Source organism: Choloepus didactylus, chromosome 5 (genome assembly GCF_015220235.1).
Source record: "Choloepus didactylus isolate mChoDid1 chromosome 5, mChoDid1.pri, whole genome shotgun sequence".
Taxonomy (NCBI): Eukaryota; Metazoa; Chordata; class Mammalia; order Pilosa; family Megalonychidae; genus Choloepus; species Choloepus didactylus.
Window position 1 is genome coordinate 111,737,147 of NC_051311.1, and position 72,089 is coordinate 111,809,235.

Sequence of the window (72,089 nt, forward strand, 5' to 3'; positions counted from 1 at the left end):
GGCCTCCCACCAAATGCTGACGACTGACTGTTTCAAGCGCTGCCACATCAGCAGGGAGGGAGCCCAGCAGCATTTGGTATTTGCATCAGTTTTCAGGAATGCTTTTAAAGATATCAGTTCACTCTGCTCCTTTTAGCCGAGATGTTTTTCCGTTAAGTTTATAAATGTGTCCTTGAACTTACATTTCTTGAATTCTCAAAAACTGAGGATTTTTTAAAGAGGTAATTATAATCATATTTCCCCAAAATGTTCTACATTTTAGACTATTTTGACAACAACAAAACCCACATGTAAACTTTTAACATCTTAGGAAGCTATCGCAAGTTCAACAATTTGATTGATTTGACCCAGGAAGTGTCATCAAGTAACCTCACTGAAGAACACCAGAGGTTCTCTTCCATAAATCTGTTTCCTTACATAAACAAGTCATTTTGTTCAGAATTAATCTCTGGCTTTCAGTAACATAGAACAAAAGCACACATGTTCTGCAAAGGCAATTCAGCAGAGCAATAAAATGATTTTAAAAGTTATTGCTCGCTTTTCTGGTTAATGCAGAAAAAAATTAAAAAAAAATAGCTATATAACAATGAAGATTTTCTTCCCTAATAAAAGCGATTTCCACTTAAAATGTTTTTGATTAGATCCATAACAGCAATGTTTGGAGAAAAAGGAACAAATCTTTTTGGAGTATACAATTAAATCTCGGGTCTTTTGTCATTGTTGTTAGAACATATGAAACTTCAAATCTTGTTGCCTGGTCAGAAACAACTTTGGCTGTGGATTCTTCCTTGTAAATATGCTCCTAGAATTAACCAGAAACCCCTTCAAATTCTTTCATCACTGCTCTTTCAAAGTCTTCAAACATTATCTCCCAAGTCAATGCCCTTAATTAGAGTAACAAAAGTTTATTACAGTTTTGGGTTATTCTCTTTTACTTCCATTAGCCTTCTTACCTCTTAAGTTTAGAGGAAACAACCTATTTAAGAATATTCATTCCTTTTGGTTTATAGCAGCTGCTGATGGAGTTAAACAAATTTTTCTTTTTTAAAATTGTGCAAAAAAAAAGTGGGGGAAGGGTGGATAATTGCGGGAGGGAAAAGAAAAGATGAATAGCAAGGAACTACAGCCCACTTATTTCCTTTGCTGGAGACAGGATTGACCTAAATTTGCCTCTTTTGGGTTGGCTATGGGAAGAGGATGGCACCCTCAACTAGTCCATCCTAGGGGTTCTAGGGAAGTGTAGGAGCAGCCCGGGATGATAGCCATTCATCCGGTTCTGGATTGACAACCCAAGAAGGTTTAGAAAAGAGCCAATCACAGGAGTTGACTAGACACAGTACTTCACAATTCTCAGGACCCCTGGCCTTTAATACCTAAGGGGCAAAGTCCCAGCTCCTCCTTTTCCTGCTGGGGAAAGGGGAGTGGGATGGGGGCCGAAGACCGCAAGGGGAGAAGGAGGTTGGGTGTTGGGAGAGAGTAAACATTGATGGGGGCGATACTTGGGGGTGTTGCCAGAAAAGACTGTGCATATCCCCAACCTTGATTTAGCAGCCCCTCTAAATGGGCCAGGCGTTTTCTCCGAGATGGGGACAGAAGCTGGGATGAAGGCAGGGAGATGCTTGGGCCTTGGCTGTAAGCATGGGGTCACTGAATGGGTAGAGAGATCAAGAGGGATTGGGGGTCTCACTGAAGAGTCATCTGGGTCCGGGCTCAGGGTGGAGCTGATATAAATCCAAGCCAAGGAGTCTGTGGAGAAGAGGAATGAAGCAGGGAGGGGATGGGGGTTGGGGAGGCAGATTCTCACAGAGGAGCGGTCGAGAGAGTCCCCAAAGCCAACTCTGCAAAGGCAAGTAAGGAAGTGAAAGACGTCCCCGATGGCTTATCTAGTCTAGTGTGCTCAAAAGCTTATGCCCTCATGCCGGGTGCCACGCCGCCCCTAACCTGTCCCCCCAACAGTACGCCCTTGAACTCCTTCCCACTCCTCCACAGATGGGACCCTCCTCTCACCCTCTCCCGGAGTCAGATGAGAGGGAGAGCGTTACTGCTGAAAAAGTGGGTGCAACATGCCCCGAAGCTGGAGAAAAGCTGAGCTGGGACTTGGGGCGGGGAAGAGGGGCGGGGAGGGCGGCCTCCCGCCTGCGCCACGCTGTCGAGTCTCCTCTGCCTCCTTCCCGGCCCCTTTCGCGCCCGCCGGGTCCCCTCCACCCTGCCCGCGGCCTGTCAGGGCACAAGGTGAGGCAGCACTGGACAGCTCCTGCTCTGATGTCCGGGCTCCCGCCCGTCCCAAACTGCCCGGCTGCCCCGAGGTCTGCAAACTCGCCGGGGAGGCTGCCCACGTCGGTGTCTGCAGAGCCCTCCGACGTGTCCAAATGTGTTTCCAAACTTGGAAACGGCGGGGGGGAGCACGGGTGGATGGGGAGGGCGGAGGTATGCAGACAGCGAGTCAGAGTTTCCCCCCTTGAAAGCCTCAGAAGTGTCCACGTCCTCAAAAAGAATGGAACCAATTTAAGAAGCCAGCCCCGTGGCCACGTCCCTCCCCCCTTGGCTCCCTCCTCGGCGCCCCCGCAGTCTCCTCCCAGCTGTGGCTGCCTGGGCCCCCAGTCCCAGCCCGCCCATTGGTGGAGGCACTTTTGGAGGCACCCTCGGGCCAGGGAAACTTTTGCCATATAAATAGGGCAGATCCGGGCTTTATTATTTTAGCACCACGGCGGCAGGAGGTTTCTGCTAAGTTGGAGGCACTGGCCGCTACTGCATGCCTGCGCCCGCCAGGTGATACCTCCGTCGGTGACCCAGGGGCTGTGCGACACAAGGAGTCTGCATGTCTAAGTGGTAGACATGCTCAGCTTTGTGGATACGCGGACTTTGCTGCTGCTTGCAGTAACGTCGTGCCTAGCAACATGCCAATGTAAGTGCCTTCAGCTTGTTTGGGGGAGACGGGAGAGAGAGGTTAGTGAGTGGGCAGCCTGGTCTGGAAGAGGAAAACCTAAACCCAAGTTGTCGGAACCACTTGGAAGGACGGTTCTGGCATGCGGAGAAAGGCCGGAGTTGATAAGAAACATGGGCATTCCTTTAAAAATGGAAACAAAAAAGCTCAACTCTCCTCAGAAGTTAGGGAACTTTTTCTCTTAACTCAGAGGGGCACGGTAGCTTGATCTGGATCCTCGGGTTAGTGAAGTTGAAAGAGAGCCCAAGGTCTTTTCCCCCAAAATGAGACATGAATAGCTGATGTGGTGAAATCAAGAACCTCCGCCTAATCGGCCCGGTTAACTGACTGATGCCCACTTTGTAAGTCTTGAGGCTGCTTTAGAAAGTCCTTTAATTTAGTAATATAAAGTCCACTCCCCAAGAGCTTTTGTCTTCTGGGCGCTTAAGACTTTTCTGGAGGCTGATGATGGTTAGAAGGCGCCCTCTGGAGGAAGGAAAATGAAAGCACAGGGGACCAGGCCTTTAGCTAATGGAGTCTCCATTAAAGACGCTATAGGTTTATCCAGAGAGCTTATCTGCATTTCTGATTGTATCCATTCCCAGTGGCTTGTCAGTGTATCCTGAGAAGGAAAATGGGTGCCGCTTGAAATGGATACATTCTGAAAAGTAAAAAGTAACTTCTCAACTCATAATCAGCTCTACCTTTTATTAACCTGAAAGTTACCTCCTTAACATTTTCACAGCAAGTTGGGAAATATCAACACTGGTCCAGGACTCTAGAGACCCAGGTTCTTCCCATGACTTCTCCACTAATTTACCATGGGACCTTGGGCAAGTCAAACTGGGCCCCTTCTAAAATACAGATGTAGGTTTTATGACCATTCTTTTCTGGTTAATAGAGAATGAAGAAAATCCAATCTGTTTTTTGTCTTGAAAAAGGCTGCCTAATTACTGGATAGACGCTGTCTTGAGGTCTAACCACACCCAACACTCCAAAACTTTCCTCCACCCACAGCCACGGTGTCTCCCATTGCATCCAAACGGATGCATTTTTGTGTGTTTTTCTTTGTTCATTCACCATTAGTGTCCACACTGTGATAAGGAGGAACTGCATCAGGCAAATCTGCATTACAATGTTCTTTTTTTTTTTTTTCTTTTCTTTTTATGAGATCCAAGGGTGGAGGGAAATGGTTGGGTCAGAGACAAAAGAAGAAACAGGCCTAGGAAAGTTGGGAAGTACAAAGGGCAACCTCACCTTCTGATCAACAGCCAACCATGGTCTGGAATAAACGTTACCAAACACACATTTTTCAAAATGGCTCACATCTGAGTAATTAAAAGGCAAATTTCCAAAATCATAAGGATTTCCATTAATCAAGTCCAGGCATAATTATTCTTCCTACTCATATATTCAATGAGGTAAACATAAAATTTTTCTAATTTAAAAGTAATTGTCATAAATGGCCCTTAAATATCAGTGCTGGATATGAGTCACCATCCTGAATTGTGACTGTTGGCAACAGACGTTCTCGCTCCAGAGGACACACTTCATGGCCACGCAATTAAAGCAATTTTTAGGGGTGATTCATCTTATTGCAAGATTGGCCACACTTTGTTAACCTATAATTTTTATAGTGTGGGAGAGGAATTCAATCTTTAAGGACTTACAGTATTTATGGCAATGAAGGGATATACTTAGTCTATTTTTCTCAATATTTTTCAAGATCCTTAATCCACAGTGTTTCCATTTGAACAGAGCAATCTTTTTTCAGGGACAAAGGTGATATATATTGGTTAAATGGTCTTATCTAATTTAAGCAAACCATTTTAAAGCAAAAATTCAGATGTCCGAGTTAGCCCATTTTCATGTTACTTAATTTGCACATCTTTTGTAAAAGGACATTAAGAATGGTACAAACTCCACTAGTGAAGTACTAAGTAACTCCAGTGTTTTGTAAAAAGAAGATGTCTGCTTTAGGTAACATACTTTCCTAAATTTTCCCTTTTTTAGATGTTTCAGTATTAAAAAATGACCTAAACCATAAATTATTTCCTTATCAATCTCCTGGTCTTGTATTACATTCAGCAATTCATCGATGCAATTTACCAGCTTAATTACTAAGCATTAGAAATATCCTTCAGACACATTAATATTTCAAGGCATTTATAAAATAGTAAATAATTAACAATTTAATTCCATATATTTATATATTTATATTGCAAACAAATCACCTCTTTGATCCCTGTCATACTTTGACCTGTATAATTTCCAAGTCATTAGTCTTAATAAAACATAAAATTGGTCTTTTAATTAGGTAAGTCAATTTTATGAAGTAGTGTATCTATTTGTTAATTACTGCTATTGATAGATTACATAATATTGGAATCTTTAATAAATATTTCTCACTTTTCTCTTTCCTCTACAGCTTTACAAGAGGTGAGTAAAATTATTTTTTTATTTTTTGAATTTATTTTTTTACTTTGAATTTCTCAGCCACAGCAACTAACCTTTGTTCCCAAGAAAATCATGAAGAGTTATGGTGATCCAAACCTTTCTGGCTGTCTTAGGAAGTACCCACCCCAATCTCCAAAATGGGCGGAGCTACGAAATAAGACTGCCCTCATGAGTGTACATACAAATAAGAGTAAATAATCCAGTGGAAGTTTGGGTTTTAGCATCAGCTACTATGAAGAAGACTTCACTGAGCTAGAAAAATTTTTTTTACTCCCTTGGAATCATTTGCAAGAGTATTATGAACAAATTCTTAGCTCCCGAGTTGAATTTAAGGCATAATTACAGATAAGTATATAGATTCAGTTCTGTATTTAACTTATTCTATTTAGTTTATTGGCAAAATTTAAAATTGTGCTTTGAAATATTAAATTAAGGTGAAAGCAAATGCACAATATAATGGATTGTGTAGGTATGTTTGTACACTGCATGAAAACAGAGGCCAATTTAAAAAATATGTATATGTACAATTTTCCTCATAATAATCTTTTATTTGTTCTTTTCTAGGAAACTGTAAGAAAGGTAAGAGTTCAATATTTCTCAATAAATATCTGGTGATTTTCAATTATCAGAGCTGACATAGTTTAACCAAATTATAGGAAATTATAGAAGGAAATACTTTGTTAAAATTTTGCCCAAATTTTTATTATCTTCTAGTATCATCTCTAATTACATCTCTAATGACATTTATATTACAAAACTGATGATTTGCTTTCTAAAGTGAAAAAGGACTTGTTTTTACTCTGGATTTAGTACTATGTCAGTTTTAGTTAGTAAATGAAAGTTTATTCTAAAAGGTTTTGACTATATAAATGTGCTGTTACAGATGTAACAAAATTGTCATTTTGTCTACAGTTATTGCTTACTAAAAATACTATTTATAACATTGGCCTAATGACTAGAGGCTATAGCAACCTCTAGTCTCCCAGTTTAAAAAATTGCATATAATTATAAGAAATATACTTTTATTTATTGTGCTATTTTTATAGATACTATCTAATGATGTTGTGGTTAGAACACTTCTAGCAACTAATTCTTATCAAAAACGGTTTTGTTGTGCACTGGAAATTTCTTAAACATGTGTCATTGTGCTGTCTATATCTTCCTGTAGGGCCCACCTGGAGATAGAGGACCACGTGGAGAAAGGGTGTGTAATTTTTGAATTATTAAAGGGCTTTGGCCCATAATCAAATAAACCATATTATAAACTATGGGAGAATGGCGATTTTTGTTTTGTTTTGTTTTTAATTTTTTTTGAGACAGTCAGTTCTATAAGAATATTATGTACCTAGATAATTTCACCACCTTTTAAGCAGATAATGCCCTACCAAAGAGGCAAATGAGCATTATTATATATAATCAATATTCTTTTTAGGAAAAGATTTAAAAAAGAAAAACTATTACAAAACAGTCTTTTTTTTTTTTTTTTTGCATGGCTTATCTTTGTTTTTAGTTGACCTGTCCAACACCCAACACCTACACATACATAATAGAAATATATTTACTTATCATCACATAGTCCTTATAGTAACATGTTTTGTTTGCTTTTGAAGTGAGGTCTCTAATATAACTTGGAAATACTAATGAAATAGGTGTCAATATCATGGTTCTCTATCTAAATTCATAAATGTACAAATCAGGCTCATATTTTATTTATAGTATTCTTAGATCTCCTTCTATTCTTATTTGACATTTAAAACTACATGGTTTTACATTGTTTAACACTCTTGCCTATATATAAGTACCTTTTTTATATATAACTTAGGAAGTGCAGAATTACATGTATTCCACTCAAATAATTGACTAGAGGTAGCATTATGTCAGTGAATTCTTTTAAAAGCATAAATAGTATTAACTGTAGGGAGTCTACAGGATTTTCTGTCCTATGATAGAAATGGCTTTATTAATTATCTTGCTATTCACATATAATAACATAGCAAAACAACTGCATAAGCTCATCACACTTACAAACTGACAATCAATAGACACAGTACATCACTGTGCACTGCTAAACATATGAAGTTCATAAAATCATAGATTTTAACATAATTTAGATTTTCATTTGTATATTGGAGGTCCATTATGAATTAATATGCAGTCGCTGAGATATTGCTCTAGGAAAACACCCCATCTTTCATCTTCTTTGCACATTAGTTACTAAACCTCTTTCTAAGATAGACCCATGCCATAAGTGAATTTGATCAGTGACAAACAGGCCACAGTAAATTTCCAGCCTGTCTGCCATAATGAGAGTTCTGAACAACTGATCTTGCCACATGTATTCTTAGGTCTCCTTTTCCATATATAGGTTTCTACAGGGCCTGTAAAGCCCTGACTTATTTCACTTTTTGTACAACAGGGTCCGGCAGGCCCACCAGGCAGAGACGGCAGTGATGGTTCCCCAGGCCCTGCTGGCCCTCCAGGCCCTCCTGGGCCCCCTGGTCTCGGTGGGGTAAGGTGTCTTAATATTGTTCATTGTCTCACCTCTTAGCTCACTTTAATTTCTGGTACTTCTACTGGGAAAAGCCTCCTTCTGGGCTTTATTTTGAGTAGTTAAGGGAGAAATCTGCTGTTTGGAGATTAGTATATTTAATTTCATTTCTTTGATTTCTTCGTTCAAGGTTCCAGTTAACCCGTTCTCTTTGTGAGCCCTTGTCAATTAAAAGGGCTGGTCTTTGTGTTCACTGAAGGTAGCTGCAGTCCCCACAACCATTATTTAATTTGGGGATTTAATATGTTTTATCAGAGGGCACAAATACGACGTGTTGCATTATTAAAGAGTTTGATTAGACTGAATTGCATAAGTGAAATCCCTGATCTTAAGCAATCTGGCAAACATCCTCTCCTCTTTATTCTCCTTGGCTTGACGTCTGCTGGACCAACATTCAAAGCAGTTTTAGGTTTAATTTGCTTGAAACTAATTTGAGAAAAGTACTTCTTCTTTTTTCATTAATATCTTCTTTTAGCTTTACGTCTTTAACAATGGTATGAGAGCCAAATGGCCTTGCTGCAGGAAGGAAAACATATTTGCTTAACTGGTTAGTACCATGAATCAGAAGCATGATTCTAATATCCAACTGTATGCCAGTAAAATAAGACCTTTCTTCCCAAAAGATCTTATTATGATTGCTTATCTACTCAGTGCATTAAAAAGCACCTTTGTTAATAGATCTACCACTATAAGAGAGATCTTTTACCAGTAAAGTTATTACTGTGGACTTTTTTTTTAAAGTTTAATCTTCAAGGAGCATTTTAATTTAATTTTCCTCTAAACTTGAAAACTTTTTATATACTTTTTGAATCTCCAGCAAGAAAAAGGTCTCCTAGTTTTGGTGTAGCTTTGGAATAGAGGGGCAACAGGTGGAAATAAAAAGCTGTTCTCTTGATCTCTGCTTAATTTATACAGGGTTTCAGCAACTTTTAAAGTTTAGAAAGCTCTCCTTCCTCAGTGTAGAGATAGGTGGTGGGGGTCAGAGGGAGAGGGTTAGTTAACAAGGTTAAGATAAGGTAATACAGGGAAGCTCCCCATTTCAAACTCAATGTGGACTAAATTTTGAACTGTATTTCTCTGGACTTTTTAGGAATTCAGCTCAATTTAGAATTCCAAAGTAATAATTATAAACCTTTATGTCAGAAACATTGCTCTCCTTTAAACAAACACAAAAAAATCTTTACAGGTAGAACGAAAAAAACGAATGACATGACCGGTAACTGTGACTTTTGCTTTGTTTATTAACCCTCTAGAACTTTGCTGCTCAATATGATGGAAAAGGAGTGGGACTTGGCCCTGGACCAATGGTATGTTTATTTCTCTTTTTCATCATGGGCAAAGGATATAGTAAATGGAGAATTCATTTTTTGTGGAACTTTACAATGCTATTTATTTAGCTATGTAGGATTACATTCAATGCTAAGATCAGATAAAAGTAACAACTCTTTTTGTATTCAAAAACTATCAAAACATATGTACGTTAGGGGGTTCAATTTTCTTTATAAACTTGCCTCATCAGGCTAGGTCAGATGTTTATGCCCAAGAAATAACCTTTGGACATAGTAACCATAACTTAGGCAAATCAATAGAATTCAAAAGAGTGATCACTCTGATTTTTTTTTTCATTCTTTAACATTTTTAGCATTTTTAAATAACCCTTATAGACACAGAACTTCTGAGTTCTATGAACTTGTTGGAAATGATCAATAAGTTCTATTCCAGCCCATTCATTTTATAACTGGAGTTGAAGCTTTTTCCCAAAGTCATGCAGGTAGTTAATGACATCTAGAACTAACCACCAGGCAGGATATCTGAATATTCGACATGATGACTCATCTATCTTGTCCTAGAGTGAAATATTCATTTATTCAGCAAAATTTATTGGGTGCCCTCCACGGGTCCCAGACTGTATTATGCATTGGGGATATTGCAGTAAATATGACAGATATTGACCCTCCTTCGGGAGGAAATGTTTCTTTTTATCTATTTTGATAAAAATTCCTTTTTTAGTCTATAAGTGGTAAATCAATATAGAAAAAAACAGGAAATTCAGCATTTATATCATAGATATTCAGGAACACATCCTATAATTTGAGTAACACTTAGAAAAGTTTCCATTATGGTTATGACAGTGATGGCCTATCTTTCACAAGTCAACATTCTAGCAAGCGTTACTGAGATGTGTTAGGGAAAAAAAAACTAATATGAGCATGCCAGTATATGAAATAGAGGGAAAAAATTGCTGGAGGCAAAAAACAGATTGATTAATCAACAGAGTTGTATACACACATGCACACACATAGATACATATAGTGATTTTAATAAATTCTTTCCAAACATAGGTATTAATCAATCTAAAGTGAATATGGCCTTTAAAACATAAATTTTGCCTGGACAACCCATCCAGTGCCCTATTTTCAGAAGAAGATGTTTTGTTGGGGCTAATGGTCCACAGTAAGCTAATACACTATAAAGGCAAGATAATAATTTCTGTAAATTAAAACTCTTGAGACGTAAAGTACCTTTAATGGATGATTTTCAGTTTCTTAATCTTTTTCCCAGTAATTTAAAGCATTCACATCTGAAATGAAGTAGAGATTTTCTTTTGGCTTTGTTTATATTGGATATTTTGAAATTAGTCATTTTAGCTAATTAGTCAGTCTTAAAGCAGTACCTGTATTTTACGCACTAGTAAATTGTTGCTTTAAAAAATGCCTATATGAGCTAAGAAAAGTAATATGGATTTTAGATTCCCCTGACTTTGGGACATTTCTCTGCAGGACATAATGCAAAGTATTTTACTTTTAAATATCAGTAAAATATAATTTAAGCTTGCACATCCACGCACAAGCACAGAAATATGTAATCAACAGATATATGTTCCATAAACAGGGAAGATAGGTAGCAATAAAATATTAAATTCATTTTCTGTGTTTGAAAATCAATAACTAGAAAACCCCAAAGGGTCCTTTTCTGAATTAATGAGTAATCATTGGCTTTCTCACAGCCTCCAAAATAAACTACCTTTATGTAAATGAAATTGTTGCAAATACATGGAAAAATGAATAAATATCATGCAAATTTCATGGGGTCAAAAGAAAATTATTTTTGCTGTATTCATTAATTTGACTGAAAAGTGACAGTTTCTTTTAAGGTTGAGGCAATTTCTAAAACCAAACAAATAAATCTTACCATTAAGATAGTGTACTTTTCAAATAGAATCCCTATCATTTAAATATAGGCATAAATATAGGGGGGCAGACCTTACTGCAGAGTCCCCATGATTGACGCTTATGAACAAATTACTCAAGACTCATACATGAAACATTTCAGCATTACGAGGAACAGGTTCCTAAAGATGAGCTTATCAGGCATTAGTTACTGACAGGGGAGTCAAGAATGTGTATTTAGCTCACAACCTAGTAACATTGTTTTACTTTACTTGCATGTTACAGAATGAAGAACAAAGGGGAAAACAATCCGCTGTCATTTGGGCCATGTTTTCAATAATAATATCATATATTAGACTCATCCAGTATGCCATTTCAATAATATTTTATTTTCTCTTCACCCCTCATTGCATCCACTTTTGTTTGACATTTTCCTCAGTCACCAACAGTCCTTAAAGGAGCCAGAAGTTTATAACAAACCTCTCTCTAATCATTGAAAAGGACTTTTGATCCTTTTCAGTTTATGTCCCTTGTGGCAATAAAAATATCAATTTCTTAGCTAAGTATGACATGGGAAGATGACATATGATCAAAGAAATTCAAATGGAAATACTTCATGAGCGGTGTATGAGGCAGTTGTATATTCTGCAGTTGTGCAAAGGCCAGTTCATTGCATTAGAACAATTTCAGTCTGCCCAATTGTGCACAACTTTAAGTAACCTACAACCATCCCACCCAGTTCTCACTGAGCTCTGCTGATCTGGGTGAGGAGAAAAGGAGAAGCAAGGGGAGAGAAATGGTGGAGGAAACTTGGGTCCTTGAATGCTTCCTTCAGAGGGACAAAAACTCTGAAATAAAACCAGAACAATTCCGTTCAGCTGTCCATCACAAATTAGCTATGGTACCGCTGAGCAAGTCCTACCTGACCCTAACCAAAGCCATGACAATTTATTGGTGCTAACCATGTTTGTCCTCTTTACAGGGCTTAATGGGACCCAGAGGCCCTCCAGGTGCAAGTGGAGCTCCTGTAAGTACTGAAAGCTTGGAATCTCTCCAACGGAGAAAGACAGAGATTTCAGTAAAGGCTTGAAGTATGATGTCATATTTTTTTTCTCTTAGGGCCCTCAAGGTTTCCAAGGACCTGCTGGTGAGCCTGGTGAACCTGGTCAAACTGTGAGTATATTTTTTTTCCTTTATGATAAATATTTTTTTCAAGTTTATCAATATAACCTTAACAAAACGATGGCTCTCCCATTTTTCCCAGGGTCCTGCTGGTGCTCGAGGTCCAGCTGGCCCTCCTGGCAAGGCTGGGGATGATGTAAGTAGTTACACTTTCAAAATGCCATTTCAATGCTCCCGCTTCAATGAGGATTTCTAGAATCAAATTAAGTGTCCTGCCAAAAGCTGAATATGCCTGACATAATTCTCCCCATATGGAAAATCTCACTTTAATGAAAAATTAATTGACTTGGTTGCATTTAAGGAAGTGCAATTGTTAATTAAATTTATACTTGGATCCACATTTTTATGTGATGCTTTTTTCCCCTATTGTAAAAACCAGGATACCCACACTTTCATCTGGCAGTTTATCAAGAAAATGTTTACCCATGTTTTCATGTTTTAGGGTCACCCTGGAAAACCTGGACGACCTGGTGAGAGAGGAGTCGTTGGCCCACAGGTGAGACTTGTTACAATGTTATATAGTCCAAACGTCAGAGACCTCACAGATATGACAGTTGCTAAAACTAGAATCCGTCTAAACGTCAACATAAACATCATGCATACTGAATGCGCCAACTGAACGTGCCTGACAAATAAAGGATCTAGAAGAAAGATTGTATACAGTTTTTTATTATTGCAAATAATGTGATGTTAATGACACCAAGCATACTATAAATATCTAAATTGTGTTTCTCCAAATACCCTAGTATTACTTACTCCCATTAGTGCTTATTAGTCTGCTGCTCTGAACTTCAAAATACACTAGTCTTTGATCCCAAGTTGGAATTTTAATGTGAAGAGATACTTTTGGAGGGAAGAAATCATGTCTTTTTATTTATAACAAAAATATTGTTCACCTTCTGTGTTCCTTTCTCAGGGTGCTCGTGGTTTCCCTGGGACCCCTGGACTCCCTGGCTTCAAGGGCATTAGGGTGAGCACATTCTTTACCCAAATGCTGTTTTTTTATTTTTTTATTTTTTGTGTGCAGTGGGGTTAGGGGGTGGGGGATTAACTGTATTTAAACTGGCTGACACCTACTTGGTTTCGAATTCCTGGGTTTGCCCGGAGTGGAGGGAGAGTTAAATGGTAAGATTGCTTGAGGTAAAGTCGGGTGATGTTTCTTCAGTCCACTCATAGCTACCTAGAAACGGGGATCCCCACATAGGGGATAACCCTATATCCTTAACCACCCAAGTGCAGGGGGGTTACGTGGCTTTCCTGGGGTGGGCAGTTGAGCTGGTTTTCCTGGAGCTGGACGCTGGATTCCACTCCACTGTGGCAATCCCTAGATTCACCATAGGAGAGATTCACTGCAAAATTACAAGGAGCTTGATTTGACCAGACACTGGAGCAGAACGTCATTTTAATAATAAGGATTCATCTTTCAGGGATACAACGGTCTGGATGGATTGAAGGGACAGCCTGGGGCTCCAGGTGTGAAGGTAAATACTAAATTAGAAACACTGTTTGAAATGCCCCCTCCACCACACCAGAAACTGTGTTCTTGCTGAGGATGACCCATATTCTAAAAAGTATCTTATTTCCTCATCAATATTTCAAATCCCTCAGTGGCAGGGACCATGAGATTCTGTGACAAAAGACCAATTATTAATACTGTATGTTTAATTCACTATCTCTTCTGCAGTTGAGATAAAAATAATGCCATTGAGGTGATGAAAATGTTTGGGTAGTCCGTGATAACGATCATTGAAACATTGTGAATATAACTAATGACACTGAATTGTACACTTAAAAAATGGTTAAAATGACAAAAATTACATTATATGTATGTTACCACAATATTTTAAAATGCTTAAAAGGCAATAATACCAGTAGTTTCTTCCTCCATTCCCTTCCCTCTTTCTGTAACTTCAATAGATCCCTGCAGCCAAAATAAAAGTAAATAAACATATAGTAAAAAATTAGAATACTAGATGTTATTTTAAACTGTATCTTCTTTACCATGCATTAATTAGAAAGGTACATTCATGTCACAATACTCTTCTCAATCTCCTTCCTGTGATTTATCTGTGCACACTCAAAAAATTTTTAATTAGGTAATTAAGTCTCAGAAGTGTGTTATCTCTTGGCTAGGGTCTTCTCTGACAGCGTTTTCAACTCTAAAATGTTCTCTTTCCTATTAAGGAGATAATGTGATATTAAAGTGAATACCAATGTAATTACAAATTAATGAGTAACAAATACTAGCGGGACCAGAAATGAACATGAATATGGAGAATCTGTTCTAACTTTCCAGCTGCCACACATTGGACAAGGTCAAACTCATTCTCCCCAGAGCCTAATATAGTAGCTCAGACTTCTAGTCACAGCATCATAAAATGTTAGAGCTGCAAGGAAACTTGGAGACTCTACTGTCTTGAGGATGAGGGAAACTGAGGCTTAGAGCTGGTAACTTGCTTGAAGTCACATATCTAGTGGTTAGAAAGACATAGGCTAGAATTCCTGGTTTCCACTCCAGTACTCATTCCCAAAGAACACACTTCCTATGGAAGCCTAGAAAGGAAAGGCCCTTATATAGCCTCTCAAACCATGCTTGAATCTAAATCAGATCATCTTGATGGAAAGTTCTTTTTCTTGTGCCATTAGTATTAAGTCAACCCCTGCCCCTGCACCACATTTTTGTTTTCCTCAGGACAACGATATAGATTGGAAGTGAACATGAGAGCTCTAAAAAATGTTGTGAAGCTTCAGCTTTTCATGTATATTTTATAAAAATAAAAATATTGAGTGTTAAAAATAACTTTAAAGAGATCAAATACAGTTATACTGAGTACAAATTTATCCTTTGCCATCTCTTTTTATGAAATCATTTCTAATGTATATGCCTAGTCTAACAGATATCCAAAATCTATGGGGAAATTGGGGAGGGGGGAAAGTAATACTCAAGTACATCTCCCTAGTACCTTAAATATTAGGTATCTTCTAAATAAAAATCCATATTTTAGCTTTTTTTTTAAAAAAAATTATGTGTTTGGAATAATTGAGAAATAGTCTATGTGTGTAAGAGATATTACAAAATATATGAATAGTCCAAATTGTGATAATAGGGCAAAAATGACACACTCAGAAAAAAAAAATCAATAAATATAATGAACAAAAACTCAATTCTTTTCCATGTAGGGTGAACCTGGTGCCCCTGGTGAAAATGGAACTCCAGGTCAAACAGTAAGTATTGTTTACTGAAAAACTAAATGTGTACACATTTTGCTAGTTGGACCTTCTTTAGTGTTTTTGCTAAATTACCATTTTCCTCGGTATTGTGTTCTTTGATATTTTTCTAATAGCCTTCTGCATACTTAATTGAAATCCATTACCCTTTAGTTGGAATTAGAACAAGACCTATTTATTTCTTGTGGATTCTAGCTCATGTTGGAAATTGGACAAAGCAAATGATTCCTGTGAATTTTTCAAAATGTGCATTCTGGATTTCATTGAAAATGTTTCTGCTTCTAGGGAGCCCGTGGGCTTCCTGGTGAGAGAGGACGCGTTGGTGCCCCTGGTCCAGCTGTAAGCGCTTCCGTTTTTTTCCGGTTTTATCCTTTTAAAAAATATTCTAATCTCTGCCATTTAACTTTCCACATGGCTCTTCCCCTTTATTTTCTACACAGGGATCCCGTGGAAGTGATGGAAGTGTGGGTCCTGTGGGTCCTGCTGTAAGTTTTGGCACTGGGGAATTTGGAAGGGGTGGCAGAGTGTGGGAGCGGAGCTATCCTCTTTATTAATTTCCTACAAAATGCATCATTGCGGACACTTCACCAAATGTCCCGTGAGGTCTTTGAAGGATTCCATTTACAAGTACTATCCCCAGGGCTTTTGATTGATATATAAAGTAAAATCTGCTCTACCTTAGGTACCCGAATGTCTTCCTTTGACATCCCTTCCTAAGGACGACAGACTACCCATCAGTTTTCTCTCTTAGGCACTTTGATACCCTCTTGCTGTTGTGTGTTGATAATTTATTGGGAGGAAAATTCTTAAAACCTTCTGCTTTGATTTCAGGGTCCCATTGGTTCCGCTGGTCCCCCAGGCTTCCCAGGTGCCCCTGGCCCCAAGGTAAGAACACTGGTTACCATCATCACCATGTCTGATAAACATTTCATTATGATGCGAAAGATAGTAACTATATTATGGACAGAGAGATAATTACAGGCCAGTGACCCTAATTAGCCCTACCTTCAAAGTAGATACAGAATGACCGGTTTTCTTACTCTAAGCCTGAAATAGATCATCTCTGCCCTTGAGCACTATGTGTCTAGACATAAATGGCAACATGGAAATGGGTCCCATTTGATCCCTTTGGGATACGCTACACAACGAGTCAGGACTGGCTGACCGTGACCCCGAGTCTCTCCCTTTCTCATATTTACCACAGTCGGAGGTAAGACAAGGTAGCAGTGGGACTCAAGGTGGTAGCCCTGGGAAAACAGGAAATCAAACCCAAGTCTTGTGGCACTAAACTAGATAAGGAAAATTGTTGCAATCCTAAAGAAATTTCATAAGGTCTGGTGTCCTAAAAACAGAGACGTGCTGCTTCATTATTTGCTGGCTAACTCCACGGTGCCATTTCCTCTTTTAGGGTGAACTTGGACCTGTTGGTAACACTGGTCCCTCTGGCCCTGCCGGTCCCCGTGGTGAACAGGGTCTTCCAGGTGTTTCTGGCCCTGTAGGACCTCCTGTAAGTAGCTATGAAGTCCTTAATCTCAAAAATCCTCAAGGGGAAAAAAGAAAAAAAAAAAAAGGAAAAAGAAGAAAATAGAATAATTGTGGGGTCAGAGAAGAAGGGAAATATTTCTGTTCTATCAACTGATATCCTTCCTCTCGTCCTTTTCCTCATAGGGCAACCCTGGAGCCAATGGCCTGACTGGCGCTAAGGGTGCTGCTGTGAGTATATGGGGGAGGCTGAAATGTGCAACTGGAGTTTTAAAGACATTTAACTGAATGCTGTGCTCGACAGCCAGTCGCCTGGTGACAGACCAAGCTGCGTTCTCCTTTACAGGGCCTGCCCGGTGTTGCCGGGGCCCCCGGCCTCCCTGGACCCCGTGGTATTCCTGGCCCTGTTGGTGCTTCCGGTGCTACTGGTGCCAGAGGACTTGTTGTAAGTGGCCAACGCGGTGCCTTTCAACATCCTGGAAATGCAGCTTTACCATCATTCCATCCCACCTAGATCTCCTCTTGTAGTTTGATTACCGTCATTTTGACCTTCTGTCACGTTTTCCTTTTGTGTATGGGTTAGTACGTACACTCCCTCCCTCTTGAATATGCAGACACACACCCCCGAGTGTCCCAGGACATTACCCAAAGGTACATGAGGTGAAGAATCCAATATCAGACTTGTCCTTTCAACCAAGACCATGCCCCAGGAGGCTGTTTAAGAACTGGGCACATTTCTGAGAGAACCTGAGTTTCTCCTTACCTTGATTCATAATCCTTCTCCAAGAGATTTGTCTGCCAGAGTTTTGATGAATGTTTGTCATTTGACAACTGTTTTTTTGGATCCTAGGGTGAACCTGGCCCAGCTGGCTCTAAAGGAGAGAGTGGTGGCAAGGGTGAGCCTGTAAGTAGTTCTATAACCACAATTTTATGGGGTTGTTATTTTTTCAATCCAGTTTCTTAGCTACAGATTATACAAAAATTAAATTTTTTCTATTCCCTCCTTTAAAAATTTTTTTTTTTTAATTAAACAGGGTTCTGCTGGGCCCCAAGGTCCTCCTGGCTCCAGTGGTGAAGAAGGAAAGAGAGGCCCCAGTGGTGAATCTGGATCCACCGGCCCCACAGGCCCTCCTGGGCTGAGAGTACGTTTCAAATGCTCCTGACACTGGACACACCAGAAACATAGGCTGGAACCCCATCACTGGGTTTCGATCAAATTTACCGAGTACATTTTCTAGACTAGGGAAGCATCTGTTTCCCATCTGCTTTATTAAGTCAATAACTAACAATGTGGTATGTTATGAAATTGGTCTGGAAACAGTATTGACTGATGTTTGCAGAATTCTCATCCACACATTCCTTTGGGGTTTGGGTAAAATTTTGTTGGCTTAGTTTGTGTTCATATCTACAGTCCTTGCATGCCTGCCAATATTTAAAAAACACAAAACTCTGCCGTAGCTGATTCAAAGCTTTTCCCTAATCCTCATCAGCTTCCTGTACTTTCTTTCAGGGTGGTCCTGGTTCTCGGGGTCTCCCTGGAGCTGATGGCAGAGCTGGTGTCATTGTAAGTCGCCCTTCACTCAATTCCCGGGAAGGAGCTCGATGCTGCAGGTGGTGGCTGTGTCATCAGCTTTAGCGCCCTCTTCCTCTCTCTCCTTATTTTTTTTTAAATAGGGCCCTGCTGGTGCCCGTGGTGCAAGTGGTCCTGCTGGTGTCCGAGGCCCCAGCGGAGACACTGGTCGCCCTGGGGAGCCTGGTCTCATGGGAGCCAGAGTAAGTACCAAAATGATTCTGAGCAAGTCACAGCTGGCCCTGTTTTCTTTTTTTTAAAGACCCAGTTAATATTTGAAAACAACAATTAAAAAACATCAAAAGTAAATTTGCAATAGATTTACTGATGGCTGTCTTTTTACATTTTTGGTTACTTCATAAATTTCTTGTTTATTACTAATAATTCAATGGCTATGAGATTTTCAGGTGGATAGATCTATTTTAATATATCCAAATTATGTTGGTTCTCCTAGCAGCGTGAATCTTTTATCTTAATTTGTGAGCTTTATATAAGGTGCTCATGAAATGTGTCAGGACTATACATTGTTAGTCTATTATACTCAGAAGTAAATCATTTTCCAGCAATCAGAAAGTACTATAATGTATTCACCATCACACTGGCTATGGAGAAATGACCTTTAGAACCATAGACACTCCAACGCATAGCAATAGAGTAATTTTTTTGCCTCTATTATCATATGGATGAATATCCACTGTAACTGTGGCACAAACAAGCAATAGGGGCACCAAAATATAGCAGTAAAAAAATCCACTTTGAAAATTGTTTTCTAAATGTATTAGTTTTTCTATTATAAGGTAAATACAGTGATACATTTGGCCCATACAGTATGTTGCCTAACAGTTTCTTGAGATATATATATATATAAACTGATCAGTTACACTAAATTCAATAAAAGGAAAAGCACTAAAAAAGAGAAAGAAGGAAAACTCCACAGCTCTTTTCACACCTTCCAGCTACTGGCTAATATTCTTGATTTTACCTAGGCAACAAACAAAAGGGGGTGGTGGGTTGTGAGATTTCAGTTAATTTTGGCATTGAGTACATGTGTTAAAGTGCCAAGATAAAAGCATCCTTATTTTTTTATAGGGCCTTCCCGGATCCCCTGGAAATGTTGGCCCAGCTGGTAAAGAAGGTCCTGCGGTAAGTACTGCTCATTTTCCATTATATTCTCAAGGACACTTATTGCACCCTTATCAAGTTCATTTTGTGGCTTATTTATACATGAATATATTGAAAATAAATATCAGCCACATACATCATCTGGGGAATGCAAAGTAATAGATTGTAATTGCCTAGTCCGAATGCACACAGGGCTGAAAGGAGTGAGGGATAAAGAAAAACATGGTAGGGAAAATTAAAGCTGGTGACAAGCGTGTGGAAAGAGAGGGGAAGAGGGAAATTGCGTACACAGGAGATTGAATTGGCTGTCGTCGTACCAACATCCTATTTAGAACTGCAAAGTGGATTCACAATTTATTGCTGCTTTATACAAGAATCTCCATGCATTCAGAAAACTGTTCTCTTTCATCACGAGGCAGCATCGTAATCTTGAGATTGTTACAGCATGTTGATGCCGAGTAAACTTTAAATAAACTCTGGTTTCAGGGCCTTCCTGGTATTGACGGCAGGCCTGGCCCCATTGGCCCAGCTGGAGCAAGAGGAGAGGCTGGCAACATCGGATTCCCTGGACCCAAAGGACCCGCTGTAAGAATCACAACCTCCTCAACCACAGCACTTTGTTGCCTCATTTCACCAAACTCTAATATTTCTCTCCTGCCTCCTTCCAGTCCACCTCGAGGTGGGTTTCTTTCATTATGTGAAAGCAGCAGGCCCCTTTCTGCAAAAAGTGTACCTCCAGTGTATAATATATACCTGCTGAAAATCCTACCTCCTGGCTCACATCCTCCACAGAGACAGCTGTACTTGCCGTGTATATCCATCTTAGTGTATATGGGGGCTGTCCAGTAATGGATTGTGCCTTAGAAAACAAAATTCAAGGACTAGGTATCTCAAGGAAAACAAAAAAGCAAGCAAGAAAATAACATTTCAATATCACGTTTAATTAGACATGAAATGTGTGAGGTTATTATTACTTTTGTAATTTTTATTATAGGGTGATCCTGGCAAAGGTGGAGAGAAAGGTCATGCCGGTCTTGCTGGTAACCGGGTAGGTTCTGACTTCTTTACAGATCTATTCACATAGCATTTACCTAAAACAATACATACCTGGAAGCCACCTGACATCACTCTGTCACTTTTTTCCAAGACAGCGCCCCTCAGGGTCTTTTTACTGTCACAGGATGTCTTTTTTTCAAACCACCTTTATAAGGCAGTGAACTCTAACAAGTCAGACATATAAGTTGAAAATATTTATGGAAGTACTTGGTTTTTATTTGATTTTATTCATCTTGTGGATAAAAGGGTATGAATATGCTAGTAGCATGCTCTGGTTTTTATGAATTGCCCTCTATCCATGGACTTCCCTTGAGCCGTCTCAGAAGGGGAACTCCCAATGAATTAAATTCACGCGAAAATGACAAGCTTGTTTTCAGGAAGTTACGCATGAGGCTTTAGGGCACCTTAAACTGGCTGGCTCCTGGGTGACATTGATCCTTTTTGTTAAATATTTTCAGGGTGCGCCAGGTCCTGATGGAAACAATGGTGCTCAGGGACCTCCTGGACTACAAGTGAGTATTTCTTCCACTCTCGTCATTTTATGCACCAGAAAACACAGGTTTTCTCAAGATGACTGATTCTGTTTTCCAGTCCAAAAGTTGTATAGCTCTGCAGCAATGGAGGCACACATCCATTTATGCTTTCTTTCCAATCACTTTCAGGGTGTCCAAGGTGGGAAAGGTGAACAGGGTCCTGCCGGTCCTCCAGGCTTCCAGGTAAGTCAACTCAGACATACAAAATACAAAATACTGCCTTTGGTAAGTCAGGGTACCACTCTCCCGCCACCACACAGCATATGAGCTCAGAGCCAAAACAAATGATTTTGCATTTTTTCAAAGCAGACTAACCCTTTAATTACACAGAATAGCGATCATATTGATATTAGGTAGTTCCCACCAAAACCAAATTATTAGCAAATCCCCTGAATATAACCATAATATTGAAATTTGTATTTCTTTTCACTTAGGGTCTGCCTGGCCCCGCAGGCACAACTGGCGAAGCAGGCAAACCAGGAGAAAGAGTGAGTAGAACAAATGATAGGAAATTCACCCAAACTTAAGAATTTCTGTTATTAAATACCTTACTGAAGTGTGATTATAATATGTAAAAGGGAATTTCATGTTGCTCATGTTAATAATAGTGTTCTCCATATGTTAGTGCTAATGGAGAGAATGATACAAGTTACTCATTTTACTTTTATTTGAAGGATTGAATGAAACATATTTTATGAAAGTAAAACCTACGAATGACTTTCATTTAACACCCTTCCTTATATTGTTCTCGGTAATGTGAAAATACAAATTATTTCCTTCCCTATAGTGAAAAGGTAAATGCACTGATTTTCCATCAAGCTAGAGCCTGAAAAATTGCTTTTAATGTTTTTCTTGGCATTCAGACATGACCCTGCTATCCCACAATCAGAGCGTGATCTCTGAGTCATTTTCTCTGTAATTGTGATGAATGTACCTCAATTCAGTTACATTCTGTGGTCTGGTCTCCTTTGTCAACCGTGGGGTGCATTAAGGAGACAGCTGGTCAGTGATAAAGGAGACACACTTGGGTATACAATTAACTAGGTAATGTGCAGAATATGATAACTTCTATTAAGAAGGCAGTCTGTTATATAGCTGAAAATAGGCGATGTTTGATATTGTTCATTATTATTTATCATATCAAAGGAGATAGTCTCTTTTGTCACTTTTTTAAAAGCGATAAACTTAACAATGGGAAACATGAGTTTGTTGATAACAGGTTCTGGGATAAGGATATCTGTGATATCAATGGAATTCTCACTTTTTGTTTCTTTCTGTACACAAATGAAAGTTCTCTTATTCTTAATAGCCAGGGTATTTGTGCATTCATGTGAGCAGAGCCTATCTGGCTCTATTTCACCCTTTCAAAATCTTTTTAAATTTCATAGCCATAAATGAATTTAGAGATAATATTAAAATTTCATGCTTTATTTATTCTCATGTTTTGCCTAGGGTATCCCTGGTGAATTTGGTCTCCCTGGTCCTGCCGGTCCAAGAGTAAGTGTTATTTAATTAACTTTCATAAACTGTCTATGTGCTTTTAAAAGAAGTAGCACCTTCTCCTATAGCCACTAATGAATGACCTTGCAGCAAGAAAGTGTTAAATTCCTAAATCGATTGTAGATTGTTTTAATTGCTCATAACTCCTATTCAAAAGCCACAGTTATAAGAAACAAATGAACTAATATATGCATTATATTCCATGATTTATATGGACAGGTGTAATAGATTTATGACAGTGGCTCAACCTGAGCCAAGGAAAAAGAATCTCTTACTAAAAGTTAATTTTTGCAATGTGTGTTGATATTCAGTCTAAAGCTAAAATCACGGCTCTAATATGATCAAGAAAAATAAAATAGACAATGTATCTGTGGTCATCAGAATACCTAGAATGATTAGTTTTCCCCTAAAGTATCCCTTTATGAGGCTAGTTTCCACGTATTTATGAAGCCCAAACATGTTTAGTGTCATCACCTGAGAAACAAGTTATAACAAGGTTCTTTGAAGCGGTTGCAATGGAAACTCAAGTGATAAATATTCTGGACCATGGAATGCTATGCCACTGTGATATTTAGATGCACATTGGGAGGATATTTAAATATACTTGCATACACACACACACACACATATATATATATATATATATATATATATATCCTCTTTGTGGATTATTTATATAACTGCTATTATTATTATTATTGTGGGTGATTGTAAAAGGGGGTATAGATATGAGATTATCTAATCTTATCTACCTGGCATTGCTATTCAGCTAAAATGAAACAGCCTTTCCCTATGAATACTACGTATAACTATCATCTATTTTTATCCATGGGTCTATCCATAAAAGACAATAAAAGGAAATGAATCCTAAAAGTTGAATGTTATACTCCAGAAGCAACAGATTTTGGAGTTGTAAAAACTAGAGCTGAATTATACTTGAGAGATTATCTCATGTTACCCTTTCATTTTACAAGTGGGAGAAATTAGGAAAAAGACAATTGTAATTTACCAATAAAATGGCAGATCCAGGACTGCAAAGCTAAAGTATGAACCCTGCGGTGTGAAAGAGCATCTCTGCAAGTGATGACTGATGCCACATTCCTTCCAACCCTGTAGGGAGAGCGTGGTCCCCCAGGCGAGAGTGGAGCTGTTGGTCCTTCTGGCGCCATTGGAAGCCGAGGTCCTTCTGGACCCCCAGGGCCTGATGGAAACAAGGTAAGAAGAAGTCTACGTTATGTATTGCTGGTTTGGCCCTGCCTACCCTAGAATAAGTAAATCTTTTACAATAAAAGAATTGTTTTCATATTTTTATTTATTTTCAGCTCTGTGATGATTTTTATTTCAGTAAATAACAATCTGATTTCAGTGAACCTGAATTATTTCAAAGGAAAACTGGGGTGGGGTAGGGGTGCTTATCCCAGTGTTTCAAAAACGTAATTGAATTAGTATGGGTTTTCACCGCTTTCTCGTCGTATTGTTCTTACTTCTGTTTTAATCTCGAAACATGTACATTTGGGCATTATTTTTAGAACAAAAAACTACCTTCTCAACATTCCACCCCATAGAGTAAAATTTCAAAAAAGTAGTATAAATTTAAATAATAAGAGAATTTATTATACTAAAAAGTAACTGGACAGAGTACATTCAACCCAAAAACATAAGGCTGAAAACTTCTGTTTGGAAATATAACCGTGGATCAGATTTAAAATAGATGGGATTACACATTCTGAAAAAGAGTGTACTTTTAACCACAATAAACAGAAGGTAACTCACATTACCTTTAGGGATAGAAACGGTTTTTGTATGTGGAAGGATATTTGGGGGGGGGGGGGGCAGCAGAATAAAAGCAGGGAAAGAGGAAATAAGAAAAGAAAAATAATGGTTCTGTAAGATAATAGAAGTACTTTCAAAGAGATTTAGCTCAGAAGGTACCCAACAGGTTTTAAATACTTGGAATTGCAAGGTTTTATACAAAAATGGAAGGTAGATTCCCCACTCTTAAGGAGATTAAAATGCAAATATCTCCAGTTGCTGAGGACTCGCTCCATGCTTCCTGTTGGGGTTAAGAGACTTATCCTTGAAAAATGTTTGTGGGCAAACATTTTTTACCCTCAGGATCCCATTGTCTTACCCTCTTCTTTTTCATGCCCGTCTTACTTAAGAAGAGCAACTTTTAAGGGAGTCACAGCCACCCATTCCCACTGCCCTCTTCTTTTCAGTTACTGTGTCATTAGTAGCATCCCCCTCCGTTATATTCTCCCTGCTTTCGATAGCCTTCCTCTGTGTTTCTCGGCAGGCAAGAAGAGTATCTATTGTATGTTTAAATTGGAATTCTTAGAGAGTTTGGCTCTTCATTTTCTTTCACCACTGAAATAATTGATTCCACATGTGTTTAATTCAAGGGTGAACCTGGTGTAGTCGGCGCTCCGGGCACTGCTGGTCCAGCTGGTTCTGGTGGACTCCCAGGAGAGAGGGGAGCTGCTGGTATACCTGGAGGCAAGGGGGAGAAGGTACCCGCTCAGTGTCGAACTCCGGTTGATGAATTCTATCAAAGAAGGCTGCAAAGGATGCCCTGTTTGTTTTTGTTTGTTGTTTGCTTTTACAATTCTTGGCAGATGTTACAGTTGCATTTTGAAATCTATCTATCTACATTTCCCTCTGCCACCTAGCACCCACGCATTTTTAAACTCACTAATCTGGCAGAATTCCTTGCTACCATGGAATTTCATGCAAGCAGATGGTGTTGAGTAATACATGAGGCTCATTTTAATGCCACTAACAATAATGCCTCATCCTGCCCTAATTAATGGGAATCAACTATATTGAACAGCTGTCAACCGTGCTGCCGCATTACTTATGTCATAAGAGGGATCGGGCGCTGCAGCCCATGGAACTGTTGCCTTATAATTCTGTCCGCATGAATTTGTACCTTGCTTGAATAGGCTTTAGGAGCATGTATGGAAATTAAAAAAAAAAATGTTTAGCAATAATCTAGAAAAGGTCGTAAATTACTTTTTCTAATTTATTTTCCCTCATTCAACACCTATAGAATGGTATGGAATAGAGACCTTACCAGAGATCTTAAATGACTGAAAGTATTATAGCATCTTCTGTAACAGCACTTCAACTAACTTTTTATTCAAAAATTCAGTTAGGAAACAAAAAGCTGCCTTTGCTTTATAATTCCAGGGTGAAACCGGTCTCAGAGGTGAAGTTGGTACCACAGGCAGAGATGGTGCTCGTGTGAGTTGAATTTTGTTTCTTTGTATGTAGATTTTTTTTTTTTTTTTTACATTTTACTTATTTTGAATTGCATTTTCCAAAATAGAACTGACAAAAGAATTCAAGTATATTAAAATAGTGTCCCATTCCTTTCTTGGATCTATGCCTAATAAATCATTTTACATGTTCCAATAGAAAACTTCAATGGAACTTATTCCTTTTAAAAAAACAGCCAGAATTTTCTTTCTTCCCTATTGTTAACTATACCAACAACAAACTACAGACCAAAAGCTCTAGGTTTAATAGAACTTTTAATGATTGATTTAAGTTAAAATGGTTTTTTTTAAAAAGGCAATATTTCTCATATATTTTAAGAAGCCAGAACCTCTAACAAAGTCCTGTTTAGTCAAATGTACATCCTAGGAATTTTATCACTCGAAGAGCATCCCCAAAGATTAGTTAGAAATGATCCAATGGAGATACCAAAGATAGTCCCATAACTGTGTAATAATCTAACCAGGCATGTAATAACAGCTCTTCCAGGCCAGAGGCTGCCTTAGTTCTTTCTTCCCACTATCCCTGGTAACTCATGGAGACACATTCATTAAAAGTCCTTCCTTGGAATCACACAATCCTAACAGTTCCAAACAAGGCTACTCAATTTTCCGCTCTCCAGGGAATTTTACAAGAGTGGAGAGTTCACCTCTGCCAAATCCCCTGCACTGCCCTTGACTTACACGTTTATTACTAAATACTTTCCTCCTGAGGCAGCTTCTAACAGTCTTGATAATTAGAGACAAAGTGTACCAGAGACTTTTTTGATGTCCAACCAGAGTGTGCAGTAAAAATATTCAGTCACCGTATAAGCATGGTAAGGGGGAATGACAAGGTTCCCTTGGGATGGTAGGGTTGTCATTAGTAAGACGTGTTTCCTTTTTGGTTCTAGGGTGCTCCTGGTGCTGTGGGTGCCCCTGGTCCTGCTGGAGCCACTGGTGACCGGGTGAGCATGCATTTTCATTGAGTTGTAACTCTCTGAGCTGACAGCAGTGTCTAAAATTTCCTGCCTGCTCTCATCCCAAAGAGCCCCAGTCCACTTATTTTGAAATCTAGCTATCGGGAGGGGGAGCAGGAAACAAGTGTTGCATGTCTCAAGTTCTCTTTTGATTCCCTAGAGATGTTCCAGCTATCTGATCTATAATCTAATCTCTATCATTCATTTTAAAGTCTTTCCCTGTTACCCATTAACAATTTCCTAATGCACTGAGCCTTCTCAAGGCCTTCAATTGTAAAAAATCAATCAAATACGTAGTGTGCCCATTTCACATCAAACAGTCCACTTAAATTAGACTTTGCTTATTGTATTGGAAAGACTGAGGCAAATAGATCAGCTGTGTGTTCATCTAAAAATTAAAATGTTCTCCTCTTGGTATTGTGGGCACTGAATTATAGGGGTTTTGCAAGTATACGAGCAGTATATGAGCAGTACCACTTCAATCCCCCAAATGAATACAACCTTTAAATAGAATAAGGACCCACTTTATTTTACCCTGTGCTTCGCACATTGGTAATCTCTCCCCAGGCAACTGCAAACTCTGACAATAGCCCACTCTCTCCCACTGTCCTCTCTCCCGTTCACCTTTCTGAGCATCTATGTGGGTCACATTAACAAACTCATCTTTGGTCCCATTTTAGGGTGAAGCTGGTGCTGCTGGCCCCGCCGGTCCTGCTGGCCCTCGCGGTAGCCCTGTAAGTAGAAGCCTGGGTAATTCTGGACACTCCTACCTCACGACTTTTAGACACAGATGAACCTAGGGTGGCTGAAACATGTCTTAAATCCCTTCTCCCACCTAGGGTGAACGTGGTGAGGTTGGTCCTGCTGGCCCCAACGGATTTGCTGGTCCTGCTGTGAGTATCATGTAATGAAGGTTAATCTGCAAACATCCTACACTGGGGACTAGAGTGAACTGGAGTCCCAGAATGAGAGCTGTTCCTTCCCAACAGGGTGCTGCTGGTCAACCTGGTGCTAAAGGAGAGAGAGGAACCAAAGGACCTAAGGGCGAAAATGGTATCGTTGGCCCCACGGGCCCCGTTGGATCTGCTGGTCCAGCTGTAAGTTAAATTCACTGGTGGCCCACACAGCCTGTGAGGTTACCCATGAGATCGTATCATGCGACATACACTGACCAAATGTCTACTGTACGCCAGGGAATAGTCTACATAAAAGACAATAGAAAATACGAGTTAACATTTGCATGCCATTTAAAATTTATAAAAGTTTCATAGATTGTCATATTTTAATTCTTCAGTAACCCCAAAAGAGTGGCAATATTGAAGTAAGGAAATTGACATTTATTGTATATGGCACAGATAATCATATCTTCTAACATAAGATAGAAGGTTAGAAGATAATAGATACTATCTATGATTAATAGATAATAGATAAGGAAATACTTCTTATTAGATAAGGACATGATCCCTTTGAAGAATAGTACAGCATTTACAAGAATTGTTTGTTTGGTAAATTGACCCTGTCTTGGTTTCCATTTAGGGTCCAAATGGCCCTGCAGGTCCTGCTGGAAGTCGTGGTGATGGTGGCCCTCCTGTGAGTGTCCATGAGGGATGACTTAAAAGTTGTGGAATTTTTACTAATTCTAGACATGATAAGGAGACTCTTGAAATTCAGGTTAATTCCAATCAGAGTAGTTCCGGCATTGAAGTTTAGGTCATGTACATGGGATGTTAATCCCAGCTGGAAGTGAGTTCAGCGTATGTTGCTACCACCTCACTTGATATAATAATCAAGGTTGACCAGGGTCATTGAACTGTGAAATGGATAAAATATTGCTTTGTTGCCTTTTATCCTTTAGATAGTTCCCCATGTCTTCCTCCTGACCAAGTCCTTCCCCTTGGTGTCCAGTGCTCTCACACTGACTCCCTACATGCCCAGAGCTCCCCAGGGTTGAACTCCTTCTCTCACGAGACAGCGCTTAATGACATGTCCCTTCCTCTGGAGACAAATTTACCTATTTGGTGCCTATTCCCTTCGCACCTAGCCAAGTAATTAAAATATATTAATGTATACCCATTAAAATGTAATAATGGCATAGTGTGTGATCTTGCCTTTATAACCATCAGATAATATATTAGCATTTCAAAAAGGCCTGAATTTAGCGTGTCATCAAAGCCTCAATGTAAAATATGAGCATTACAGTTGGTGGGGAAGATGGGTGGAGAAGGAAGGGATTCAGGGTCCTAGTTAAATCATACCCCATAGGAGGCTACTTACTCTCCCCACTCCTTGCTTATCCCGGGTCACAGGTATTGAGGATTTCCCAGAGGAGACATTCTCACCTTACCCAAAACTTTGGAGCTGGTGTTGACCGTGGAATTGTAATGTGCTTGGTTCTTAGGGTGTTACTGGTTTTCCTGGTGCTGCTGGGCGGACTGGCCCTCCTGGACCCTCTGTAAGTAAATCACGTCAAACCCATGTTTTCATTAACTAGCCAAAGGACCTGACATCTGGTAGGAAACCAGTAAGAAACACTCTATGGAAACACGGTACTAATATTTGCTATTGCTTTCCTCATCTGAAATCAGTTTTTCTGAACCATTAAGGCAAAACCATCTCCAATTATATTTTATAATATCAGTTTATTCATGCAAACACCAGTCCCCTTTTAGGGGCATGGTCTCTTTGTTAAAAATGAAAAAAGAGAACAGTTTTAGTCACATATCAGATATTTCTATATCCAATTACCCTTTATGGCCAACATTCTGCCCCCATTGTTAAGGTATAATTGTTGCTGAATTTAAAGGTGGTTTGGCCTCTAATTTAATTCTGATTCAGACTGTCCTGTCAGGAGTCAAGAGAATTTAATTAATTACCAAGGATTAAGTCTTCCAGTTAAGGTTTCAGGGGAAAAAATAGCAAAGATGTTGATTTCTTGGAATCCTTTTACAGGTTCACACAAGAAAAATCTTCATTCCCTGTAGGCATTTAATTAAACCTAGTTGAGAGCATATATGATTCCTCAATTAGGAACAAAATGCCGGTATTGGCTTTCTTCAGAAAGAAATTGGGGCAGAGTCCTCTGAAACCCAAAGTCCCATTCATTTATGACTAACTCCTAGAACTCTACATAGCTCTGATTCCAATGTGCCAGGACCCTGGTGGTAGGACATTGCCTTTTCTTACAGAAGTTTGTTATAGACCCTGCCTCCATTATTTGCTTTATTGCAGCCTCAGAAGAAGGGAGGTGGCAATTGCTTCTTTCTATAAGAAAGAATGTTAAAAGTCTAAACATTTCCCCATAATGGCCAGGATATTATTTTGTTGCCTCACACTGTTTGCATCTCAATCTCTAGAAGCCTCTGTTGCATTCTTCCAGGTCCATGATGTTTAACAGAAAGTAAATGACTTTGTACATTTGCTCACAGGGTATCACTGGCCCTCCTGGTCCTTCTGGTGCTGCTGGTAAAGAAGGGCTCCGTGGTCCTCGTGGTGACCAAGGTCCAATTGGGCGAGCTGGAGAAACAGGTGCAGGTGGCCCCCCTGGCTTTACTGGTGAGAAGGGTCCCTCCGGAGAACCTGGTACTGCTGTAAGTGTTTTCAAACTCCTCTTTCTTAATACCTTGTGTTGAATTGAAATAAAACCCTCACACAAATCTTCAAGTGCCACATAGTTGTGTATGAGTATAGCAGGCTCTCAAACAGAGCTCAGTTGAGCCACAGAACCTGTCCAGCAGATATTGAGGTGTCAAAGCTTCAGCAGATGCTCAGAAGGCATCAGATGGGGATGACAGGGTCAATGAGAGGACTCACTATTTAATCACAATCACCCTTTAAGCTGTTGAGGGACCCTTCCTGATTCTGGGGTTAGAACAGACACCCATTGCTGTCAGAATCCCACTGTATGGCCATCCTACTGTAAACTAATCAGCCTCAGTAAGCCAACAATTCCTTAAGCATGCTTTGGCCAGTGTTATTACTACTCAGAAATTTGGCTTTCTTAGCCCTGGTTCAGTTACACAGGCTGAGGTCAAAGATTGTTTCCCTGCACAGATCTATAGAACTACACCACCCCAGATGGCTTCATTAACCTCAACCACATATTTTTAAAATTTTGTACCATTGGTCTTGAGGAGAAACCAAATTAAAAATAAGTATTTATATGTGTGTGATTGATAGATATATAGATACATATGCCAAGATGTAAGCCTTTTGTCATCACTAGAGAAAAGGATCCAAGGATATGTCCTACTAATGGGAGGTCATTGGCCATGATCCTTACTGAGGTCAGCTCATTTGCACAATCCTCAAGGCAGCCTTGTGTTATCAGCAAGGTTCCTATCTGTAATCCTCAGTGTTTTTCTTCTTGTTTAGGGACCTCCTGGCACTGCAGGTCCTCAGGGTCTTCTAGGGGCTCCCGGTATCCTGGGTCTCCCAGGCTCTCGAGGTGAACGTGGTCTACCAGGTGTTGCTGGAGCTGTGGTGAGTGTTTGACACCATTTTGATTCTCATTAACATAATAAAAAGATTTTAAAAGCTGCCACTTCAAATGTGACAGATTGACCACTGAATAACTCCACTTAAGATTTTTATTCATCACATTTTCTTCATACAGATCACATGTCAATTATCTAAGAAGCTTTAATACCACCTTACTTAGACACACCCTATAAAGACACAGCTTAACATTATGCAGAATGATTTTTGTTCTTTTTTACGTGCTTAAGAATGATATAAGCTCTAATTGCATTTACTCCTCTTCAATATGAAAGGCTGGCATCATTTATCCTAAGGGAAGAATGAAACTCTGGAGGTTCTGAATCATTCCATTAAACCTTACACATGACAGCAACATGGCACCATCTTATCTCCATAAACTCTATCAACTTTATAATTTCATTTCGCTTGGGAAATTGAACAAAACCAGGCTTAACTTGTACAGACCACTAGTCCATAATGACATAAAGCCTACCCATCTAAGGGTTTGGAGGGAGGGGGGATCTCTGATGACACTTCTTACCATCTTGTGGCCCAATCAATTTACCCTTCTCATTTCAAACTGGAAGCTCTGGGCTAGGGTTGGTTTGGGAGGGTGAGGTTAGCACACAATCCAACAAGACAAACACTGTCTTATCTTCTCTGCGTCTTTAGGGTGAGCCTGGCCCTCTTGGCATCCAAGGTCCTCCTGGGGCCCGTGGTCCCTCTGGTGCTGTGGGTGGCCCTGGAGTCAACGGTGCTCCTGGTGAGGCTGGCCGAGATGTGAGTCCAACCCTTGGTTTGTAAAACAAAACAGAGCAGTATTTCATATATGGGGGTAACTTTACGTTTTGAGCTGAAGATCTCTCGTCCCATGTGTCTGAACTAGATGGTCTGTTTCTACATCTCCATAAAATCTACATTTGCTGGCTACTCCTAGTATTGAAATTATTAAAAGTTACTTAGGCTTGGGAGAATGTTAATAGCACACTTCAGTATTGGGCCGCAATATTTAAAACACATCTAAAAAAATTTCTACGTTGGCAAGTTATCTGTTTTGTAATAGTCTGAAAGGGTTGAGTCCTGGGAGTGATGAAGGCAGGTGAGCTGGAACCTAAGAGCTGGTGGGCAGCAGGGTCTCACTGAGTGCCCTAATTTGTGTGGTGTCTTCATAGGGCAACCCTGGGAGTGATGGCCCTCCCGGCCGTGATGGTCTCCCTGGACACAAGGTCAGTGTGCTTCTTGATCTTTCTCTAATTTAAAAGCAACAAAAATACAGGCCAGATCAAGCTGAGCTTCATTTTACTTTTGGTAGGGAGAGCGTGGCTATGCTGGCAACCCTGGTCCCGTTGGCGCTGCAGGTGCCCCTGGTCCGCATGGCGCTGTGGGTCCTGCTGGCAAACACGGAAACCGTGGTGAACCTGTAAGTTTGTAGATACCAGTCCCTTAATGCTGTCATCCTCAGGGGCTTCACCCTGGGGACAGGGGAGATCTGGGGAGGGGGATCTTAGGCATGGCTGATGAGCTATGTTTTTCTTTTCCAATTCCCAGGGTCCTGTCGGTTCTGCTGGTCCCGTTGGTGCCATTGGTCCAAGAGGTCCTAGTGTACGTACATGATGAAGATTTCCTTACAAATCAATATTTAGACAGGATCGGTCTGGATTTTCCATTAAGAAAATAAACAATAAACAGGCTAGACTTCACACATTTTTAAAAAATTTTATTCCTTGTTGAGAATTGCTACAAATAGCTTGATATATTTTAAGTTTTTTCTGCTTACGTGTATTAAACGATCACATATAGCCAGCCACTTTACAGGCAGCTCAACAAAAGCAGATTAAGAGAAGAGCCTTAGAGATGGGAGTTGCACCCATGTGGCTTTTACTCCTTTGATGTCTAGAGTTACTTTTGTAAACAGATTAAAAGGTATTTGTGGAGAGCTGCGTACCATTTTTTTTTTTTTTAATGTAAATGTCCTATTGATCCTTTTCTCTCATTACAGGGCCCACAAGGTATTCGAGGTGACAAGGGAGAGGCTGGTGACAAGGGGCCCCGAGGTCTTCCTGGCTTAAAGGGACACAACGGATTGCAGGGTCTCCCCGGTCTCGCTGTAAGTAAATCGTGTCCATCCAGCATTACAACAGTCTTAAAGACCTCTGACTCAAAATGGTCTTCCTTGAATTTTCATTGCTTTTGTTCCAACACATCCTACATCATATCCATTGCCCATTCTCCAGTTAAATCCATCCCTTGGAGATAATGCTCTTTCATCCCAATGTGAAAAGGAGAGAGTTAAGGGAGATGGAAATATACATATATTAAAATCTCCTGGCAACAATGTCCTTCAACCCCTCTTAAAGACATATAGTTAGAAGGATAACTAATATTGCACTGCTGAAATAGCTGTGGAAAAAAAATTGAATATAATAGATATAATGGGAGAGAAGAGACCCACTTTACATTTTCAGTTTTCTCAATCCAGAGTCCATGAAAACTAAAATTTCAGCATTCAATTTGAAAAAAAAAAACAAAGTCTATTTATTGACACATGTTCTGAAAATGTGATTTTTTCCCTCTTCTCTCTTTAAAGGGTCAGCATGGTGATCAAGGTGCTCCTGGCGCTGTGGGACCCGCTGGTCCTCGGGTAAGTCGATCTAAGAGGTGTTTCCTTTCTCAAGTCGAGGCCAAGGTGGGCAGAGAGCTTCCGGGCTCTGCTCCCTTGTGTGTGTTTTCCCTGACTCACACCGACTTGTATCCTTGTTTCTTAGGGCCCTGCTGGTCCTTCTGGCCCTCCTGGCAAAGACGGTCGCACTGGACATCCTGGTGCAGTTGGACCTGCTGGCATCCGTGGCTCGCAGGGTAGCCAAGGTCCTAGCGTAAGTATGATTTGGGGAAATAATCAAGGGCATCACCGACCTAAGGGATATGTCCTTCAGACTAAACCAAGAGAATTAGGAAAACACATAAAGCAGTTGCACTTCCATACATTTTCTAAAATATGTTAAAATTGTATATATGCAAAATAGTCCTTTAAGCCTATATCTGCAAGTGTGCCTGGGAGCAAGTTATTGACTTACATAAACTTGTTTCTTTTTTACTTATTAAAACATACTTCTGTATGAAGCTTGGTTGAAAATCTGCTGTCAGTGATGGCTCTCTCTGTAACCAGATAAAAAGCCTCCCTTCTCTCCCCTCTCACTTTCACCTTTGCAGGGCCCTCCTGGTCCCCCCGGACCCCCTGGCCCTCCTGGTGCAAGTGGTGGCGGTTACGACTTTGGTTATGAAGGAGACTTCTACAGGGCTGACCAGCCTCGCTCACCACCTTCCCTCAGACCCAAGGATTATGAAGTTGATGCTACTCTGAAATCCCTCAACAACCAAATCGAGACCCTTCTTACTCCTGAGGGCTCTAGGAAAAACCCCGCTCGCACCTGCCGTGACCTGAGGCTCAGCCACCCAGAGTGGAACAGCGGTAGGTCAAGATGTCCAAACTAGGCTGACTCTTCTCACAAGTTGGGCTTTTCAAAATCAGTTCCCATGGGTACAGCCCCACCAGTGTTTAATTTTAGAATTAAAATGTATTTTGGTAAAAAATGCATTATGTGAACTCACACAATTAATGAAGCATCATTTTCTTCTCCCATCCAGCACCCCTTTTCAAGCTTCTCTTGGTATACGTTTTGTCCTTTTCATGGTAATCTGTACCCCATGTTGATTTTTTCATGGAGAAAGAAACTGTCAAATCTTAAAAAGAGCCACCTTTTCCTCTGCAACGTGGGATATGCAATTTAATAGTACAATCAAAACTGTTACTTGTGAGAATCAATATCTTTAACCCCAAATTATTAGAACCTATCCTCTGCTTAAAGAAAACCTGGGTCTTGTTTTCTTAAAAGGTTATTACTGGATTGACCCTAACCAAGGATGTACTATGGATGCCATCAAAGTATACTGTGATTTCTCTACCGGTGAAACCTGCATTCGGGCCCAACCTGAGAGCATCTCAGCCAAGAGCTGGTACAGAAACTCCAAGGTCAAGAAGCACGTCTGGCTGGGAGAAACTATCAATGGTGGAACCCAGGTAAGAAGTCCCACAAATGTTCCTTCCTCAACTAAATAACATTTTGTTAGGATTGTCTACTTTTTAATTATCTGCATTTCAATCCTTTACCAAAATGGGCTTATTTAAAACAAAACAAAACAAAAAAAACTGCCCATTTCTCAGGTTCCAGTTTTGTCCTGGATTACACATTAAAAGATGGATTGATTGGCCACATCCATGTAATTCAAAGTTGTTATTCTAATTTGACTTAACTGATCATCATTTAAGAAACTGATTAATGTCATTTACTGTGAAGGAGCAGGGGACCAGCCTGTAGGCCCACACACACGCATATGCATTTTCAGAACATGAGCAGCTTTTCTGAATTTTTAGTCAAACCGTTTTACCAACTTCATTGAATGCCTACTGGTGGGAATTATTTAAAAATAAAGAGGTCAGAATCTCTATCACCTTGCTGTCTTATTCTAATGAAGAAACATACACATAAAGGCTTAACGGAGGCAGCTACCATTTTAGAAGCAGGTATCATTTTAGATGACCTGGCCTTAGCTTAAATGGTTACATGTCCATTCTAGATAACCAGTGCCTCAAAGACAAGTGAATTGAGTTTCCTTAAAAAGGACCCTTTCTTAAGGCTGAAGTCTGAGTCCATTTTTCCTTTCTGTTCTAGACTACAAGTGCAGCACTGAAATGCTTTTAATCTTTTTAATTTGACTTTTAGTATCTGATTGATGCCTCAGACTTTCTCCACTTAACTGGGATTCCCATCTTGTTCCCTGTAGTTTGAATATAATGAAGAAGGAGTGACCCCCAAGGAAATGGCTACCCAACTTGCCTTCATGCGCCTGCTGGCTAACCATGCCTCTCAAAACATCACCTACCACTGCAAGAACAGCATTGCATACATGGATGAGGAGACTGGCGACCTGAAAAAGGCTGTCATCCTGCAGGGCTCTAATGATGTTGAACTTGTTGCTGAGGGCAACAGCAGGTTCACTTACACTGTTCTCGTAGATGGCTGCTCTGTAAGTAAAAATGAAATACAGGAAATTGAGGGAGGGAGGTGCTTCTAGCTTGACTATTAAATGAACAGATGAATGGGAGACTTAACTTACTTGATCTTTTTTTATAAACATATTTATTTAAACTCAAATGGTAAATCCAGAGTATTCTTATCATATTTTACCTTTTGAAAAAACATTTTCATATATACCATGCCCATGCATCAGTTGTGTTTCTTGAATATGAGTATTCTAAATGGTGATGTACATCCAAAACTTAAAATTAGTTAAGGTGAAAAGGGGCCAAGCTATAATTTATAGTCATATGTATTTTATTACTTATTAGGATGGCCTCCATTGAATTGCTTCTTTCTGCTTTCTCGACAACATGCTGTATATTGAAGACCCAACAAACCACCTGCCCCACCACACACACACATATATGTACACACACTAACCCTGAAAGGGATATTGTAGAAATAAATCACTTAGAATGTGTTGCAGCATTAACAACAACAACAAAAAATTGAAACTGGTTGGAAGTCCTTCCCTAAAGACATCCTTGATGGTGGTCTTTCAAAGACGAACCTGCTGCTCTGCGATAACATCTTCAGGATAACACTAATAAGCCAAAAAGTGGTTCTTATAAATGTTAAGGTACAGACGTTATCAGATTCAGAAATAGTGCTGCGTTATTTATCCTTTTTCTTACCTTTTTTCAAACAGAGAAAGACAGATGAGTGGAGAAAGACAATCTTCGAGTACAAAACAAATAAGCCATCTCGCCTGCCCATCCTCGATATTGCACCTTTGGACATCGGTGGTGCTGACCAAGAAATCAGATTGGACATTGGCCCTGTCTGTTTCAAATAAATGAACTCAAACTAAATTTAAAAAAAAAAAAGAATTCTGAACAAACTTTCTCTCTTTGCCATTTCTTCTTCTTTTCTTAACTGAAAGCTGAATCCTTCCATTTCTTCTGCAGATCTACTTGCTTAAATTGTGGGCAAAAGAGAAGGAGAAGGATTGATCAGAGCATTGTGCAATACGTTTCAATAAACTCCCTCCCTTCTTCCCCCTCCCCCAGAGATTTGGAATTTTTGAAAAATGTCAACATTTGTAAGAAAACCAAAATAAAAATTAAAAATGAAATAAAAAACCATGAACATTTGCACCACTTGTGGCTTCTGAATCTCTTCCACAGAGGGAAGTTTAAATCCCAAACTTCCAAAGGTTTAAACTACCTCAAAACACTTTCCTGTGAGTGTGATCCACATCATTAGGTGCTGACCTAGCCAGAGATGAACTGAGGTACTTGTTTTGTTTTGTTCATAATGCAAAGGTGCTAATTAATAGTATTTCAGATACTTGAATGTTGATGGTGCTAGAAGAATTTGAGAAGAAATACTCTATGTTGAGTTGTATTGTTTTTCCCCCATTTGATTTAACATCAGTAATTTCCACCTTATCCCCAATTAAAAGTGTGTGGATCATTTGCCCAGCATGTCCTCTTTAGATTCAGCATTTGTTCTTTGCCAGTCTCATTTCCATCCTCTCCCATGGTTCCAAAGAAGCCTTGTTTCTTGAACAAGCAGAAAAATTAAATTGTACCTATTTTGTATATGTGAGATGTTTAAATAAATTGTGAAAAAATGAAATAAAGCATGTTTGGTTTTCCAAAAGAAAATATTGAGTAAATTTCCTTGCTTAAATGCTCCTTGCAGCACAGCATCTCTGCCAGCTATTCATCCTGGTGACCCTCCTTAGATAGCAACTACAAAAAAACGTAGTTTGGTATAGTAGAAAGAGCAGAAAGTAAGGATGCAGGAGATTTAAGCTCCAACTTTTGCTCTACTTATGATAGAGTAACCCTGAACACTACACTTTTCTGAAACCCAGTTTCCATATCTATCACATCAGGAAGATTCCTTCTCTGCACTATTAGACATTTGCCCTACTCAAAGTACGTAATACTTTTAAGCAACACAACATTGTTGAGCTAAGTTTATTATAAGCATAAAAAAAATAAGCACTTTTCTTTTAAGCAGATGTCCATAGAAATTTTCAGTTTATCCATTAAGCGCTCTGAAAAAGTGGCTGAAGGTCGGTCTATGAACAATTTAGACCATTAACTAAAATAGTTTCAAATATTCGGTAAAAATGTCATACACTTAACTCTTAGGCAACTGAGTACACTGCCTGTTAAGAGGTAATGCGTGTGCTGTCAATCAGCGTAGACAGTTATGGATAATAGTACCATGAACACCTACCTGCCAAATCAAGTTCATTTTCCTCCCCTGCACCACTCAATGACATCTTTAATACACTTAAACATAGTAAGGTGTCAAGTAAAATGTTAAGATTCATTTAGAGCTTATTTCCTGTTGCAGAACGTAATTGTGATTGTAATATTTTCCTTCTGTTATAAGTCATCTCAAGATTCAATTAGTTCTAAAAGCAAAAGGCTGAACATTAACTCTAAAAAATCAGCAAGGTCTACCAACCAAGTGGTAACCTCAAATTATGGTCCTTCCACCACCTGAATCAGAGCACTGGGATGCTTATTAAAATGCAGATCCCCAGTTCTCATCCAACATACTTGGATTTAGTAATGAATCAGTATCTTTAAGCACCCAGGGTAACTCCGATGTGTACCAATTAGGGAACCATTAGAGAAGGTGATTGCCACAGTCTTTTGCTGCTCTAACATTCTAAATCCAACAAAAATGAATTGTTACACTTGACCAGATGATACAAAGAAAACTAAACCCCAGGAATCACAATGCTGGCACCCCCAATGAGTGAAATGAAATAGTCAGGCTTAACTTGCATGGTAAGCAATTAGAAATCTCTCAACTAAATTAAAATTACACCTGCATGCTCACGGTACAAGAATCAACCATAAGGTGAAGGAAGGAAAAAGAAGCAAGAAACCAATACTGAGAACCAACCATGGGCCAAGCATTATGCTAGATAATAATAATTTTTGACAACCTAAATTTGTATCAGCAGATTTCCTAAGCCAACAGTTGCTTAAGAATCACTTTAATCATCAGTGTATGACTACAAGGACATGGTTAAATAAATTATGGTATAAACAATAGATAACAAGGAAATAAATTATGGTATATCTTAAAAGAACAATAGCAAAATGGTAAAATAAAGTATGGTATTCCTACAACAGTTACGGGTAAAATTGATCAAAAGAAAAAATGCTTGGAATAGAATGTTACATTCTTTGAAAAATCATATTCAAGAGCACTATCATTAGAACTATATGCAACATGTATATAAAACAGATTAAGTAACAAATATTATATGATTCCATTTCTATGAAATATCTACAATAAGCAAATTTGTAGAGACAGAAAGTAGATTAGAGGTTCCCAGGGGCCGGGAGGAAAGGAAATGGGGAGTTATTGCTTAATGAGGACAGAGTTTTCTGTTTGAGGGGGATGAAAAAGTTTGGACATAGATAGTGGTGATGGTTGCATTGCATTGTGAATCTAATTAATGCCACTGAGCTGGATACTTAAAAGTGGTTAAAATAGCAAGTTTTATGCTATATATGTATTGTACTCCACTCAAAAAATTGTAAAATAAAAAATAATAAAAAAAGAACCTTCAAAAAAATAAATAAAACCAACAAAGTAAATATTTAAAAAACAATAAGAGTAAGTACATTAGTGTAGAAAGGGCAGGGATGATTGTTATACCTAACTTTTCCAAATTTGCTGTAATGAAGTTGTTCTACTTTTGAATTTTCAACATCTTTACCTTTAAAACATTATGAAAAGAAAAAAAAAATCGATCAACAAGTGAAAACAACCCTTGTTGAGGAATGGCCATCTCCAAGGAAGGGGTGGTCAACGTCTCACCCACCCATTTCCTGAATGAGAAGTCTGGCCCAAGGGTCACCATCCCTCGGGTGCCAGCCACCCCACAAGGACAGAAAGCTGTACCAGGCTACAGAGTCCTCAGGGATCTAGTTCAGTTGCAGAGAGAGAATAAAATAATGTGTGAACAGAATTTTACATAAAATGTTATCTGAAGATAGCAGAGGACATAATTAATTAGTTAGAAGTAATCTCAGGAAATCAACCTTAGTCCACACAGTAGCAGCGATATTTGAATGGAGCTGACCATCTCTTGCCAGCGATCTCGCTTCACCTTCAAGCTTCCTGTCTGTCTAAGAGCTTCATCTCTGCAAGCGACATCTAAGAACAGTCTGGCACTGACCAAGCCAGGAGGTCCAAGGCGGTGTACTGCAGGCTTGACCCTCTCAAACCCAGCCCCCTCCTCAGAGGCTAATCACAAGGCCCTGAAGGAACTCCTCCTAACATTTCCTGACCCTTGGTCATGTGAAGGCCAGCTGCCTCGAACTTGGGGGAACCTGGGAGGGGAGAAGATCGCCCATGGAAGAGGGGAGTAGCAGGTAACCAAGATCTGAGGAGGAGACATTAATCACATCTGGTAAAAAGGGTCATTTAAAATTCTAAAATCAATACAGCTAATGCACTGGCAAAGAGCATAGACACCTGAGCAATGCTGAACACATTTATTATCTTTAATGCCAAAAGACTTTTTTATGCTATTCCACTTAATATCATTGAAAAGGAAGTTCAGAAATTGGATTATATATAAGAAAAGTTGGAAATGTCATCCTGGTCAGAACAACAATCCATCTAGATGAGTACTTTGCCTTTGACAGTGGCACCAGGGGAAATGTGGGAGCAAGAGTGGTTGGCACATCCTGTGAAGCCAGCCTCAGAACTCCTGTTTAATAGCCCATTGTAAATCTTTTTTTTGTACATAGATGTATCTAAACCCTTCCAGAGTCCTCGATCTGTTTTGAAATATGTTGGTATTACAGTACCAACAGGAGAGAGCTAATGCTGAATTGTTAGCTCAGCTTCCTGGCCCTCTGACCAAGGAGCTAAAATACATTCTCTATCCCTGTGCCCAGATCAGCCAGGGACACAACACCGCAGTATCCCTGGGAAGCACCAGTAACTGCAGCAGTGGGAACCCAGACAGCCCATAATGACTGATCCCTGTGGCAGAGTGAAATGAGCACATAATTTGTGGTCAGCAGCCAAGGTTATGAGTACCAGCTCCACCACTGACTGGTGAAGAGCCTTGGGAAAGTCTCTTAAGTTATCTGAGAATTTGGTTAACACACCTGCTCTCAGAGATTTTCACTCACATACCTGCTTATCCATCTCACAGGAGTGCTGGGAGGATCGAATAGGACACATGTGAAAGCCCTCAGTAAAGTATGAGCAAATGTTACTTCTCATCAAAATGTTACTTCTCATCATTATTTAGGCTCAAAATTTCCATTCACTGGCAGTAACCTCCTGATTTAATTTCTTATCCCTGACCCTCTAATTTAGGGAAAGGAAGGCCTGGAATTTCAGTGTAATTAATACCACTCTCTAAATTGGTAGTCTATCAGTGTTTTACTTGTGCCTCTCTATCAGTAAAACTTTAAGCTCTTACAAAGGATTTTGTTTACTATTTATATATAAATGTTATGCATGTACTATAGCACTAATACATCATGTGCAATATAAAACCTACCCAGAAATTTAAAAAATTTAAAAGACAGAAAATAAATACAAAGAGAAGATCCCATAATCCAGTGGGTCTTTTCTGCACACCACCCTGGGTAGGATGCATCCTCATTTTAGAGACTAGTGCTCTAAACAATTATTTGTGATAAGGTTTGGGGGAAGAGGTCAATGAATTCCTGAAATAGCAGGCTAAATTTTGAGTGTATATGCATTTTTCTTGGAAGTGGGCCCACAGCTTTCTTCAGATATTCCAAGGGGTCTGTGATTGAAAATGGTGTCATGAACCACTGCACATTAGAAGTATTACTCACTTCACTAAACCTGGGCTTTTCTGAACCAGGACTTTCATATCCCATCTTGGGACTCTAACCTCTCCTATCCTAAGACCTGAAAGGACCAACCAACATCAGTCCAAACCAAAGATAGAGATGACAAAGGTTTGTCTTTGATTCTTCCGCTTTCCTATTACGGGCCCTCTGCCCTGTACTTTAGCAAGGCTTGATAGATCACCTTATGGCCTGGCCCTGTTCTTTGTGACATAAAATTCACCTGTTCATAGAACCTTTCCAGATAAGGGCTAGCAAACTCAATAATGAAGGTCTATTAATGGGCTATTCCTTTTAGTTAAAATATGCATATTTTAGTTATGAAAAAGAGGTTTTAACCTAGAAGGGAGTGTAATTTCTGGCACCATAAAAGGTTGCAAGCTCAATAATTAGGGCAGGTCTTTCAGGGACCCTGAAATCATCTCACAAAATCAAATTTCTCCTCATCTGACCGCTCCGAAGCAGAGCTATTATTCTGATCCCAGGGTATTGTAGTAATTTGGATCAGAATTAACAATCCTACTGGAATCTAGAAAGGCATCCTTAGTCCTGCAATTCACTGCATATTTAAAGAAATTTTAAATACAAAACGCATTTTACCAAAATGCATTGAACATTTTTTCTAGTGCAGCACTGCTTTTGGTGTCCATCCCTTAACTGACCATAAACAGGATTAATAAAACTAGAAACAATGAAAAAAAAAAAAAAGCCTATTAAGGCTAGACAGGATAAAAACAACTGCTCATAAACCACTATACCGAATGAATAGCCTCCCTGTCCCTAGAGGATGTCACTTCAAGTTCACAACTCCCCCTGCTGGCTGGATAATAGAACACCCCAGACCTTCAATACTTGGCCACATGCACACCATCAGAAAATGAGAACCGGAATTCAGAAGGAGAAAATAGAACATCTTCCTGTGCTTTTTTCCCATCTGCCCCAGAAACAGAGCCTTCTCTCCAGGTTCCATAGCAGTCTCATATGCTCCCTTTTTAATTTACTCTCTCGGATCTCTCCTCAATATCTCTCCCATGGAGCTAGCAAATGTAAGTCATAAGGAGACAAATATAAGCTCAAAAGGAAAATGGCCTTTTGTGTGAGCTGCCCAATGCTACAAATGTGGTCTCCAAATGCAGTGAGCAACCTTTTAGGATTTAAGCAAAGGGTGGGTGGCCACCTTTCAGGGATTACATGGAAGAGAGACAACAGAATGTGACAGAAAGAAGAGGCTTAGGAAGCAGAGCTATATGGGTTTGAATCCTGTCCCCACTGATTCCTCATCTGTGAAATGGAGATAATGACAACACTACTCACAGGACTGTTGTTACAGGTAGAGATAGGAATGGATAGCAGTTTGTAAGATTGGTGAAGAACAGGCACTCAGGAAACCAAACCATTACTATCATTATCCCCGCAAGGCTGGACCTTCCCTAAAAGCCTTTTCATTCCTTTACTACTCCATCGCCAAGAAAACTAACCACTTTCCCACAAGTACTATCTTCTCTGACAACAGCAGCCCAGAATTATAGCACATCTACAATTTGATTATACTTCAATATCTCCTACCACAGACCTATTCCAGCAAACTTCCAAAATCTCATAATTTTGGTGAATCCTTTCACATGACCCAATGACAAAATACTCAGCTTTTATTAAAAGTGTGAAAATCTTTTCATTTTTTACAAAAGGAAACCAACATTTCCACCTTAACAGTAAAACAAAGTGAAATTGCTGTTAGAGAATAAATTCGAATTTAACTGGTTTCTCCTCTATGCCAGGGTGTGAACCAATTTTGGAGAAAAGTTTCCTGAGCTTAGAAATGGCCATTTTGCTTACTTGGAAGCCAATTTTTCTTCACAAATGGACTATAACTCATACATTTGAATTAACCAAAGCTTCTGACACTTAAGTTTTAAAGTTTGATTTTCTAAAACTTTGTCTCTGGCAGTGGAAATCCTAACTCAAGTGTTATCAGCACAAGAATTGATTATAATTATTAAACTCATGTCCTCAGGAAATTTTCTTGTCCTATATGAATTTACTCAAGGGCTTTAAACATCACTAAATCACCTATTATTGCCTGTGATTTGAATGTCCATATGAGTAATATTATAAGTGCGTCCACTTCAAAGAAACAGGAGAAGCTTTGATTATAGTTATTTCCAAAATGATTTTTCTATCTCTGATTATAGATCTACTTCCCTTTACAATGTAGAACTCTAAAATCATTTCTAAAACTTTAACAATGTAACCAAATTAAAGTTTCCATCTACCACTTTGCTCATGATGATAAGATTTGTTACTAATAGAAAGAAAGGAGAAAAGACCTTCCTCAGATAACAGCAAAAAAACTGCCCATTTAACCATTTCTCTGGGTTATTCATAATGAATATTTACTTTTAGTTACTGCTGGGCATACTATTAAAATATAGTAAACTTATGGTCAGTTTTAAGCTTCACATGTTTTCTTAGACTTTCTTATCACAATAAACAGTCATCTTGCCACCATAAATTTTAAAAAGAACCTTGCTTTTCTTCTCTCAAACTTGGAAAGGCTATCTGTCAAACACAGTATACAGTCCATTAAATCTTTAGAACCTTTGAAGAAAGAAAGACAAATCATGCCCAAAATGATATGCCTTCCCACCAATACACAAATTAAACTGTGTATTTTATAGGATTTATAAGGTTACAGGACTTCTTTTTATTATCACTTTTCCTGGGTATCTATCTGTCAAGTGATAATTCAGTAAAATAGATTGATACATTGGGGAAAATTTCTAGTCTCCATTCCAGGTTGGGGAAAAAAACACAGATGGTTTAGTCACTCTATACCCTTATATTATGATTTAATTGGTCTGGAATATAGTGTAAAAGCTCCCCTGTTAATTCTAATACGCAGCCAATCTTGAGAAAAATTATATTACACTAAAGCCACAGGGTTCTGAAATCCTTCCTTAAAATCATTGGCACAGTTGAAAGTTGGGCATATTTGCATTTGTCTAGGAAGAGGGTAGTCCTTCACACAGTTTTTTGACCCCACGCAATACCTACTGAAGCAGAATTGTTGGGAATGGAGGCAAGGTATATGCATTTTTAATTAGCACCCAGAGGCGGTTCTCATGTACTCTTGAGGTTTGAAAAACACTGGTTTATTGCTCTCATCATATTCTTAACATATTTTTAGAGGATTCTATGCCCCTCTCCCAAAATGTTTAGGACCAGGGCTCTAAAATTGTGTGCTCTCTAAGCTGCTTTAAAAGAGAACATGTAATGGCTCATTGAACATGTGAGCAATTAATTTGGGAACAGTTGCAGTATTATAAATGTGATTACTTACTGCAAACTCAATTAATCCAGTCAGGAGGGATGTTAATTACAAAGGAGTATAGGAATTAGCATGAGTGCATATCTAAATGCCTACATTCTGACCTATTATATTGTCTGTCTGGTAATATACTTTAAAAATACTTCCATTGGAGGTCTCATATATGTATGTTGTATGTGGGAAATAAGTTAACTTTAGTATACACTCCAGAGTTGATTAAGGAACCTTGGAAATGTCATAATTAGTAAAATTCATAGCTTTAGAGGTGGCTATGTGGGTGTTTCAATAGCATTTATTGAAATGTACACCAGAGGTTGTAATTAGCATAAAAGATGTCAAAAATAATTTTTATTATTGAAATAATGGTCTTGAAGAGATGTGGCCAGCTAACACATATATAACATTAACAAAATTTGACCTGAACCTTGCTTTACTTGTAGCATACCACTTAGTAGCAAGATTGATAAGAAAAGACTTACAGCCCCCATCAATGTTCAGCCACCAGAGGCCAACTATATTTACCAAAAACTGTTGAATCACAACATTGGTGAAGATCTGTTCACAAAATGACCTCCCAAAATGTACGAAATGGCTGAAGTTGACCAAGAAAATGACACACTAAGCAATATTGTACTTAACTGATTAAAAAAATTATGCTCATAACGATAACTGTATTTTTCTTATGAGCAATGGCATATCAAATTAAAACAAATCTGGATGTAGTAGGAAGCAATTAGGAAGGCCCCCAAGGCACCCAAGAAACTCTCACTCCTTCCTTGTGAACAGCCATAATTTACAAAGGTCTGTGCTTCTGTGGCCCTTTCCCCTTTGGGAATCACTGAAAATCTAGAAGCAGTTGTCTTAGCTGAATTGGGTCATCCAACTCCTCTCTTCTAGGAATTTGAAACTTGGAGAGTGACAGAGATTTGGAGCCCCTGAAGTTGTAGCATGCTAAAGACAGCACTCTAGAGACAAGCATGAACTTCTATAAATGAGGTCCCAGATGGTACTGGGTTTTTTTTGTTGTTTTTTCTTTGAATTTATTAAATAATCCAGTATGCTGCCAATAACTCTCCTTTTTTACTTAAGCTATACAAAGTTGGTTTCTGTTACATGAAACAGCAAAATGATTTAACTAATACAAATAAATAGGATGTGACAAAAATGGAAGAACACAGAACTATCAGTGACACAGTAAGTAGAAATAAAAGCTAAAAATGTGAAATAGTTTTTAAAAGTACCCAGAGAAAAACCATTGTTGGGAGACAATTCATGGGTCTCCAGCATTGTTGCATGTTTGTGAGCAGCAGCACTGACAGCCTTTGTTCTGGATTATTTTTCCAAGGGTGTTTGTAGAGTGACAATGAACAGTCCTGGAAGAGAGACACAGAGTCTCCCTCCAGAGCAGAGGGAAGGTTTGTTTACTGTCCAGTATAATAAAGATATTGTCTCCCTCCATGGCAAATGGGGGGCAGAATTGCTTGCTGTCCATTATAAAAGGTTTAGGTTCCCTAAGCTTGGTGTTCCTCAGCCGTGACAAATCCACCCGGATTGCTCTGCATTGCCCTCATGGGACTTAAGGGCAATGGTAGCTGAAGCAAACATAAAGCTCATGCTGCTTGCTTTGCTTTGAGTAACGAAATCCTCTATCTCTGACACATGAGTTGCATGTCTTCTACCAGCATCTATTAATCTGCAGCAGGCTAACATCTTAGCTTGCAAGTAGAGAAAACTTCAGATCTTTCACAATTCTTGACAAATATTTCAGAGGAATTCATATCAGAATGAAGCTCACCAATTCTCTATTCTTGCCTCTCAAGTTGCCTAGCAACTAGTTGGTCACCATTGATCTGGCAATCTGCAGTAATGAAAGACCACGCTATGTAGAAAAGTGTGATTGAACTACATGCTTCTAAATGACAGAGATTGTCTGGTTCAATTTTGTATCCCCTTTACCACCTAGCCCAGTACCAAATATAGACTGTATCCTCAATGATTTTCATGTTGAATGAAAGAACTAACTATAAAAATGACTCTGGTGGCATATGTATAGAATTGTAGTAACTAAGATACATTTAAATTTGGTCAGAGGTACTTTTGCTTAGAATCATCCTGTTTCATCATGTCCATTTAGTTGCAAATAAGAAAGACCCACTTAAGCAAACTCAAATGACAGGGACATACATAGAGGTATAAGTGCAGGAAGGATAACAGGTTGAAGTCTTGCTAAAACTGGAGATGGAGACTGATTCTTTTGAAAGTGACTACAGAAATCTCAAGAGCAGGGGCTTGTGACTTTTTCCTCTGCAGCACCACAGCTAATCTGGCTCAATCACATCCTACGTATTTGTTCTTTCAGTCCGGCTATTAACTGACAATCTTTTTTCTTTGCTTTCTGTTCTAGTTCCTAAGAGAGAGATTCCAATACAGTTCATAAATCCCTGGACAGCCTATTAGCTGGTGCCCTTTGAGTAGACATCCCGTCAGCTGTGATCATAAGAGTTATGTGGAATAAAACATAACCTCCTGGGCATCAGAAGTCATAGGTGGGGCAAGAATTAAAGGGGGTGAAAGCAAGAAAGGCAACAAGTAACAGCTTTCTTATAATCTACGTCACAAAAGTCATAATGTTCTAGATTAATAGAAACTTAATTCAAAGGCCTGTATGGCTGCTGCCTATCTACTGTTCCCATATTCTTCCTCCGGCTTCTTTCTCCTGAAAAATATATGCTTTATTTAAACATGGTTTGAGCATTTTGTTGCCAGATAAGGGCATAAAATACAAAAAGTTCTTAGACATCAATTTTCTTAAAAAAAAAAAAAGATGCTCACACCAATAAAAAAAAAAATGGGCAAAGAACATGAATAAAAAAACAAAGGCCATTAATATTTACAAAAAAAAAAATGTTCAACTCCACGAGTAACAAAAGAAACACAAACGAAAACCTCACCTCATCTATGGTTATGTATATATTTTAAATGACAGCATCCAGTGTTGATGAGTGTTCAGGAAAAAGATCACTTTCATATACAGTTCATAGGAGTATAACTTGGTACAAAGTTTCTGGGGAGCAGTTTATCAGTATGTATCAAAAACCTTAAAAATATACTTTTGATCAGTTATTACTCCACACCTAGAAATGTATCCTAAGAAATGAATCTTTGATTCTTCAAGACTTTTGAACAGGAAAGTCCACATGAAGAGTTGTTTATAAAACCATGTAGCTATGTTTCATTCTTCTACAGCCCAAGTCAGAGCAGAAGATATCTGTTCTCCATTACAGCTGTCCAGGATAACCTAGGCTTAGAAGGAGAGTTATGCAGGTGCAAAGAACAAGCACATGAATCACAGAAGTCATCTAACTTTGGGAAATGCCATAGCTATTTGCAGCAGGAAGCCCACAGAAGGAACCAGAACACTGCAGCTCTCAAAAAAGCCACAGTAAATAAACTCTTTGAACTGGCTCACATGACAAAGTGCCAATTCAACCTTCTGGACTGGAGGTGCCATGGCAAGGAGACTGCCAAAACACCAAAAGGTTGTTTTAAAAATTCATTCTTATTGACTCCTCTTCTACTGGAGGCTATCCCCAATTGGTTATTATGAAGTCATATCCTCCTCCTTCCTATATTTTGTCAGCATGAGAATGGAAAAAGTACCTGAAAAAAAGACTCTACAACATTCGTTAAGTACATATGCAAAAATAACAGCTGACCCCCACACAATATCTTAGGCCTACCAGTTGACATAGCCTTATTTATAACAAAACATTGGAATTAACTAAATGTCTAATAATAGTGGATTGGTTAGAGGAAATATGTCACATCCATATGATGGATTGCATTGCTGTTATTAAAATCCAAGTTCTCAAACAATATTTAATGATATGGAAAAAGTGACCACTATGTACTGAAATGAACAAGTAGATTACAGTGGAGTTGCATCTCACGTAAGAGTTGGGTTTTTTAAATCAACACATGATGTAAAAATCTCATGTAGTCAACATTGCCCTTGAAAATCTCCAAGTTGGAGACCAAATAACACAATTTCAATATGATTTTTCTTTTATTATTAGACTAGATAGCTGATTCTGTGATTTGAGCATCAAGATAGTTGGCTTGAGTTTAGATTGTATGGTAAAAATAATGGGTCTTTTTACCCTTAAATCATAATCACTGTAGCAAGATGTACATAATCTGAGAAACACATAGAAATGGAAACATTGAGAAAACAGAAAATTCCTCTCCCCTATTTCGTATTTATTCCAGGACATATAATCATGAGCAAAATGGAGAAATTTTAAGATCTATTTAAATTGATATCTTTCTCTCTCTGTCTCTCACACACACACACTCACACTTTCACACACACACAGGGTAAAATTCACATAAATTAAATGTGTGAAATGATTATATAACTCATAATATACAAGTCCAAGTTTGTTTTTAAAATTTCATTTTTATAGAGATTTTATCTGTATAAAAAGGAATATGCCAAAATAGCAATAGCCATCATCTCTAGCAAGATTATGTGACATTATTTCTTTGCTCTCTGTATTTTTCAAAATATTTTAAATGAAGATATATTACTTTCATTATCAGAAAAAATGAAGTGAATATCTCTAGATGGCATGCAGAAAACATAGATGATAGTTTTAAAACTAAGCTTTATTTTATTGCAAATGCTTAACAACATATAGCTATTGGTGTGTAATCTATGCCAAAAGAACACGCACTTGGTTAAACAAAGAACTGCTAAATATGACAGAAAATGAGAACACATCTATAATGCAAGATTTTTCAGACAACAAAATTCTTTTAATCCACCTCAGCAAAGAAGTGCTATTAGGGATTACTGAACAGGACATGGAAACAGCCTCGGTATTTTGAAGTGGGAATTAAAATGTACTGGCCTAGATAAGGATATATAGATATATAGAAAGTTAATGGAAGATTACTCTTAGGAGATACCTTCTGAGAGTCTATAAATTCCTACTCTTTCCATGCTTCCCAAAAATATTGTTAAAATACCCATTGCAGCAATACTTTTTTCCACTTCGTTCATAGGAAATGCACACATGCATTCATGTAATAAAGGAAATTTCTTACTAAAATGTATATCACTTGTAAATTTGTTTTAATGATTTAAAAAATAAATATCTCATATGAGAAGGATTTAAAACTCAGGTCAGTTAAAATATTTCTTTGATTATGGAAAATCACTGTGAGTTGGTTCATTGTGTCCAATGTGGAATGGAGATTAAATTGTAAGGATGAGTTTTAAATTCTCAGCCTTAAACTGAATTAGTAAATTGAGCAAAAACATGGTTCAAGTGGTAATGAAAGGTTCTACTGAAACCAGACTGTTTAGCTCCATTAGCAACATGAATACAAAGAAAGAATATCTTATCAGAAAGCAGTGTAGGCTGTGGAAAATTAATAGAGAGCACTAGACCCAATCTTGGTGTAGAATTACATGGAAGGGATTAGGAAGTGAGGAGAAGGTAATTAAGTAGAAAGAACAGCCGGAAAGGACTGAAAAGCAAAAAATCAGGTGGTCCTGAGATTGAGCCCCTCACCATCTGTTGGCAATCATCAAAATTTATTTGATCTTATTGTGTATTTACTTTGTAAAAGGAAAAAATTAAAACCCCGTTCTAATGAAAGATAGGTGAGATAAAAGGAGAATGCCCATTTGAACAGAGCTCATTACAGCAAGTAATATCATTCCCACTGCAACATAACAAATACAATTAATACAATCTAATTGTTCCATTTTTGTCCATGTCCCTTACATCAGCTTTATAAAAAGATTCTATTTTCCTGGCCATTGTGATTTCGTTGGAGGGCTTTGTCTATAATTTTACTGTCATTGTTTATTGTGTGTTTGTCCATACAAGTTGGCCTTGTAAAATTTCTGGGTGATTGCATATGTCCATTAGGAAAGTAGGTCAATAAGCTACTTATGTTTCCCCATCTAATCGTCATCAGCACCTGAGATTTCTATTATCAGTTAAGGGCATTACCATCTATCCAGTTATACAAAGCAGGAAAGTCAATTTTCCCTCTCCTATACCTCTAGCCACAATTTCCAATCAATTATCAAATCTTCCTAAATGTTTTCCCTACATGCTTTACCTTCTAAATGTTTGGGGTTGCCCCCTGTTTTTCATCTGTACTGCCATTTACCACTCACTTCAGGCCTTTATGGTCTTTTGCCTTAACTGCCTCCGTTCTCACCCACATCTCTAATTCATCTTCCACACAGCAGCCAAGCCGTTGTGCTACATCAAGTCTGACCAACCTTTGCATCCCGTTAGAGGATCTCAGTGTTTCCACAGCACTTATAGGATAAAGTCAGAAGGTATCTGTATGGTATATGAAACCCTCAACCACAGTATCCCCTTTTTCACCTCTCTAGCTTTTCTTTCCCCTCTCGCAGTTTATACCCTCTATCAAAGCCAGACTAATTTTTAAAGCAACTACTAATAAATAATTAAACAATTTTTATTATAATCAACTCATGACATGCCTCAGGGATGCGTATTTTCATTCATTCTTTCAGCCTGTGCCAAGCAGTACTATTTAAAAATTAGCTACTTGGATTTTAGAGTTCGAGTCTTGCAAGTGAGGCAGAATGAACTATGCAGCCAGCTGTCATACAGGATCCTCTGTGCAAGAGGTGTCCACCCAGCTCAGCAAGACACATCATTGTATCTCTGAACACATATTAGTACTGCATGCCAGTTCGGCAGTGTGCAGCTACACAGGAGAGCTGTATTTTTCCTTTATTAAAAAATGATTGAGACAGTGTCCTTGTCTAGTATCATCTTTCACCTACCTACCAGTATACTTTTAACATGCCGGATATTTGAAAGCTTTATCAGAAAAGGCTGGTTGCCTCAAATCAAGGGTTTTATTTAATTTAGCTCTGAAATTCCTTGAGAAAACTAAGTTAATGTCAGGTGTTTTTTGTTTGTTTGTTTGTTTTTTAATTTTAAGTTACATTTGCATTGTAGATAGACTATTTAACAGTTTGCATAATCAATAAAATTACTGCTGAAGCACAGAATGTGTTAATGAGAGACTCTAATATCTGAGTAAGTGGTTTCCTTCTCAAATTTTATTATCATGCCTGGTTTCTTCCATAAATTTGTTAATACTTAAAAGTCATCTTCTTTTGATGAAAATATAAAATATAAATAGCTCACAGTTCCACAAGGTAGTTGGCTTCTTGAACATGATGTTCATTTCCTTTTTATGGGCTAACATATCTTGATAAGTAGAAATATTCCACCCCATCTCCCCACCCCTGAAAAAATGTGTAGATCCAAATTTGTGCAAATTGGTTTAAAATGCTGATTCACTACTATGTCAAATGCCAGCAAAGAACTATCTTATAAAGTCAGGGCTATTCTACTTACCTACAAATTGAATGAAATGAGCATTGGACTAGTAACATGTGAAACATCTATTTTTTAAAAATATTCATTTTCTTTTCAGAAAGAGAGTCATTTTTATTTATTTATTTTTTGGGCAGCACAATATTAGACTTTATATTTTTAACAGCTGCACTGAGATATAATTGACACAATATACTGCACATATTAAAAGTATATGATTCGATGTATGTATTTGAAAGATGTATGGACTTTATTATTTACAGTTAAAAGGTCAGAAAAGAATAAAATATTTATTATACTCACAGTGTTAATCACAATAAAAACTTTAGAATATGCCATTCCAAGTTTTCTAATCTATTCATCTACATGTATGACTAAAACTGATAGGTGCTTTTATTTCTATCAAATTGTGAACTGACCATATATATTAAGTTGCACTTTTTCCTGTTTTGAACTTAAGTTTCCATGAACATTTTTAATGTCATTACATATTTTCCTAAAGATGATTTTGAATGTATATCTAATATTATGTATATTTGTCAATATTAATAACAGAAATGAATGATGAAGAAAATAATCACATATAACTATAGTACACATTTAGTACTATAAATACTCATTGTTAAAACTCTAAAATATATTGCAATCTACATATTTGAAATAAGTATATATATACATGTGCTTTTATTTTTATTAAAACAGTGATCAAACTGCATGTATTATTTTGTGCCCTAATTTTAATAGAATTTCTAATGAGCACTTTAAATGTTTGCAACATTTTGCTTTCAAAAAGTTAAAAAAAATGCAGAAATGAATAAAAAAGCAAATTATCACCCATAACCCTGGTAATGCAGATAATCACTATTAAAACTTTAGAATAATATCCTCCTATACATATACAAATAAAACTGCATTATTATTTAGACACAATTTTTAACTTAAATGTGATACGAGCATTTTTCTATGTTATTAAATATCTTCTTAAAGGAAAAATTTTTATAACAGAAGACTTCTATAATGCAAGTATTGTCAATAACACTGGGTATAATAAAATTTTTTAAGTCGGCTAATTTTATAGCTGAAGTTTTCATTGTTTTATAAATTTACAACTCTTTGCGTAGTCATGAGGTTAAATGTTTTTTCAAAATGCTCATAGGCCTTTAAAATTTTTTTATTTATTTTGTCAGTTTATTTTATAAATATTTCTCAGTTTATCCTTTGCTTTCTATGGTGATTTTTGATATGTGAAGTTTTTGATAACTTTCCTTTATAATTTTTCTTATGCATTTTTGCTTAAGCTAAATATTCATTTATATTTCTTAATATTTATTTTATAGTTTTTATTTTTCAAGTCTGGAATTTATTTGGTACATGATGTGAGGTAATCAAGCATCCTTCCACATGGTTTGAAATGGTATCTTTATCACCTAATAAATTCTTATGTATACACTTGAATTTAAAATTTGTGCTACGGGAGTGATGAAAGCTGCAGTCAATCTTCGGGCTTTTGTTCCTTTTGTATTTGTTTAGTTAAATGTGGCAGTGATTTTTGTGGTGCTTTTTTTTTTTAACACTTCATAAACTGCCATTTTTATTGAAGACCTACAATTCAATTGATATGCACACATACAGACACGTGGTTACTTTTCCTCTTCAGATTCATATTTTCTTTTAAAGCAATACAAGCGTTTTGTAGTAAAAAAATGAAACTGAATAAAAGTGTAAAGAAGCAACAAAAATTATTTAATCACTCAAGCTCAGTATTTAAAAGCAACCCATGATAACACTTTGGTATATTTAATTTCAAGCATTTTCTTGTTTCATTTTTTTCCCCTTTGCAGAGGCTATAAGGGTAATAAAGATTTTTAAGTAGTTTCATAATGATTTTTTTTTAATTCTTCCAGTGAAGCTTTAAATTGTTTCTTAATAATGAAGTTTTTTATTCTACTAATGGGGTTGGAAATACATTTTTTTAAAAGAATCTAAAGCATAAATTTATACTCTGAAAATAGGAAACTAATGTTTTCTTAAATTACTCATTAAAATGGAAATTCTCATTTTTCACCAGCGGGTGGCAATCTCAACATACACATCTTGGTATTTTCAATGGAATATTTCATGCAAGAGGGAAAACTACCTAAAATATCTGACAATTTAAACTCCAGCAGCTGTTGATGCCTTTTTATTCTTGTGATTAAAAAAAGGAAAAGAGAAACCTGCAGGAATGATCACAAATGAGAATATCACACAGCATTTTATACAGAACAAATTAACTTGACTTGCTGTGGTTCTGGTGAAAATAAAAGCCATGTGTTAAAATATTACTCCACACATGCTCCCCCCAAACACAGTGCTCTAAAAATTTCCAGATAGAAATAAAAGTTTATATAAAACAAATTTCCTACAATTATGTAAATTATAACTATTGCTTTAAAACATGCACAAAAAGTAAAGGAGAATGTTAACTGTGATGGGAAAACAGCAAAATATCCAAAACGCATAGTTGAGCCACTATTATAGTTACAGGCAAGCAGGGTAATAGAAGGCTTCAGAGTCTACATAGGGAAGTACTTCCAAACAACAGTCTGAAACTGCCCTTACCTTCTATTTCAGAAACAAAAATGAACATCATTAAATTAAAATAATTGTTTTTTTAAGTGCAAAATTCAGTAACTCTAAACATCAGGGCATGAAAGCAAATTTGGGCACTTTGACTAAGATTTGATCTACATATCTATATTCTCATTCCTAAATCAAATAGAGTATAAATACTACTCTTTCTATTTTGTAGAGAAACCATAATCTTACTTACACTGGCAATTTAAAATAGAATAAATAGGAAAACCACTTGAGAGAGTCAGAAAGAAAGACAAAGAAATAATCCCCAAAGTACAGAGGAATCTAAAATAGAGGATAGGGTACAGCAGCAAAATTATAGTGTGTCTTCAACCCACATGCACCCTCCTAGACAGCTCAGAGCTTTGAATCCACTCTGTTCAACCCAGTTCTCTCTTGCTGACCATGAATCCCTGGCCCCTCGACTCTCTACAGGTCGTTACTTCCAATTTCCCACGCTGTTCTATTCCATTGTGCTGGAGCCCACTAAACCTGGGGGCGGGCATAGTGTCAGCTTGACTCAGGATTCAGCAGTGCCTGGACCTCTGGCAAACTGGTTGGCAGACTCACAAGAAGCTCACATAAGTAAAGACTGACCTTCTTGGTCAAAGCAAATGGCCTGGACATTAAAGCAGGCCAAGAAACAAAGCCCAAGTAGCTGGAAGAGTAAGGGTCTTGAGGAAAGCCAGATGATTCTAGATGTTAACTAATCCCAATCCAGCCTCAGGGATGCATATCAAAGTTTGACCATAAATGGAAATCTAAAAACCGCAAATACCAGAACCTCTCCAACAGCTCCTAACACCAAGGAGAAGACACATTCTCCCCATTGTGCAATCCAGTTTCTTTCACTCATTTCTCATACAACTTAAGTTTTCCAGACTCAACTATCATCATTACCCTCCTCTGCGTGCCTTATCAGAGTCATTCTGCTAGATTATCATAATTAAACCCAAAATTCTACCTGTGATAGGAGGAACGTGGAATAAAGCAGGGCTCCTATAAGCCGGACACTTTTTCTGTGTTAATTGAGCATAATATCCTATTAGCTTTTTTACTATTGACCTGGAGTTTTGAGTAAATATTTATTAGAGGTCAGTTTAATGTGAAAGACATTAAAATAGGCAGTCTGCTCTCATAGACACTACTTAAGCTTCATTCAGCAAGCTAAGGGAGACTACAATCACCTCAATAGATGGTAATGAATGAATTAATGCATGATCAAAAGCCAAAATGAGCATTTTTTTTAATTCCAAGGGCTTTAATAGTTCAGAGTCAAGGAGTAGTTATGGCAGACAGGACTTAACAGCTAATATTCATTGGGTGTTTATTTGGTGCCAGACCCTGTCCCATGTACTCTAGTAATCCCCACATCCACCCTGTGAGTTAGCTGCTATTATTATCTCCATTTTAGAAGCGAGGAAACTGAGGCTTGGAGATGTTAAATAACTGTCCCAACTTACACAGCTAGGATGCAATTGGGGAGATCAGGGTTTTGAACCTAGACAGCCTGACTCTGGAGCCATCTGACATAACCACTCTGTTTTGCATTCTCCCCTACACAGCTGTGGCACCAGGCGTCGCAGTCATGCCCGAGAAATTAAAGGTGTCTTATTTAACTTGGTTCATGGTGGCTGCTTTCTGATCTGCAGGGACTGGCACTTCTGGGCTTCCTTTTTTATGTGTAACCAGGTAAATTGGCCATAATGAAACAGACTGAAGCTTTGTCACATCTGTGTTCACTGTACTCGTAAGGATACAGCCCACATTGGCAGGTTAGGGCTCCATGAAAATGAGCAGCATAAACATCAAAATAACTCATAATAGAAGATTTATGAAAAGAGTTTATAGTACAATTCATTTTTGATTAGGGGAGAGTAAAACAGATAATTCAAGACTGTTTACATGGTTTTCACTCAAATTCCAAACAAGACAATGCATATTGTGTGCAAGGTGCTGCAATAGATACAGTGGTTATTCACTGCGGAGCTTTGATATGTTTATGTGTTCATGGGTCTTAAGATTTTTCATTGTGCTTTAATTTTTAAATTCTAAACATACAAGGCTATAGTGAGAGAGGTGAATGCAGAAAGTACCACATAGCACCAAAAGGAATTAGAACAAAAGGAAAACACACACACACACATACACACATACACTCATGCACATAAAATTTTGAGAATATTTATATTAATTGAAAGCCAATAACTCCAGACCCATTATGATAAAATTCACAACCTCGGGAGGAATTTGCTGTGAATAATAATGAAGTAGAAGGAATTTCTTCTACAGAAATAAAATGTTTGGTCTTTTTATACTGTTCTTAGGGGAAAAACAAAACACAATTTTGTCAACAAACATACACATAATCCCTATTAGACTAATGAAAAGTTAAGAAAACTACAAAGAAAAAGCAATTTTATGATCTTTATGAAACAATTTAAACATTTATCTAGACAACTACTATACTTAAGGAGCCAAATTCTGCCTCATAGGGAACCAGCTGGCCATGAAATATAATCTCTCTAGCTGGATGGAGCATAAACAAAGTTTAGCCCTTTGTGCAGAACATGCAATAAAGATAGAAGGCACGTTGCCCTGGGATTTGTCCCGAGCAGGTGTCAGCAGCCTCTTTGAGATGGCTGCCAAGTCTTTATTTATTCACTCGCTCATGAACTGGAAGAGAGGAAGAGTCTAGTATCTTTGGGTTACACACACACAAACACACTGACATACAGAGAAGTTGATGCACTTTTTCAATATTTTTAAATTAGAGCAGGTTGTAGGTATACAGAAACTTATTCCAAATGTACAGAGTCACCACATATCTCCAACACACACACACACACACACACACACACACACAGTTTTCACAGCTATTAACATTTTGCATTAGTGTGGTACCTTTGTTACAACTGATGAAACAATATTATATTATTAACAATAGCCCATAGTTTAGGTTTCACTCTTTGCATTGTACAGTCCTATGGTTTTTAAAAACATATTTATTCTGGTAACATACATACAACCTAAAATTTCCCATTTTAACCGCTTGCAAGTATACAGTGAGGTTAAGCAGAAACACTGTGGAAAAACACATAGGTTATGTTTACTGCTCCCCAGAAAATGGAGAAGAACATCTTCTCAAAGAACTTCTTCTCACAATCCCAGTTACGGCTCCCACCCAGGGTTTATTTCAACTTCAAGAATTTCATTTTATAATGTAAATACCCCTAAGACAAACCACACATTAAATTTATTATTGTTGAAGCCTAAGTGCAGTCACAAGCCAGGTAATGGTCCATGGGGAGAACAATTCAGTTCCAAGTGTTCATCTGGCTGCGTGGGTGTGGTGTGGGGGCAGTGACAGGGAAAGGTGTGTGCTGTTCACAAAGCAAGCAGCTGCTTGTTTTCTTGTTGTTGTTCTGTTCTTCCCTTTATATCTGTGTTAAGACCTCAGTGGAAGGGTGTTCTAGATCAGTTCTGAGGCTAGAATACCATACTACAATCATATTTTACTTATATTTATGCTATACTGGGTGAGTTCGTAAAATAGAATTATTGAATTCTGAGCAGAAGCACAGAAGCATATCTGGGATTTATGGCAACAACAAACAACATAGCTTGGTTTAGCTCTACTTTGCTAGCAAACAGAATTTTACTATTATTTACTTACTCACCAGAGCCAGGTGGAATACCAAAGTTTTCCATGTCATCATAATTTAAAAAAAAGGAGAGCCTCAAGTGCACATAGATCAATTAATGAATCATTTACTTTTTCTATTTCTTACTCATATACTTTTATTTTAGTTTGAACTTTTCTAAGATTTCTTTAATCATACATAAATGAACAGACATATTAAGATTGATAACAAGTCTAATTAGAAAATAAAAAAAATCTTTATATTCTGATTAGCTGTGTAATCAAACAGAAACTCACAGTCACCTTCAGACTCTCTAAAATTGGACCCAACTTTTTAACCTATATTCTCTGTGTCTTCCATATCCAACCACATCTGTAAAATATTTTGCAGTTGTTCAATATCCATTTCCTGGTTCTTTACGTTCATTTGCACATTTCCTTGGGGAGCCATTTTCCTGCCTCCCCCTTTCCATCCACGTGTTCTGTGCGGCAAACATCTTGGTCCCTGGCCAGTCAGAGCAACGGATCCCCCCAGGAGATTGGGTCCCCTTGTAATGGTCTCATTACAATCCCAGGACTGCAGAAATTGCCAGAGAAGACGCTTTCTCCCTTTCCCATCTGAACTCGAACCTAGAAGGATTTAGGTTTGGAGATAAGCTTGAGAATTAAGCCTACACATAGGAGGATAGCAGAACAGAGAGATGTAGCAATTCTGGATCCTGATGATATTATATGAGCCTTGCATCTACCCCCTAGAATTTTCTGTTACACAAACCAATATATTCTTTTTCCTCAGCTACTTGGAGTTGTTTCCTTTCACATACAACCAGAGGAGACCCATCTGGTACAGAAACCAATTTGGTTGCTTCTTCTTAGCTCAGGACTAACATTTTTTTTCCCTATTCCCTAGTTCATTATATTAGATATTTAACAAAAGACCATGTTTCCTTGACTCTAAAACATGCTTTTTTCTCAATTTATGTCAAAAGAGAATTGAGGAGTAAGTTGTTTTGTAGGTGATGTTGCCTACACATAGACAAATTTATTCAAGTAAAGGAGGAGTCCTTCCATCAGCTGGTGATCCTGTTATTTGCCCTGGTATCACACACTGTATAGTTGCCTGTTGACTTAAATTCAGGTTCCAAATTTCCACCTAAAATGCTTTCAGAAAGATTACATTACATAGCAACACTGAAATGAAATGCTATTGTGGTAGCAGAAGATAAAGTTACCTGGCACAAGCCAGGCTATGTAATTAAAAGCAATATAAATTGCCAAATCTTTTTTAATAGATCATCAAAATTTTAAAGGTCAGAGAGGTTGATACAACAGATTCATGCTTCTGAAGGACCATCAGTCAGACTCCCAAATAATTATCTGTCAAAAATCTTTGGCTGATTATCGAGAGAAGCTACTTAACTTCCAGAAACACTTAATTCAATTAAAGATAAATGAAAGTATAAGTTTAATCAAATAGGAGATGCAGACAAAATGCCAGTGCTCTTCAATGTTATAATATCCATCCTAAACATGTTAAAGGAGTTGCTCTCCCAGGAACTATGTTTTCACTGTGGTGCTATATATGGCTGCCCATGGATGAGCATGATTCAGAAGAGCCTTTGACTCTTAATATGAAGAAGAGTTAGATTCGATCTTTAGACCCTAAAGACATAAAGGGTCATCATTTACTTAAGTATTAACATATAGATACTAATTAAAAAAAAATAGATTCTGGTTCTAAGATGTGGACTAAACACATGCTGATATCTCTTCCTCCCACACCAACCAGAGAAGGAAGGAAGGAAGGAAGGAAAGGAGGGAGGGAGGGAGGGAGGAAGGAAGGAAGGAAGGAAGGAAGATAAAAGGTCTTGCTTAAAATAAGAATGGAAACTCTGAGTTGCCCTGAAGCTATAAGGTATCACTGAAAGAAAGATTAGTAGCTATTTCGGTTTGCTAATGCTGCCTTTATGCAACATACCAGAAATGGATTGGCTTTTATAAAGGGGGTTTATTTGGTTACAAAGTTATAGTCTGAAGGCCATAAAGTGTCCAAGATAAGGCATCAACAAAGGGTACCATCACTGGAGAAAGACCATTGGCATCCGGAAAACTTCTGTTAGCTAGGAAGGCACAAGGCTGGCGTTCGCTTGCTTCCAGACTGTGTTTCAAAATGGCATCTCCAACAAGTCAGCTTTCAACGGCTGTCTTCAAAATGTCTCTGTAAGCTGTAACACTCTGAGCTCTTTCTATCTGAGCTCTTGTAGTGCACAGGTAAACAAAGCAACACCCAGGCTAAATGGGCAGGGCCACACTTCCATGGAAACATTCAATCAAGAGGTCATACCATAATCAAAGATGTCACTCACAGTTGGGTGGGTCACATCTGCATGGAAACAAACCTAATCCCAATATCCCATGAGATTGGATTAAAAGTTCATGGGTTTTCCTGGGGGATATAATATAGCCAAACCAACACAGTAGTCATAGCATGAGCCAAACCCACAGCCACAAGCTTAGGAAGCATCCATTGTGTGGGAAGTCATTACAGTGATAAGCTATTATAGCAGGAAATCTTTAGGGTATCTACATGAGGAGCACATCTCAGCTGTTGCGCTAAGAAGTCAAGATGGCTATCCTGAAAGAAAATACTGCCCTCGCTAAAGCCACATCATGCTACATAATGGGGAATATACTATATAAAGGAATCGATGTAGGTCCTATGTAAGAGAATGCCACAGCCCCTCACATATGCAGGAGATTTCTGTCAGAGATTTCTGTTCAAATAAGATTTACCAACTCCATGGCAATGCCATGAAAGATTGTCAATGAATGCAGCCTCCCCTTCCAAGAAAGAACTTACACCTGAGAAAATGAAATAATAAAAGGACTTCAAAGAATAGTTAATACTATAGGAGAAATAAAACAGGGAATCAAATCAAACACATAAAATAAGAACAGGTGGTTATGAAATAAGAATGAGTAGAAATACAAATAATCAGTTAAAAGTTTTCAGAAATGAAAAAAATATGTGTTAAAATACATAACTTTATAAATAGGCTCAATAATATATTGAATTTACTGTAGAATATACTGATGAGTTGGAAACAGAGCTGAGGAGTTCCCTTGGAAAATAAAACAGAGGTAATGAGATGTAAACTATGAAGAAAATTTTAAGAGACATAAAATAGACCCAGAAGTTCTAACATCTGATGTAAAGAATTTCTGTAAGGGGAGAATAAATACAAAAAGAAAAAGCTATGATTAGAGAAATAAAGCCAAAAATTTCTAAGAGCTGAAAAGTGATAGGATTCCTTAGTCTAAACAGTCTACCAAGTGCTATCAGACAGATAAATTCAATAGGAAAAAAAAAAAAAATCCAAATTTAGAAACATCAGAGTAAAATTTCATACCATTGATGCTTAGAAGAAAAGCCCTCTCTTACTCTTTTTCCTCTATCTATTTGGTTTCCTTTCTTTCACTTCTCTTTCTTGGGAAGGGCCAGCAAAGCCAAAGGCACAAGAGGTACCAGTGGGCCCAGGGGCTGAAGAGGTGGTGGGGCAATGGACAAAGGGGGCAGCAGTGAGTTCAAGGGGGTGTGGGAGCCAGGTACCAAGTAGGCATCAGTGGAAGCAGGTGGGGAGGTGGTAAGGAGAATGAGTTACAAATAGGAAAATGAGGACTGAGGAACTATTCCAGATTGAGAGAGATTAAAGTCACATGACAACAAAATACATCTGCAAAGATCCCTGAACTGTTAGATTGGAATTGGAGGTATCAATGTGAACTCATGTTTACTTTTATAAAAATAGACATACGTATATTCACAGATAAGTATCTATCATTATGTATGTGTATGTATGTGTGTACATTTATACAAACATATCTCCTAGCCCCCTCAACTGAGAGGGCCTAAAAGCAATGACAATCTAGTAACAGAAACCATGAACATAAGTTAAGTGCCCACATTTTAGTTTCAAAATTCCATCTTCCACTAAAACAAACTCAGAATCACTGGGTAAATAGCTGATTCCAGACAGGACTAAGAAAGTGCAAAATGGGCCTGGAATACTTGAGTGTGCCTGGAAGTAAGAAGGTACTTAAAGAATAACTGAGCATGTCAAAAGGTCACAGGAGCCAGCTTTGAACGGGCTTGTACTGGCCAAATCTTGGACAATTTGAGCATTAAAATAAGGATAGAAATTTTTTACAACCCAGTGAATAAAACAGAAATCCACAAGTCCATACCGACACACACACACACACACACACACACACACACACACACACACACACACACAGGGGAGATAAGGGAAAGGTCTTTCTTAGTAGAATGCCTGCTAATAAATGTTGAAAGAATGACAGAAATATAAAATCATCATATGGGGCAACCAGCATGGCAGTGATTAAGTCAGGGGAGAGCCGTCAATAGATGCAAAGGCGGCTAGATAGAGGTTTGATGAACCTCTGATACATATACAGTCTAATATCTTCCTTCCTTCAATATACTTACCAATTACAAGGGGGACATGACTTTACAATGGAGAAACCTGTGGAAACCAGTGTGATCAAGTGATCAAGATTAGTGTCATCAGTGGTGGGACAGGTGGACACCAGGTAATTCCAGATATGATGCACTGAGAAAAGCACAAATCATTTCTATTACAGTCTTACCAGTATTTGCTAGGCCTAAGTCTGGACATAAAGAAACATCAGCTGGACACAGATTGAGGGACATCTTACAAAATAAATGGCTTGTATTTTTTTTTAACTCTCAAGGTAATATCAGACAGGGAAAGAATGAGGAAATGTTCCAAATTGAAAGAGATTAACGTCACATGAAAACTAGATACAATTGATGCTGGAAAAGAGAAGAACACACACACACACATACATTGTTGGGACATTTGATAAAATTTGAATGGAATCTGTGGATTGAAAGTAGTGTTGCCTTAATGCTACATTCCTACTTTGGATTATTGTATTTTTATGTAAAAGAGTTTCTATGTTTGGGGGCAAAACACACTGACATATTTGGGCATCATGTCTGTAATTTGCTCTCAAATGATTTAGAAAAAGAAAAATAATGGTGTATGAGAAAAAGAGTGAGAGAGAGAAATAGTAAACGCTAAGAATGGGGACATTTGGGTAAAGGGGATATGGAGGTTGTTTGCACTGGTCTTGCAACTCTTACATAACTTGAAAATAATTTCAAAATAAATTTTGGAACAGCAAAAAATTTTAAAAGCCTCCAGTGAGAGACAGAAAGAAAAAAAAGTATTCATAAAGGAAAAAGAATGAGATTGATATCAGGCTTCTCATCAACAATAAAAGAAGATAATGAATTAACATTATCAGAATGTTAAAGGAATATAACTTCGAAAATAGAAATCTATATGCAACCAAATTCACCCCCAAAAAAGTGAAATCAAGACATTTTCATACCTAGTTTACCATACATTGACCCTTCTTGAAATAATTGCTAATACTCAAATACCAAACACACAAAAACACCAGAAGATAGTAGGGGATGCAAGCAGTAATAGAGGTCTAGGAAATCATTATTGTTAAATCCACATGTCTTAGTTTCCTGGATGTGATCACAGCACAAAATGGGTCGGCTTAAACAACAGGAATTTACTGGCTCACAGTTTTGAGCCTAGGAGAAGTACAAAGTCCAGTTGTCAGCAAGGTGATGCTTTCTCCCTGAAGTCTGTGTCCTTCTGGGGCCGACTGCCGGAATCCTTGGCTTTTCTGTCAATTGGCAATGTACTTGGTGGTTTCCTCTCCTTTCCCTCCTGGGTTCTGCTGACTCCCAGCTTCTTCTCTAGGTGGCTTTCTCCTCATAAAATCCCCAATATTATGATTAAGACACACCCTGATTCAATTTGGCCACACCTTAATTTAAAATAGCATCTTTAAATGGTCCAATTTACAATGGTTTCACACCCACAGGAATGGATCAAGAACATGTTTTTTCTTGGGTACATAATTCAACCTACCACAACATATAAGTGCTGATTATTTTTAAGACTTGCTGTTTTAGTTTCCTAGGCTGATCAAGCAAATACCATCAAATGGGTCAGCAATGGGAATTTATTTGCTCCTAGTTTGAGGCTGGGCAAAATTCCAAATCAAAGTATCATCAAAGCGATGCTCTCTTCCTGAAGACTGTGGTGTCCTGGGACTGGCTGCTGTGATCGTTGGTCCTTAGCTTGTCACATGGCAAGGGACATGGTAGTGTCTCCTGGTCTCTCCTTTCTCTTCCAAATTCTGTTGATGTTCAGTCTCTTGCTTCCTGTGGCTTTCTCCCCATACATATCTGAATTTCATTTGGCTTATAAAGAACTCCAGTAATAGGATTAAGATCTACCCTGGCCCCTGGCCCTGCCAGACAGCAGGGTGGAGACCACCTGGATCACATGTGCCCTGGAGGCTCTGGCCCGGCCCAGCCAATGGGCTGGTGACGCCCGCGTGACTCATGCACGCTGCTGGGCTTATCGCCTCTCCTGGCGCTGTCCGGATGGGAAGGGAGCCGCCCGGGTACTTAGTGCGAGCAAGTCACTGAGTAGACCCGCTATACCCCCACCCGGGGTGAAGCATAGTGGCCGCCAAGGTGACTTCAACCAAGAGAACAGATCTAGCTGAGCTTGGAACAATATTTTTGAAGTATGCAAGCATTGAAAAAAATGGTGAATTTTTCATGTCTTCCAATGACTTTGTCATGACACGTGAACATTTTTGGAGAAAGCCTACCTAATCCCCAAACTGTGAAACTTCTAAGTTTGGATCAGACCAAAGATGGACTAATACCCTTTCAAGAATTTGTAGCATTTGAGTCTGTTCTCTGTGCTCCTGATGCTTTCTTGGTGGTGGTGTTGCAGTTGTTTGACAGAGTTGGCAAAGGAGAAGTTACTTTTGAGGATGTTAAGCAAGTTTTTTGGACAGACCACAATTCACCAACATATTCCATTTAACTGGGATTCAGAATTTGTGCAACTACATTTTGGAAAAGAAAGAAAAAGACTTCTGACATATGCAGAATTCCCTCAGTTTTTACTGGAGGTACAGTTGGAGCACACAAAGCAAGCATTTGTGCAACAGGACAATGCCAGGACTGGGAGAGTCACAGCTACTGCCTTCCAAGACATCATGGTCGCCATCCACCCCCACATCTTGACACCTTTTGTGGAAGACTGCCAACAGTTGGCATTTTAATGGATTTAATTTGCTCCTTAACAACATGGAACTTATTAGAGAGATCTACAGCACTTGGCTGGCAACAGAGAAGATGTAGAGGTGACTAAGGAGGAGTTTGTTCCGGCAGCTCAGAAATTTGGTCAGGTTACATCCATGGAAGTTGACATCTTGTTTCAGTTAGTAGATTTATATGAGCCACAGGGACAGACTACCTTAGCAGACATTGAACGAATTGCTCCTCTGGAAGAGGGAAAGCTGCCCTACAACTTGGCTGAGGCCCAGAGGCAGAAGACTGCCAGATTGGGCTTGACCAATTCTCATACAGGTTGCCGAGTTGGCTTACAGGTTTGCTCTAGGTTCTGTTGCTGGAGCTGTTGGAGCCACTGTCATGTATCCTATCGATCTTGTAAAACTTGAATGCAAAACCAATGATCTACTGGCTATTTTGTGGGAGAACTTATGTATAAAAGTAGCTTTGATTGTCTTAAGAAAGTGCTATGCTATGAAGGCTTCTTTGGACCGTACAGAGGTTTCTTGCTGCAGTTATTGGGAGTTGCACCAAGAGAAGGCCATAAAACTTACAGTGAATGATTTTGGGAGGGATAAATTTATGCACAAAAATGGTTCGGTGCCACTTGCAGCAGAAATTCTTGCTGGAGGCTCTCAGGAGGTTCCCAGGTGATTTTCACAAATCCTTTAGAAATTGTCAAGATCTGCTTGCAAATAGCTGGAGAAATCACCATTGGTCCTCAAGTTAGAGCTCTGTCTGTCGTTTGGGACCTGGGGTTCTTTGGGATCTACAAGGGTGCCAAAGAATGCTTTCTGTGGGACATTCCTTCCTCGGCCATCTTCTTCCCATGCTATGCTCATGTGATGGCTTCCTTAGCAAAGGAGGATGGACAGATAAGCCTGGGAAGCCTGCTCTTAGCTGGTGCTATAGCTGGTATGCCTGAGGCATCTTTAGTGACCATACTGATGTTATCAAGACAAGATTACAGGTGGCTGCCTGGGCTGGCCAAAACACTTAACAGAGGAGTTATAGACCGCTTTAAAAAGATATTGTGGGAAGAAGGTTCAAAGCCTTTTGGAAAGGAGCTGGTGCTCATGTATTTTGATCCTCGTGCAAGTCTGATGTAACTTTGCTGACTTAGGAATTGCTACAGTGATTGTTCTACATTGATTTGGGGGGAGTAAAACCAAAGGGTTCAGAGCCAGTTCCTAAATCCAGGATCATACTGCCTGCTCCCAATTCTGATGACACTGGGGGCTACAAATCGGCAGTTGCAACATTCGCAGGGATTGAAAACAAATTTGGACTCTACCTACGTCTCTCCAAGCCGTCAGCATCTATTTCAAAAGTTATCAGTGTAGTCCCATAGGAGGACAGACTCCAGGATGTTGCTGTAGCTTTGTTGTTACTGCTGTAAAGACTGTCCCATCTCAGATTGAAGTGACATTTCATTGTTTTCACTTCTGTGTCTTGTTTAAATTTCAAATTGGGGCTTTTTATAAAGTGAAATTATTCATTTTTTGTCTGTTTTCTTAACTAGATCATTGTGAAATTATTAATAAATATTATTTGGGCCTCAGCCCACAAAACTTCATTTGTATCTGGTATTTGCTCAAGTCAACACTAAATGATTTGGGAGAGGGAGTAAATTTGAATAGAAATCAGGGCTTTTCTCCTTAGACTGGGATTGTGGTTCCAGAGAGGCTTCTGAAAGGTAAATCATGGTGCTCAGAGGAAAGTGTTTTCTACATGTTTAAGCTGGTAGTAAACTGTGGGCATATTTATAAAAGTAAAAAAACACTGAAAAAATGAAAAGATTATCAGAAATAGCCATCCTGGCTTCACATTTTAGACATGTTGTCTCTGGATTACATTATGAAGCTTTTACGTGAAACATGTTTTTTTTTTTTTTAATGAAAACCACATGGAAGATGTTTAGTAATCATATTCTGTTATTACTGGTACCAAGACTGACCAATGGAAAGTCTTTGCACCTTAGGGAAGTACTTTTGGGGTCTTATTATGTGGACAAAGAAACATAGACGTGCTGCTCCTGGATATTCTAATCTTGGATAACTATCTTCCTGCCTGCTTCAAAAAACACTGTAGGAAATGCATGCACCTTCTTGATGGTACCCAAATCCCCTCCCTACCCCCTTGTAATTGGCACTCATTTGCTTTTAAGATCTACCTTATCTTAAATGTCTAAGATAAACATATTCTAATATAGATTGTTATTTAATTTGAGGTGCCTTGCATAATGTTCAAACTCATGTGTTTGTGAAGGTAGAAATAAACTATTTTTAAAGCAAAAAAAAAAAAAAAAGACCCACCCTGATTGAGGTGGACCACAACTTAACTGAAGTAACCTCATCCAAAGATCCCACTTACTAGGGGTTCATGCCCACAGGAACGGATTAGGTTAAAGAACATGTTTCTCTGGGGCACATACAGCTTTGAACCACCACACTTGCCTTTAATAAGAAAACTGAAACTACAATCCCAGATAATAGAAAAATTGGTTTTAATGAGGTTTAGGGAGTGTAGGTGGGTGGGAAAGAAAAGGAAAACACAAGTCTGGGTTCCTGCCTTTTTTGGGAGTGAGGGGGAGATAAAAATATCAGTTCACTACAGATATGATTAGCTACTGAAAATACAAGATTAAGTGTGTATGCTATAATTGTGAAGACAACATTTAGAGAAAAAAATGTCTAACTCTCGAAAAGCTAAAAACGTGACCCACATAGAAAAATAGAATGAACACACATCAAAGGTTTATAAACTCTCAATCAGCAAGACCATACCTTCTCCCTGAAGACTGTGGCATGCTGGGGCTAGCTGCCAGCGATCTTTGGGTCCTTGGCCTTTCCATCACATGGCAATTCACTTGGCAGCGTCTTCTCCTTTCTCTTCCAGCTTCTCCTCCATATGGTTTTCTCTCCCTATCTGAATTTCATTCTGCTTATGAAGAAGTCTAGTAATCTGGAGTAAAGCTCAACCTGATTCAGTTGGCCACCTTAACTACAAATATCATTTGCAAAAGATCCCATTTACAATGGGTTCACCCCAACAGGAATGGATTATCAAAGTTGTTATTGCACAGAGTTGTAAGCTAGCTTAGCAAAGACAAAGCTGAACCTGAATCCATATAGGTTCAGGATAATTGCCAAAGGCTCTTGCATTCTACTGAATGCATATCCAGTATTTCTTATTCCAAAGTCTTAAATTGATCCCTACCAAAAGCACTTATATATAATCTGTAAGGTATCATACCTATTTCTACAATTCTATGAATCAAAATAAAGATTCCTTTTTCAAGGAAATCATTTGTGTAGATCATAATAAAATGTCAAGGCTTTTGATGACTGCCAAAGTATCAATGACACTGAGTATACAGAAATGATTAGTTCCTGTTCCGATACTTGTTAGCTATACTTACAACTTGCAAAAACTAGGGCAAAGTAAAGAAAGAGAGAATTACTTTGCCAATCATTACTTTAAACTAATGTTCAGTGGAAAAACACCCTGATCATTATCAACATCAATAAATAATTTTGTTTCTACTAGAATATTTTATGATAGAACTAAAATCCATAGAACGATTCTGTTTGATATTTAAGAAAAGCTACAAAGAGAAAATATAGCAAGTAGTTCAAACTTTTAGAGACATTTTAAGAAGACTTGGGTCACACAAATTTTCGTACCTGAAAATATTGTCTACATTCTAAGACAAGGAAAAAATACAGTGAACTAAATGTTAATGATAGCTGGCATATTCACAACGGGTCAAAATATTGAAAAAAAATGAAGATTTTTCTTTAACATATATACACATCCTATATGTTGAGGTCCTTTACATATAGCACAAGTAAACCCAGATTGATTTTAGAATTTTAAATTCTTATATATTTTGTTAATGTTGTATCACAGACTTATAATTTGGGGGGACTCTTAGGATTTATTTAATGCCAAGTACTTGGTCACCCATAAAACCTCCTCAAATAATAGTATTATGAATGTGTCTGACTATTTCATGATATATTACTCTTTGATATGACAGAATTATGGTGCAGCCCAAAGTAGGAATTTCCTTGTATACTTTTCAAAAGAAGGCTGGGAAACTCCACTTGCAGCTATGACAGAGGAGTTTATATCAGACTAACCCTCTTGCCCAAATCAAGTATGAAATGATAAAACAACTGCTTAAGGACATCAGAGAACACCTGAGGCAGGTATGACTTGAGAAGCAGCAGTCCTGCAGAGAAGGGGGGCACCCTGAATTGAGCCTATGCCCTGTGTTTTCCTTCGAGGCATTTGCTGATTGCAGTAGAGAGGAACGGAGGCCAAACCTGGCTTTTAGTATTCTCACTGGGATAAAGAGACAGAGTTTGGAGTTGAGAGCAGCCAATAAGGTCAAAACTTGAGGAATAAGAAACACAAAAATGCGAGCCTGAAATTCTAATGCAGTTTCCCTGCAAAGAGTTTGCCAACTTCAAAAGTATGTACAAAAAGCAAGATTTCCAGAAACCTAGCAGAAACTAGTGGGATGCTAACGTTCTGGGCAAAGATTTTAGCCGTATGGCAATACTGAGATGTAGGTTAGAGTTCAGGGCTCACAAAAGTAGAAAGAATCTAAGAAACACCCTGATGATTTCAATTGAGGCCATAATAAGATTATACCCTAAAAGTTAGGCCTATGTCCAAGGAATGAGGGTAATTTAGAGCCAGACCAGCCCCAACAGAATCACTCTTGGCTAGATCAAGGTGATTGGCCATATATTCACCTGAAAAAATGGAAATAAGTATTCTCTGTGGGGCGATTTCATACAGGATGTCAAATATCCCATTAAATATTACTAGACAAGGCAAGAAATAGGAACAAATAACCAAAAACTCAGAAAAAAATAGAGAATAGAAATAGAGGTAAAGGAGATCCAGATATTGGAGTTATCACTAAAGACTCTAAAATACTATGACAAATATATTTATGAAAATAAAAAAAAGAATGGAGAATTTATAAGAAAATAGGAATCTATTAAGAATAAAGTGGGAAATGTAGAACTGATTAAGACAATACTGAAAGTAAGAATCTAATACATGGATTTAATCGCAGATATAGAATAACTAGAACATATTCAGATGAAAACTCAGTGAGAAAAAAGGAGAGAAAATACACAGGAGTCCCAACAGTAGATGAGAGAGCAGACAGTAGCAATGTATGAAGAATCCTGGCATATAACTTTTCAAAACTAATAACATAAATCAAGCCATACATTCAAACAGATCTCTGAATGCCAAGCAGAATAAACAAAACCAAAACCACATCTAGACACACCATAATAAAAATGGAAAAAACTAAAAGGAAAAATGTTAGATTTACCACAGGAAATAAAAGAGATATGCCTCTGAAAGATTGCCAATAAGAAATATCACTGAATTTTCACCAGA

General features: G+C 38.3%; 1 protein-coding gene and 1 pseudogene across 1 annotated transcript; both read left to right on the top strand.

Moving 5' to 3' along the window:
* The first annotated feature begins 2,606 nt into the window (after positions 1 to 2,606).
* COL1A2 (collagen type I alpha 2 chain) lies at positions 2,607 to 38,195 on the top strand. The gene is made up of 52 exons (XM_037836691.1): positions 2,607 to 2,905; positions 5,352 to 5,362; positions 5,945 to 5,959; positions 6,549 to 6,584; positions 7,797 to 7,889; positions 9,182 to 9,235; positions 12,081 to 12,125; positions 12,218 to 12,271; positions 12,363 to 12,416; positions 12,723 to 12,776; positions 13,197 to 13,250; positions 13,708 to 13,761; positions 15,461 to 15,505; positions 15,794 to 15,847; positions 15,949 to 15,993; positions 16,340 to 16,393; positions 16,917 to 17,015; positions 17,177 to 17,221; positions 17,337 to 17,435; positions 17,841 to 17,894; positions 18,025 to 18,132; positions 18,501 to 18,554; positions 18,665 to 18,763; positions 19,650 to 19,703; positions 20,169 to 20,267; positions 20,677 to 20,730; positions 21,197 to 21,250; positions 21,401 to 21,454; positions 21,706 to 21,759; positions 22,724 to 22,768; positions 23,888 to 23,986; positions 25,174 to 25,281; positions 25,961 to 26,014; positions 26,940 to 26,993; positions 27,686 to 27,739; positions 27,845 to 27,898; positions 27,995 to 28,102; positions 28,542 to 28,595; positions 29,404 to 29,457; positions 30,431 to 30,592; positions 31,377 to 31,484; positions 32,154 to 32,261; positions 32,654 to 32,707; positions 32,794 to 32,901; positions 33,030 to 33,083; positions 33,481 to 33,588; positions 34,069 to 34,122; positions 34,247 to 34,354; positions 34,692 to 34,950; positions 35,375 to 35,559; positions 36,324 to 36,566; positions 37,269 to 38,195. Exons 1-52 carry the CDS (start codon positions 2,836 to 2,838, stop codon positions 37,413 to 37,415), a joined length of 4,101 nt encoding a protein of 1,366 aa, XP_037692619.1. The 5' UTR covers positions 2,607 to 2,835; the 3' UTR covers positions 37,416 to 38,195.
* Positions 38,196 to 62,994: 24,799 nt separating this feature from the next.
* On the top strand, positions 62,995 to 68,010 carry LOC119535411 (annotated as a pseudogene).
* The last annotated feature ends 4,079 nt before the right edge of the window (positions 68,011 to 72,089 follow it).

Coding starts and splice junctions, on each gene's coding strand:
- COL1A2 (XM_037836691.1), top strand. CDS start 2,836: ATGCTCAGCTTTGTGGATACGCGGACTTTGCTGCTGCTTGCAGTAACG. Junction 16,394..16,916: donor CAGGTGCCCCTGGCCCCAAG/GTAAGAACACTG, acceptor TTCCTCTTTTAG/GGTGAACTTGGACCTGTTGG. Junction 27,740..27,844: donor CTGGCCCTCGCGGTAGCCCT/GTAAGTAGAAGC, acceptor TCTCCCACCTAG/GGTGAACGTGGTGAGGTTGG.